At 39.3% G+C, this 72,089-nt stretch overlaps 1 protein-coding gene across 1 annotated transcript; it reads right to left on the reverse strand.

The window, feature by feature from the left end:
* Window positions 1-38,260: 38,260 nt before the first annotated feature.
* LOC119730513 lies at window positions 38,261-49,784 on the reverse strand. Its single transcript, XM_038203483.1, has 4 exons — window positions 49,757-49,784; window positions 48,480-48,629; window positions 40,345-40,503; window positions 38,261-38,572 (listed from the first exon to the last, which is right to left on the reverse strand). The coding sequence occupies exons 1-4, from the start codon at window positions 49,782-49,784 to the stop codon at window positions 38,307-38,309; spliced, it is 603 nt and encodes a 200-aa protein (XP_038059411.1). The 3' UTR covers window positions 38,261-38,306.
* Window positions 49,785-72,089: the final 22,305 nt, after the last annotated feature.

Below are 72,089 nucleotides of genomic sequence, written 5' to 3' on the forward strand. Positions count from 1 at the left end.
ATTTTTTTTTTTAAATAAACATTTTCATAGACTTACAGGTACTTGATTTTTGGTAAAAAAACGAATTTGAGTTTTGCAGACAATGTGGGCCTTATTGATTATTCACGAGTTGGCAATTTTTGTCGAGTTCTCTGAATGTATTTCATCAATTGTTAACAGTTGAATGGGATGGCGTCAGACTAATTATGCAGGCACAAAATGTGACTGGACTTTAAATATAGGGGAATGTTTAATTACAAATTCTAAATTATTCATTGAAGCAGACTAGAATATATTATACATTAAGTTGCTTTCATTTCTCTTCGCAAGTTCCAAAAATTAAGATTTTACCTAACTTTCAATGCAATATGTCCAACTTGTGAATAAGGCCCATAATGCCCAATGTAAACACAACTTCCACACCCATCTTTTCAAATGAAAAGTCCCTTTTGAAAATGAAAAACTTTTAATGAAGAAATTAACATTAAATGTACAAATGTGCAGGGACAATTATTGTTTGAAACATGCTTGCCACTTGAAATATTACTCCAATTCCATTCAATGTCTTTGATTTTGTTCGTGAATTTAAGTTATTCATTTAAATAAATAAAGACCAAGTTAATTTGCATAGGTGGAAGACACTCCAAGATGTCTTTCCGAACAGCCCAATTTGGTTACATTAGTGCAACTTGGACTTCTCAATTTGCGACAGCTCCTCCTCCACTTCGAGTTCTTATTTTGTAGCCTCGACAAAATAACTTTCTTGTACATTAAAGTAACGCACAAGGTGTCCAATAAGTCAATAGGCCTACATGCAACTTCTTTGTCACCAACCAACTGCAAAAGAGACCCGTCTCCGTCTCTTGTCCTCAGACTCCATACTTTGTCTGCAGTGCCAAGGCATCTATGACTAGTTCAAATGTTTCCTATGCTGGTATGGATCCTCCTATCCTGGTAAGAGACAAGTTCAGAATAGGAAATGAGATGGATTTCTGGAGAAAGGCATGAGTCTCCATTGAGTAACAGATGACCAAACGTACAATTTATTTGTAGAGGTCAACACAATTACAACAAAAAGAAAGGTGATTTTTTTTTCACTAAGTGATTTGTAACCTTCTTGTATGAGCCACGAACCTAAAAGAAATTAAAACATATGGCGCTGACATTTAATCACCACATTTCATCAAAGCCTAATTAAGAAAATCCTGTCTATTGTCAGGCAGAAGAAAACCAGTTTGAGGTCTTGGATTACCTGCAGCCCGAGTCTGGACCTTCATATCATTCCATTCCTTTGTAACAGCCATCCAGTCTCTTGTCGGTGGTCCTCCGGCTACTCTGATCAACTTGTCTGCTTACAGCGATTTTGCTCCTAGTTTCAACCTGATTAATAACCATAACACTTCAGCTACTTTTGGCATGTGTTGCAGTAAAAGAGCAATAAAAATGTCAAATATAATCTGCTCAAGATCTCGTACTGTAAATACCAGGAACACTTTTTGTCATGCAATATTGCAATTCAACATTTTGAGTCGTGAGGGAACATTCATAGAGCTGTATATTTGTGGCCTATTGTTGTTTCTGGCACTCTACACTGTCTTTTTGAACTGATTCATTCACCCTGGCATCATGTTCATTATATTGTTTAACATAATTATGCCACATGTAGTCCCATATGCTGGGAGAGACAGCCTCCCAACCCAACACATTTCTGGTCCTACTTTTTCTAAATACATTTTCAAGGAACACAAGGCATTCTGTATGTGCAGTAATATTCAGACATGAAATCAGGATATAAGATTTTTACAGTCTGGCACAGAATTGTTTGGCAGTTCACAACAGAATTAGAGGTATTCTAAAAGCTAAGACTTTTGACTCTAAGTCAGTTTAAAACTGACTTAGAGTCAAAAGTCTTAGCTTTACCTGTAGCCATTTTCTTTGCTTGCACCTGACGTATGTCAGTCCATTATCTGGCCTGTGGACCACCAGCCACTCTTTCAGCATAGGCATTTCTTCTTCCTTGCCTCAACCTTTCAAGTAATGAAAAAAAAATGGGTGAATGCCATAAGGACCACAGCATTCAATATATGATTTATCTTAAAACAATACTAGCCACAGAGTTTTGTATATAGACACAACATCATAAAAGAGCCAATTAAGATTCTTGCTAAAATGCACATTGTTAAACCATGGAGGTATTCCTATCTCCATGGTTAAACAACCATTAAAACAAGCCTCCTTGTCCACTTAACTATTAACTAATTGATTAATTAATTAAAATGGATATTTATTCACTGATTTAGTTTTTATTTAATTCTTTTGGCCATCCATACACCCTCTGGATTGACAACACACTAAACAAACGCAACTATTCAGTTGTACATAGAGAAGTAATTAGAAATATTCGTTACCCAAATAAACTTATTTTACCTTCATGGAGAATGAGGTTGTAGGTTGTGTCCCAGATTCGAATCCCAACTGGGCCATTATGTAGATCAGGGTATTCAGTCCCTGCTTGATTCCACGGCTTTTCCCTAGAATTTCATTCCGGGGTTTTCCTCCCACCACTTAAATTGGAATTTCCTTCCATATCCTCTACCATGCCAACAGACCCAACTGGAAATAAGTTGAGTTAGCCTACTACCACATACACGACATAGGTTATCCCAGCCACTTGTCAAATAATACATACTTCTTCCTACATGATGTAGGTGTGTATAAGTTGCAAATCACGGAAGCAACATTTTTTTTTACAAATAATGTAACTTCAGCATGTCCAGACAGTTGAATAAACAGGGGCCCTACACTACACATTCGCATTTTTTTTTTTAAAATAGGGGGCCTATATTTTACTTTAGTGACAGAAGCCTTTTGCTTTTGTAACATGACCTTACACAGGCACTTCAGATATATGTGGTTTTTTTTTTACACACAGAGTTGACCATAATTTATAGTTCACGACGAAGCAGGCTATGCTGGTTAGTTATATCATCATCATGGAGCTATCAAACACGGCGATCATGAAGTGTAGGGCCCCTGTTTTGTTTTGATCAAATAAGGGTCAAACATATGTTTTATTGCTCAAAATCACCTTTACAATCAAAAGCAGACTTTTCTCAATTCTAATGACACCCATTTTGCAATTTTAAAAAGATTCTTGGGGTAGAAATCACGATTTTTCTGCGCGGTTTGTGCCTTGCGATTCAGCGCGCCATGCGTGCTCACGGTACATAGTGCGGTGATCGCCATCTTTATTTTCGGGTCGCGTGTTGTCGCCGCGCTGTCATCAGGTCATCGTCATTTTACCCCCAAATTTCCCTAAAAAAAAATCAAAACCCTACCTTGTATCTATCACATACCTGTTTATTGAGAATGTTGCCAACTAGTTTGTTAGGTCTAATAATTTTAAAGTGGATTTTGTTCCCTTATAGGAACCGAGACCTACACTTCACGATCGCCTATATTTTATCACGATAAGGATGCAACGTTAAACCATACCTCCATGGTTAAACAAAATAAACTTTCGCTGATTTTTTTGGCTGAAAAGTAAAGGCTCAATAATATAATAAAATCCCCATCACATCTTTGCAATTCTTCTTTTAATAAAACTGGTAACATTATCTGCACACTATAATTGAAAGTTGTAAAATTTGGGAGTTCATAAGATAAGTATTTTTGCCGTGATTTATCGAGGAAAATCCGTACGTGAACCTACCATTTTGACGTGCGATGCAGAAACGCCGTGCGAGTGCGTTGAAATTTACCGCACAAACTGATGACGTCATCCAAAGTTTTTCCGAGCTGCACAAGCATCCCGTATCTGCATCGTTTTCTAATGGTCCCTACTGATTTGCAAACCTGACCCGAAACCGACCCGACCCGAAACCGACTTCGGGTCGGATCGGGTCAGGTCGGTTTGTTCATCTTTTCAGTCGGGTCGGTTTCGGCTTTGCATTTACATTTTCGGGTCGGGTCGGTTTTAGCCGTCTTTTGAAAAACCGCAATAAACCGAAATAAACCGAAACAGTTAAGAAATTCAGGTGATGCAATATATTGACAGTCATTGTGACCGCAGCTCATTGTGGTGTGGCCAACGAGCACACTATCAAGTTAATTTCTCCAGTCAAATCGGGACTGACTGTGAAATAGATTGTAACAGTTTTCGTGATGCCGCATGGTGACCATGCGTTTGTTCAATAAGCGCAGTTACTGTCGGTCAACCCACTGAGTATATGGCAGAGAGAGAGAGGCGATGGTTTTGTAAAAGAATTCATGCCACCTGGGTAAGGGCAGGCACAATAATGTGATCACTTTGTCAAGCCACGTATTCGGGGTTTTTTCGGGTTTTTTTCGGGTCGGGTCGGTTTGGGTCGGTTTTACCTTATTTTTTGTCGGGTCGGGTCGGGTCGGTTTGAGGAAGTTAAGATCGGTTTCGGTTCGGATTCGGTTTATATATCTTATGTTCTGGGTCGGTTTGGTCTCGTCGACCCGACCCAATGCACATCATTAGTCCACCTCACAACGAGAATGCCCTCCACGGCAACGCACCAGACGAAAATTGAACTCACTTGCGGCGCCTGAAAGCGGTGTGGTACCCACATACATCGCGCGCGCAGATTTTTTTTGATGTCATCACGTGATGCATACATTTACATAATTAGTAAAACAAAATGGAAGACAGCCGTTGGAACTGGCGTATTTTTACGGACAAGCCACCGAAATCGTCAAGATTTTTCACTTTTTTGTGTGTGGTCTGTTTCAAGTCGATCATTAGGCTTCGTAAATGACTGCTGAATGTATGAGGTATGTAAATGAACTCTGGGTTGGGATAAAAGAGGTGAAATTCGGACAATGTTGGAGACCCGTTTTTTAGGGTCTCTTGCTACCACATGGAAACGAACAGGTTATTTCTCCAGCGTTACATGTGAATGAATATGGAACATGTCAGCTGGAGTTACTCAAGCTAGCTTGAATGTTAATCCTCGGGAAAATGGCACATTATTTTGAACGTGGCTTGGTCAAAATGAGAAATTCATGGCAAATAAAAAAAAAATCAGTTTTGAAACCAACCCGACTTGTTTTGGGGGTTTCTTTTTATGCACTCGTGTCTTCTTCTTGAATACTTATTATCATGCACACCATGCCTATTGTGTTTAAAAGTGAACCAACTGCAATTTTGCATCAAAATCTCATGACAGTGGCGCTCAGCGATGAATGACCCTGGAAATGTAAACAAGGTATCATTAAAAAGCATAGAGATTACGCTTTCAGATGATACCAGTTTTATATCCAGTAAACATTTGGCCTGTCCATCAGGCGCGGTTCTACGGGGGGGCTGCCCCCCCCCCCCAATGTTTGTCTAGCCCCCCCCCAAAAAATAAATTCCTTTAAAAAAAATGCATTAGCAAAAAGAAGGATGGTGATGTACATGCGAACGATCTCCCCCTAAAGAAATAGTCGTGACAAGGGTGCATTTGTAGTTAATATAGTGTGAATGATTTTAGGATTTTATTGGCGCTCCCCATTGAAAATATGGCATGATTGAGTCCTACAGTTTCCATTTTATAACTCTATGGTTAGAGCTAATTTGGATGGTTGAATTAGGCCTAATGATAGTTAAACTGAACAAAATGGCTCAAGAGTTACGACAAATTGAATGCAATATCACCATGATCACTGAGACTGGGCATCGGTGTTGACGTAGGCATAGGCCTATCATTTGATACAAATTCGATCATTCGGGGAGGTTAAGGGCGATAGTTAAAACTAAAAGGCCCTATCCCCTAAAATAAGGGATACCTTTAAAGCGAAGTTTGTTTTTTAAGATTTTATTACAAACATCAGCGAACAGCAAACTTTTGAACACTTTAAAACTTAAAAACTTGGAAGCAAAACCCTCTAAGCATTGAAAGGAGGGCTGATCGTGCTGTATGATTTTTTTTTTTAAATAAGGATCTTCAAATACGATTTTCAAAGAGATGATTAAAACTAAATCTACAAAGTTTCCCTAGCTCAACTGAAAATACTACCAGTCTTGGTTCAACTTGTCATGGTATATGTTCATTTATCTTTCTAAAAATGCCATGAATCGTCATGGAAACCGACTACAGAGGGCTAATACCCAAATAAATATAATAATACATATTCCGGTAGCATCGAGAACAACATACCTCAAGCGCCTGATCGAGAAAACGGAAATGTTCATCAAAAGGATTAGATGGAGATCATTCTTCTTTCTGAATCAAAAGGATTAGATGGAGATCATTCTTCTTTCTGAATCCGGAGCTGAACAAAGACAAGGCAGAGAAGGAGGAAACGTACGGATTTAACTCGCGGAAAACACCACCAGTCATCCCGGAACTGAGAGAATTCGAAGACAATTTGGTGAGTCTGATTCAAAACGTCGAATTTGAGAAGACCACTAGCCAGTTCCAACGCAAATTGAGTGAAGACATAAATACGATTAGGAACGATGATAAGCTTACCGTCAAGGCAGATAAGACTACAAATTATTACAAGATGGAAAAAGATGACTATGTAAATTTTGTCAGGGCGAATGTCACCAAAACATACAAGAAAACCGAGCAAAAGGAAGTAGCGGAAATAAATCGCGAAGCGAAAAGAATTGCTAAAAGTCTTGGACTGGGCGACCACATAGATACATTGGCCGAGAGGGAAGTCTTCGTTTATTTGAAGGACCACAAGGACAACTTCGATAACAAACCATCATGTCGACTAATCAGCCCAACCAAATCAGAGATAGGACATATAAGTAAAGTAATCCTGGACAGAATCGTCGGTAAAGTCATAAGCGCGACGGGATTCAACCTGTGGAAAAGCACGGACGCCGTACTGGACTGGTATAAGAAAATCCCAAAAAAGCAAGAATCGAGCTTCATAAATTTCGACATTGTGGAGTTCTACCCCTCGATAACGGAAAAGCTTCTCCTGAAGACCCTAGGGTTCGCGGAAAACTACGAGAACATTAGCAGCAAGGAGAAAGATATCATCATCCACGCGAAACAGACAGTGGTATTCAAAGACCAGGTACCGTGGAAAAAGCGTAATGCAGACAGCAAATTTGATATCACGATGGGCAGTTTCGACGGCGCGGAGTCATGCGAGCTGGTCGTAGCATATATGCTGTCGATCCTGAAACCAAAGTACAGAAATAGAGTGGGACTATACAGGGACGACGGTCTGGCAGTATTCATAGAGACCCCCAAGAAAATAGAAAACATCAAGAAGGAAATATGCCAAGTATTCCGGGAAAATGACTTAAAGGTAACGATCGAAGCCAACAAGGCAACAGTAAACTTCCTTGACATCACATTAGACCTGCGAACGGGAGGGTACAAGCCATACATGAAACCAGGTAATGTACCTCCTTATGTACATGTCCAGTCAAACCATCCACCCGCCGTCATCAAACAGATACCAGAGGGAATCAACAAGCGACTCTCCAACATCTCGTCGACCAATGAGGCATTCGAGAAAGCTGCCCCGGCCTACCAAGAGGCTCTGCAAAAAAGCGGGCACAAGTATCGGTTGACATACACACCGGGCAATAACACAAGGAAAAGGACTAGAAAAAGGGAGGTGACATGGTACAACCCGCCATACAACAAGAACGTACGTACCAACATTGGAAAGAAATTCCTTCAGATAATAGACAAATGCTTCCCCAAGGAACATAAGCTTCACAAAGTGCTCAACCGGAACACAGTAAAGTTATCGTACAGCTGCATGCCGAACATGAAGGCAACGATCCAGTCAATCAACAAACGGAAGGTAAAACAAGAGGACGATGTCGGTGGTAGAACATGCAGTTGCCCCCGCAATGCCGAATGCCCGCTGAACGGGGAGTGCCTCATCAAGAACATCGTGTACCAGGCCACCGTCACGAGCAAAGGCAGGAAGGAGGCATACGTCGGGCTGACATCCACAACCTTCAAGGCGAGACTGGCGAACCACAAGCAGTCATTCAGATCCGAGAGCAAGAGGGCGCAAACAGAGCTAAGTAAACATATATGGGACTTAAAGGACGAGGGGAAAGACTATGAAATCAAATGGGACATTGTTCAGAAAGCACTGCCATACTCTAACGTAAACAAGAGATGCAATTTGTGTATAGCAGAGAAGTACATAATCATACGTAGGCCGGATCTAGGTACACTGAATAAGAGAAGCATCGAGACAGAAGGGTTCTTACTTCAATGACGTAACGCGCGTAACGCGTGCGCGCGCTTGATTCGAAATAAGGTAAGATGCTACTTGTATTCTATTTTTCGTCATTCTACTGATGAGTGCCTCATGGTGCGAAACAGTCTGTCCAGAAGAGAGATATGCCAAAGTTTGTTTAACTCATATTCTGAATTTATCGCATATATATATATATATATATATTTATATATATATTTTTAATCCAATAAAATACTAGACATAGCAGTTCTAATCAATTAATTATTTTTGTTCAGACCATTTCTGACAAATGTTTTTGTTCTGCAGCTAATCTGTGCCTACCTTTCGGCATTGGTTTCTCAAAAAATAAATTAAAAAGGGGCCTATAGGGATAACACTGCGGCAAAGCCTGAGCAGTTTTTGGCCAGTGCATGTAAAAAACACTAAAAACGTAATTATAAACATAATCATGATAATATAGTACATAACTAAATGTAAAGACAGCACATTAATACAAATTAGAAAAAAAAGAGAGGAGTTACAGTGTCCCAGCTGGCATGATTAATCTTGACAGTTCGTAAGATGAAATAATACTTCCTTCCACATTTGTTTGGGATTTTTGCAAAAGATGACATGATCACTTATGCTGTATTTCAGAGCAGCTGCTTTCGGAGCAGTTTGGCAGATCACTGGATGGGCACTATCTTTAACTATTTTTGAGATGGCATGTTTATTGTTAACCCCATGAACCCGGCCAAGGAGTCCAAATACACAGCAGGCGCCGCTGATATTGTGAAAAAAACCCAACCTTAAATAATGTCGGCAAAATGCTAGATTTTTTTTTACACAATTAGGGGGGACCTCATCATTCGAGGTATAGTTTCCCTCCTGTTTAGCTTAACATCCTTTTCTGTCACTTAGGCCAACTTATGAAGCCATATGAATGAGCCTACTAACATTTAAAATTATAATGAAATACTAAAAGTTTAATAATTAAATAACAATAATAGGGGGACTTTCACATAGACTTGTACACAAACATAAACTATCACCTAACCCAAGTTTACCTTATCCTTTATTCACAAAATTCGGTGTTTTTACTAAATGGACCACGAGGAATCGATCTGGATGGTTTGCGACACTAACAATCATTGTCCTAGGGTTGTTTTAAGAATAGGGTGACACCAATTTGTCAGCCCAACAAGGCGTGTTGCCCTAATCGAGACTCAAGTTGAAAAAAAAAATGATTCTGTACATTTATAATAATAATATTGATACACACCCCAACAAAAACAAATAAAACAAACACCCCCAACACCCCAACGAACAAACAAACAAATAAAAAAATAAAATAAATAAATACATTTAAAGACGTAGATATGTTTGCAATGGATAGCTGCTGCTTTGAGTGTTTTCTGTTGCAGGATGCCAGGGGATAGCACACGCTACAAATTAGTTTGGGACCGGGACTCGTACCATCGATTGCTCTTCGGATTTGCAACATAGAGGTCTTCTAAGGTTGGAAATCTTGCCAAGGTTGGTGGGTACTGATCGTCCAGCAGTTTAGCGTCCAGATTTCAAACTGTTGCCTAAAGGCAAATATCAGGAAAATAACTGTCAACAGGAAAATAACTGTCAACAGAAAACGCGGCACACTTTAATAACAATCTTTTTTTTCCATGGCCTATTAAATTCTACTGACATCCATTTTAATTAAATTGACGCAATATAAAAAGCATGATGGCATTGCGGAGGATAATAATACACCATAAAGTGTACCCTGTTTTATATGGTCTGTACAAACCTATACATTTAACCATACGTTGCGCGTTTACGTGCTTGACCCAGATCTTTTGCAGCCTGGTTTTACTATCCATATTTGAATGTAATTATATTTTCCCATTATCAAGTTGATGCACCGTACGTAGGCCTCCTAATAGGTATGATTTTTGTTGGCTTCAAAAACAAGAAACAGATAAAGCTTGCTAGAAACATTTCTTTACATGAAATGAATATTGCTACGTTAATTACAATTTGGAACTTTCTAAATTACGTTCAAGTGTTTGATGATGTCATTGTATCGAAATGTACATAGTGCTGGCTATTTTGTACTGTATGTTATTTTAAATTAAACACGGGGTAGGCCTACTCATCTTATTAACAAATGGAAAAAAAAATAAGGTAACAGTTTAAATGACTAATTATAGCTATAGATTGACTGTTTACATTTGGTAGTAACGGCTACTTCAACAAGTTCAATCTATAAGGGAGTGTATTCAATTATAATTGTGCTTTTGTAAGAACACAATCTTAACGCCTCCCGATAATTTTGCTCCAAAAGTATAAAGCAAACGTGGTTGCCTATTTAGGGGCCAGAACCTCTATTGACAACATTATCCAATCAGCAAGTTGTGGCGAAATGATTATAATACCGAACTTTGTAATGTGCATTATTATCCCTGTTTAGTTTGCATTCTACACCAATATTGAAAAGAGGCAGATTGTTTGGTTTGGGAAGAGTGCCAACGATATGTGGCAAGCATGCCGATGATGTTTACAACATTAATGATGTTTGCAACATTAACTGTTTATTTAAAAAAAAATCACTCCTCTTTTTGGGTTATACTCTTCGGGTTAAGGGTGTGTACTGCCTGTCGTCCCACGGGGCGCGCGTTGCGTGTTTGGCGAAATTGGCTGCGAGCGACGGGCAGTGCCTCAATTCAAACTAAATAAACAAGTTGGGTAAATAGTTCTTAAGAAAGACTTTGAATTTGGCCGTTAAACATTTAACAAGTTGTGTTTAATCTTTGTAAAAAAGTACTGATGGGGCATGCCATCCGTCTCTACATTACGGGCACACTCTAGCAAAATGTGGTTCGGCATCTTTCTATACAAAAACCTCGTTGGCTCGGGGTTTTGTGCGTAAACCTTATCAGTCAGCCGATCACGCTAAATTGACTTCGGCCAAACCGCAAGTCCCATCATAAGGAATAAGTTAACCAGACCATTTTTTCCAAGAGTATGGCTCTAATGTACGAGCGATGGACCAAATCGGTGTGTTTTAACTACAAATAAAGTCTTGAGTAATATAGGCATATAAATAATAAAGTCACGTGACAAAATATAAACACTTTGACTAGCACTCACTTGTTGTGGTGGGGCTAGTGAATGGTTGACAAGCGTTCCAAGGTTTTGGGCCCAGTGATGCTAAGCATGGCAAGAGTTTGGGGCAAGGGTGCCCCGTGTTAAGCTTGTTTTAAATGTTTCCAAGGCAAATATCTTTTAGCGAATGGAAAGGTAATTATTGTTACGTTATAGCTTGTTAACGTATTTAAGGACATTTAATACAGTTAAACATTGACCGAGGAGAAATACATTAGCGGCTCAAAAACTATGCCCAAAAGTCAAATCAACTCTTACTGTGTGTTTTTTTTAATGTTATTATATCACGTTGTAAGTTTCGAACACTGTGAAATATATATCGTATTTTGTTTGTAGTGTTCCTTCTGGTGTATCCTGTGCACGGTGTGTTTTGGAGGATGCCTTACAGCCTTCCGTTAGATTTTGTGTGTAACGTGGTCCTGATTGCCTATTGCATGGTGTATTACACACTGCCGGAGAATAAAGAATCCATACTGAATGGAGAAAAGATGCAGAATGTAGATCTTACGTACAAGATCGTAAGTGAAATGTGTGCACATAAAAATAACGTGTTCCAATATCTTCTCATTCATAATTATTTAGTTCGTATTCCTGTATGGTTAATTTCAAACAATCTACAGGCCGTATCGTATTCGGTAATCCCCTTTGCTATTTCCCATGTTTTCAGCATTGTCAATATTCCTAACGTCGTGACTTTATACGTAATTCCAGTCATGTAGGCATAATACAGGTTATTTATGGATTATGACAAACTGCCTTTGGACAAAAACACAAATTGGCGAACCGTCGACATTTGGCTTGAGAGCTCAATTGGTAAAGTGCTGAAATGGCAATTTAAAGGTCGAAGATGCAAACGCAGATTCACTCATATTTAGTTAAGAAATAAAGTCTGGGTTCCTGTATAGGTCATGTTCACATAATTCTTATAGACGATTTAATAGAGACATTTGTTGCCCGTCTTAAACAACACCTCACGATTCACTAATTTTCTTTCGATCGCAGTTATTTCTGGTCTTGGGTGGAGCCGCTGGTCTTGTGAAGGTTGTGTTGATTCATCACTCTTTCGGAAAGTACTGGCAGGCAAGAACAATGAAGTTTCTGTGTGAAGCAGATACACCAGATCAAGGTAACTCAAGTTGATTCAAGTGCGCATAACTAGGCTAGCAGGATTTTTTTCTCCAGTGTCTGCTCTGATCAAGGGCTACTAAATAAAAGTGAATCTAAATTGATTTCAATTTCCAATATTTAAAAGTCAGCAGGCGCGGATCAAGGAATGTGTGTGTGTGTGTGGGGGGGGGGATGTTTCATCAGCAAATCAATGCTGAAATGTTGACAGGTTTTTATCTCCGGACTCTTGGCTTCCGTAAAATGAAGGGGGGGGGGTGCTTGTACCGTACTTTCAATGGGTGCGTTGTTCAAATCCGACGATCATGAACATTATATTACAGAAACCCCTGTACCCCGACTGCCTCTGTCGAAGTGCTGTTGACAGGCAGACATGATTAACAGTATGATTCTTAGAATCGGGTGTCACAGCTTGGGCAGGGGGGCAAATTATTGTTCATATATTTCCTTGAAAAGAAACTGCAATCGGAGCTAGGGGAGGTGGTGTTTCGACCAAAAAAAAGCCCTACTGGATCCAAACCTGGTATGTAAAGCTTACCCTATTTTTCAAAACTATCCTTTTAGCGCTCTGAACATTATTCAAAAAGATAAGAGTGTATGGGGGTCCGCAGTGACTGGCAGGCGCGGCGAATCGGTCGTCTGTTGTCGACTTAGTCCGTCTGAAAAAAAATCAAGATAAAATAAAAAAAAATTAAGTCCATGCGTTAATGTATTCGTCGATGCATTCTTACGCAATGCTGATGATGACTCTCCCATCCTCTACCAACCCAAGCACGTGTTCCTTTCTGAAAAAAATAGCATTGCTTCTGATGCGTCGTCAAGAAAATACTTGATAAAATGTGTGCCCAAAAAAACCATAACATTTTATTGATACATTGGCATTCCCTCCGTCTAAAAGTAATGAATGGATTCTCTCCTGGGCTTTAAGAAAAAAACTGCATTGATCTGTATGTTATTTCTAAACTAAGGGAGGAATGGAAACCGATGATACGGTTCTCTACCTGATTTGGACGGTTCCAACTTGATATCACATGATCAATTTTCTGAAAAAAAAAATTGTTCTGAAAAAAATACATAAATGCCAGTTTAGTAACATTTATTACAGTAGTACGTGTTTTATGTTTTGAATGCCATTCATTGCTAGATGCGAAGGTCAAACATCTGTTCGTGATGTGTTTGCTGTTGTTGAATTTTCATCTGGACGTAAGTTTACGAAAAATATTTTTTTTATGATTGCAATGGAAAGAATAATTTCATGAGGCAATAGAATATTCCATCCTCATGAACCTTCCTTTGCACGATACGAACCATTCACAGATGTGAAACGTCCATTGTTTGTTTTGTCTTACAACACCATAACATATCCTCGTCATGTGATTGGTTATGGGCTCCGTGCCCAAGTACCCCATCAACGACCAGAAAAAAAAAGATGGGGTGACTTAGACAGGTTCACGATCCATCCACTGTGCATTTCGAATGTATCCCAAGTTATTGGAGGCGGGGAGTAGTCTCGGAGACCATCGCAAGTTGAATTTGAACCTGGCTTTACACATTCAGAAAGTCGTGCGGACGCTGTGCACGCTGTCATCCACGAAGCTTTTGTTGGTGCACGGAGCCCAAAGCCGCCATAAGCTTGACTGTGCAATGGAACGTTCATTGTTTTTGCCTTGCGGCCGTGTGTTGAATAATTTAATAATACGCTTTTAACGGCCCACCAATCAGATGAAGATGAAACTAAATCATAAAACTCACTTGAAATGCTCACTTTGATTTTAAGGTTATATTGATTGATCCGGGTCCAAACAGTTTTCTCTGATCTGTCAAGTTGGTTCCGTCTGATCTGTTTATTGTGTGATCTGTTATGTCAAGTTTGTCTATACTGAATGTTTGGTTTGAATGTTCTACTGTTTATACTTTATTCATGTGTAGGTTAAATGTTCTTACTATTCTATTTTCGGCAGCTGACGTTCGTGGCGTTTGTCCTGAAGATTGACAAGACAGGATTGGCAAATTCAGAGATTATGAAGCTGATTCTAGGAGTTATTTATTCCACTAGTATGTGTGTCCTTGGCTTCTTGTTTGTAAGTAGTCCATGCTATCGTTTGATTCCCAGTGAATTAAAAATATTCATGAAAAATCACCCTAAAAGAAATCTTACTGGAATAAACAAAAATAAATTATTCAGGTATGAGGAGTGTCCCAGGCTTGATATAAATGGTGTTGTTATATTTTTGCAGTTATACAAAAAATGGAAGCTGCTGGTGGTTGTCATCCCTTTGGCAAACTTGGCTGAGTTGGCCTACATCACATACTACCTGATCGTTGTGAGTATGACTAATGCAATCCGTAACAAATCTATCATCCTCTATTCCCTCCTGTCAATGACATTCCTGTGAATTCTATGGTTGTTTTTTAACGGCTGAAATTAGTTCAGTAGTTTTACATTGTGGTAAAATGAAAGTCGAGGAAAACATTCTTTACAAAAATTTCAACTCTTCTGGAGGGGGGTAATCTTTTTTAAAAACAACTGATTTATATTGAATTTTCTTTCAACAGACCGCACAGACCTGGACCAGCTTTCCCGATGAGGTCACCCATGCATTTATCATTGCTGTATGCATCGGAAGTCTTTATGTGAGGATCTCTGTATGCTGGTCTGTGATCTATATATACAACAAAATTCGGACCAAAGTTGGTATGTCAAACTCTTGCGACAAAAAAACGTTAACTTAATCTTTTTCTCATCTCTGTACCGACATTAGTTATTGGGGCCTTTGTTTAATTTTCATTTAAACGTTTACTAACTTAATCATCTTCATTGTTTTAATAACTCATCCCTAAAAATAGAGAAAAAAATGCCACTTTGTTAACCCGATATGTTTCTTTGTCAAAGGAGGGGGAAACTAACTATTGGTAATCTCGTCAGTTCTCCATAAATACAATGGAGGTGGGAATATGACTTTTGGGGGACAAACGTGCTGGTATCTACAAACGACAATGTTTGTTTGTTTGTTTTGTCTCAGGACAAAACTTTGATGGGCCTTAGAACCAAATATCTTTCTTAGGACATACTATTACTGTGTGCCAAATGCAATGCTTGTATCATCAAAGGTAAAATTCCCCCCAAATATTTCCCCTATCTACCCAATTATATCATGAAAAACTTTTGAGAGAAAAAAATCCAGTATTAGAGCGTCGTGCATTGGCTCGCTAACCATAGTAATGGTTGTTTAAACCGACCACCATATAGGATCATCATTGCACATCATTGGATCTCTTAAATTAATCACAGTGTCAAGTTAAAAACCGTTGCACTTTTTGGACACAAACAAACAAACAAACAAACAAACTAACAAAAGTATTTAAAAATATCTCACTTAAATGAAGACCGGCGTATTACGTATACAATTTATATAATTCTTTTGGTTTAAAAGTATCGGGTTCAGAAATGCTCTCTATGTTTTATTCAAATTAAAGTGAAAACGTCACAACATTTATGCTAAATTGGTCATCAAACCTGAATCACATTGTGGGTACAAGAGGGCACATGACAGGTCACCATAATTTATAGGCCTACAAGTGAAAGATTCCCATAGCAACGTCGAAATGCGCCTTCCCTCATGATACGCGTCATTTGATAGGCCAGTTCTAGACAACCAATTTTACACTTTGCACCTTTTTTTTCTTGCAAAGATGATGAGACAACCAAACTTGTGGAGATAAAGGTGATAGAATGAAAGTCCTGGTGTTCAACATCTATAGAGGTCGACGGGGGCGTGTCCTAACTGACATTTGTATACAGGCATTCAGAATGTGATTTATATTTTTCTGACTGAAGACTGGTGGTACTTTTTTGTTTCGTTTTAAATATCACAGTAAATAACGGTGAAAACTGTTAGGAAGAGTAGTACATTTGAATTTATTTTTACATAATTATACACAACAACGAAGTTAATGGGGTCCTTAAAAAAAATCCGTTTAGTGATTGTTCGTCATAGTGATTGTGCATTTTAATAGAATTTACCACTTCGGGAGCCAAATGGGCTATTCGTTATAGCCAAATATTCGTCATAACGGTGTTTGTTATAGAGGCTTTTTAAATTGTATTTTATTATATAATTTAATGTATTAACTTAAAACACGTATATTACACAGGAGGCAGTGGAACATCAAGTGATGAGTACACAATTAATTTAAAACCCAGTATTGTAAGCTGTATTGGAAGATGATGTGCAGGAAGTAGATTAAGATCACGACAGCAACATTTCCGAAAGCCAAAAACAATCCAAAGTAAGAACATTTTTAAACATCAGGACAAAAATTGAAATTGAAATAGGAAAACAGGCCGGGACTCAGGAGAAAATGTTGACCAAAGGTCAATTGTTGACATTTGATCTTAAGCAGGGTAGCAACGAGCAAAAAGCCTATAAACGATTGTCACACTTTTAATCCAGAGTAAAACGGCAATCTGCATCTGCAATCGTTCAATTTCGTTTCTTTGTTTCACACTGAACGTGTGCGATACTTCAATGTATTGGTTTAAGTAACAACAAAACACTGTTCGTTTTTGTTATATTTTTTTTTTCCTTTAAAAATAGCTTTAGCATATACATCGTATATTCTATTGTATTATATTTATTGCTTATTTTAACTGGTGGGCGATATAGTAGAACCCACCGGTATTCCATGGGTCCCAACATACAGAGAAGACAATTAACATAACAAACAATCAACAGTCAAAACTACGTGTTCACATAAGGTCACATTTATTTTCAAAGTCACCAAGCATATGAAAATAGGACCTGCCCGAAAGTAATATAGCCTATATTATCACTCCCAGTGACAAAGTTCCATGACTGCATGCTGGCAATTTATTCAGTTTAATTCCGTTGTCTGGATGTTTTATCGGACAACAATGTAGCACTTAGTTAATTAAACCTAGCATTAAGATAAACATTCACAGGGTAGCCAAATGAATTAAGGGAAGAAACCTAACATTACTTATATGGAGCCAATTTTCTTCGGGTTGATATATACATTCATCATTGTTTGTCAGTTTTATTTATACCAGATATAAATCGATGGTGTGCCTTGCTATTAACTCATAATCATTAGTTCGTTGAAGTTTTGTTTCTTTTTTCTATCTTTACTTTGTAAAAATGCCGGAAAACGGTAAATTCATTACTGTTTTTGTCATCCGTTATCAGAGATACTTGGGTAAAACCATTTTGTATATCAAAAATGATTACCGGCCACGTTTTGAAAACTGGCTACGTTTTACGATCTTTCAGTCAATGCTACTTGATAATTAGTTGATACACATACATTTGTTATATAGTTCAGTTTTTAACTTTCGATTAAAGTGCTTCTTTAAAGACATTTTCGATTGCTATTTTGTGTACAAATCCTCAAGTAGAAGTTGCGTTTGCTGCAAGATAAAGCTTGTACGTTATCATGCTACTACGATGATGAAAAGACCCCAAATGCAGACATGCCACAGGGTCGGCTTAAAAAAAAAACCGGAACTGGGTCTGCTTGAAAAAACATACCTTTTTTGTGTGTGAAACAGCCACTCCGAGTCCGACACAAAGTCCCCGTTGTCATCTTTATCTTATAGCCAAGCCCAGTTCCGTGTATAGTTTAAATTTGCATCTATGGCCTTTAAGCTGTCGGTTCGTTCAATCACTATGACTTTTTCCATATTCCTAATATTTATTTTTACTACCCGAATTTCCAACGTAATATTCGACAGGAAACATGCACGATTCCATCCACAATGCTGCTGTTTGCATTACGCGATGCGTTCGACGAAATTATGGTTAGGCAAAAAAAAAAAAAAAACCTCCGGTTTCTTGTATGCGCGCGAGTTGCCGTAGCCATGCGCGTCGGCAAAATGAAAAAGTTTTTTTTCTTCAATGAAAGATGAATGTCTCAAACCGCCAAACTCACTGGTTTGACTGGATTCCTGCTGCTGCACAATTTTAACGTGTTTTTAGATGGGTTTATGATCGAGAATAAGCTTTATGTGGCCTCTCTGGACTCCCATATATTTGCACGAAGTGTAGCCGGGCACTATTTGCAGTCATCAGTCGACATTTGAAGCAAAACAGTCAGTTAAAAAAAAAAAAAAAAGCCGCGTCGCCGCACCAATTTTTGGGCAAGCTCCATACCAGAAACCGGAGACTTATTTTTGTCTGGCCTTAGTACCTGGCTTTTTTTGTATTCACAAAAGGCTAGGGGGCGATAGCCCCCCCCCCCCCATGAAACCTTGTCCCCTCAGTCGCCCCCCCCAAGAGATTTTGAGTTTCTAAAAAGATTTTCATTGATCTACATCACGCCCCCCCCCCATGAAATGTTCCAGCCCACCAAGCGCCCCCCCCCCCCCACTGAAAAATTCCTGGCTACGCCACTGGCATATTATCATGTTGTGTTGCGCCCGATTATATGACTGGTTTGCTAATCCCACTTGTCTGCATAAAGTTTTGTTTTCCTTACATCATATTAAGTACTTGTTTGTTTACCAAACTTTGCAGATTCCTCATTATTAGTTAATTAGGGATTTCTTAGCAAAAAAAAAGCTGTTTCGAAAAGTTGTAATGTAACAATGATTACTTGTGTAGATGGATGCTTGTTACTAATCCGGGATTATTGTGTAACATAGATACTAAGTACAAATTGATTATATTACAATCTGGTAATTTCACCCATAATAAGATTCAAATCGTATTTGTAAACGTCCGCTGTCTTTTTGTTTGTCTTTGTGTTTACAGTAAACCAGGCAGACTGAAAAAGCCCAATTTGTATGTTAAATATTCGGCAATTTGATCAGCCAGACATATAAGACCAACAAGCCACCTGCAGTCTTCGTCGAGTATTACTATTTGTTTTGGACAGTTTTGTTCCAGCCACTCCCCCTTCTAGATAAGTGACCATTCAACTTCAGTGTTCGAAAATATATCTATACAGAAACTTAAAAAAAAAACTGAAACAGATCCGGTTATGACCTGGTCGCGTTAAATGGCTATATCGGTGACATAGTTGCTTCTTACATTTAGCCACACATCTAAATTCTCGTGATATCCGTATGTTAATTTTTAGTTGAACTTTATCAAGGCCTACTAAGGCCAAAAAAAAAAGTCACCGGTTTCTGGTATGCGCGCGCGTCGCCGTAGCCATGCGCGTCGGCAAAATGATTTTTTTTTTTCCATACAAGATGATGTCTCAAAACCGCCAAACTCACTGGTTTGACTGGAATCCTGCTGCTGCACAATTTTAACGTGTTTTTAGATGGGGCTATGATCGAGAATAAGCTTTATGTGGCCTCTCTGGACTCCCATATATTTGCACTAAGTTTAGTCGGGCACCATTTGCAGTCATCAGCCGACATTTGAAGCCAAAAAAAAAAAAAAAAAACCAGGTAAAAAAAAAAAAAAGCCGCGTCGCCGCACCACTTTTGGGGCAAGCTCCATACCAGAAACCGGAGACTTTTTTGGGGGGGGTCTAAAGGTCATCCAAATTATTATTATTTTTTTTGCGAAGAGGTAGAGTCTGATTCGTTTTTATACTGCAACCGTTTGACATCATTATGACGTATTATATTGCAACTAACAATGAAATTCCTGCTTAATCTTTTAAAATACGACCACAGAATATGGAATCTACAATGAAGACCAATTTGCCCTGGCCAGTTTCTGAGCAGACACAAAACCTAAATTGAACGACTCCATTTTCCGTGCTGATCCTTTACCGAGAAATGTACAACACCTTCACGATAGACCGTCAATTCACACTATAAAGGCAAATGCACCAAGTATCGTTTGCTTATGTAAATGAGGAAACTTTGAACGTCTGCTTCCTAGGCATTCTTCATAGATAACATTGTCAACGAGTTTGTTATCGGAAGAAAAACACGCACTTTAGGGTCGCGTCGGCCTTACCATGTTTAATGCTGTAGTGTGTTAGTGAGTTTGTTTAGAGGACAATAGGGTTCCCCTTTTCCCGTAGTGTCCCAAATTTGGCGATGTGTACAAAACATAAGGGAGGTATTCCTAAAAGGTACAAACAAAAAAGGGATAATAGGGGGTCCCCAATTGTAGGCAAATACATGCTGCACAGTGGTTTAAGACCCACACAAAAAAAATCCCCTAATATCATGCTTTAATTTAGTTTAGTAGAATCTAATGAATTAATTTATAGCAGATAAAAATATTTTCCCCAACATCTTTACCGTTTATATCACTTAAGTACATAACGACACAAAACTAAGAGGGTAAAACTTATTTTATTTGCACATTGGTGCACCAATAAAAAAAACCTGTTTTTCTATACCAAAATTGTATCTTCAAATTGAAAACTGTGCATCATCTTGTAGCTTGTTTAGTACCCTTTCAGCTAATATAACATTTGTTATGAAAAAGGTCTCAGAAAGTGCACAAACGTGCGGGGACTATTTACGGTAAATTATTGAGAAGTATCCCAAAAAAAGCAAAACAAACTCAAATTATGTTCGCTGATACATTTTTACAATCGGCCATAAACGGCCTGGGTAAAATTGTCTACTTTCTTCATAAATTGGTACTCTGATTTTTTTGGCTACAAATATAATCAGCCGGAAAAGTCGCGCAATGCATTGTTGTGCCGAAGAAAATTTATAAGCAGTCTTCAGCTGGGACCTCACGTAAAACGTTGTCGCTGGCGACAAAATGAACAGCGCCCTCTAATGTTGAGATTTGTCTAGCATGATCGCTGTGTTGGGCTAGCTCGGCGTCGTCGATGGCACTTCGGAAATTGTGTAAGAAGGTTCAAGTCTCGGGGCTCGTGTGGGATATACAGTACCATTATTGCAGAAATTGAGCTGTTATGGTTTTCTTTTTTTTAATGGAAAATGCAGATAGAATAAGAGATGAAAAGATTTTATTTTTCGCACAACGTGTTGGTGTAGGCCCACACTGGGTGCGATCAGCCAAACGACAACATCATGTTCCTGGTGTTTGTGATTTCAGCCAACCAAACGTGTTTTCCTCACGGAAGCCAGATACTTTCAAGCACTGATTTGTTGATTATAATGTCCAGCCACAACTCCTGACCATAGCTGTCATTGTGATGTAAAGCATCGACAATGACTTGAATGTAAACACTGAGATCATAATATTTTTATTTATTTTCATTTATTTATATTTTTCTGTATGACTTTTGTGAAACCAAGCCCCAACGTCCCCCTTTTTCTTCTTATGACAAGGACTCCTCCACTCCATTGTGCATGGTATCACATTTTTTGTTCTGTTCCATTAATTTGGCAATGGACAAGAAAATCGGACAAACAAATACGCCACCCTCTAAGTGAGACGTGGAATAAATATTTGAAGAGAAGGGTCGGCCGGAACAAGAGGCCGGATTATATAGGAACTAATAATAGACTACAACCGACACAGGCGAATGTTACATATTAAACTGAACATTTCGAAGCGATTAATTAAGAACATTCAGGAAAAATAAGATATGAGCCGAATTTAATAGATCACCACCGCAGCTACTCTCTCAAAAACAACCACATTTTCTTATATGAGCATTTTATAAGTTTTGAAAAAGAGCCGTCTCAAAAACTAATGTTCGACACTTTATCATTACTGTTGCAGAGGATATGGATTTCACAATAACATATGTTTCAGAAGGGGATGAAGCTGCTGTTACCAAAGCTGAGCTTGATCGCCTGAGAATTAATCCTCTAGATGAAGTGGGACCACGCCAGCAGCAGAAGAACGGGCGCCGGATATAAGATATATTGAGGGAAGCCATTTTTGTAAGAGCAGTGGCCCAATATATGATTTTATCTGTTTTCACAAATTAGTCTCAAGAATTACAGATTTTCTCTTAGCTAGAAGAAACAATTGACGGCTGCACCACTTAAGAGCACCATTTTCGGAGTTCCACGGTAAATACAACAGTAAATAATAGTAAGATTAATGGTAACATATTTTTGCTAATAAATGGCCTTATCACACAAACAAAATAAGTTAAATAATAACAAAGTAATAACCTTGAAAACTTGCATTTGCAAGCTGGTTTAATCTTTATTTTACATAGTAATGGGCAAAATAAACAGTGTCTTTTGTAAATTGAATTTGATTTTAAACAATTTCAAAACATTTGAAAAGATGTGGTCACCATCTATTTTATTGATTTTATCTTATTGTCATTTTTATTTTCCTTTTTTTTTTAACAGACTTAAACACATTTCTGCCCACCATGAAAAACCAGTACAGATTAGTTGTTAATCAGAATAGTGTATTTAATACAAATAATGCTGTTTTGCTAACTACCGCTAGGCATTCGCCATCATCGACGCTATTTCATTACAAAATAAAACCATACAGTCTCGATCGTAGTGTTTTGAAGGCACTGTGTTAGAACTAGTCCGTGGGCTATGGTGGTCCCAGTGCACCCCCCCCCCTCCGAACCGCCATCGATATTTTTTTTTTCGATCTTTGGTATGTCCCCAATATGAACAAAAATGTTAACAGTGAAAAGTTAGGGATGCTCTCTCTCAGGAAGCCAATATTGGAATTTCCTATGATTGAGCTTAGAAGGCATGTTCTTAGCACTAGGGTTGGAAGGGGACGAAACAAAATGCCATTAACTGAGTAGACCTTGATCGATCTTAATCAAACTCGGCATACTTATTCTTCACGAAAAGGTCTTTTCAAAACCATTTTTAGTTGCCATGGAAACTAACTATAGAGGGCGCTACAGTCAAACGAATTATATATACATTTTTATTTTGAAAATTTTCCGAAAAGTTGCTCATCATTTAGGCCTACATTACAGCTTACTTTTCGTCTTTAAAGCCACCAAATCATCAAACAGAAGTTAAGTTATGATTATTCAACAGTTCGAATGTGCATGACAACGCTAATAATGAACTAAATATTAAGAAACGAAATGCAAGTAGTAGAGCTTATGCCATTTGTTCAGCAACTATAGGGCGTGGGCTAGTGAAATCTTATTTGAACGACATCGGATTGCTTCATTAAACCACAATGCGAAATAACTGCACGTTTTGGACAGAAACCAAGCGTATGTTAGAAGCTGTAGGTATTCTGTATAATCTCACTGGCAAACTGTGATACACGCGTGGCACTCATGCAACAGTATAATATACCCCAGATAAGAGAAATGATGACTCTATCCCATTCAGAGACGCCTCTCCTATAGATTTGCTTGTGAATAAAAAATGTGCGTAAGAACAACACATTAAGTTATTCGATGGGGTGATATTGTGTGGTCTATTTCTTCAATTGAGACGCATGAAAGGGGTCTCAAGAATTGGGTAGAAATAAGAGGGAGAAATTAATTGAAGTTTTGACCGTAGCCAAGTTTACCCAGGCAGTGGGGTGGGTTAGGTTTTACCTGAGGGCAAAAGCAGGAATGCATTTTCGTCCCTTCGGGGACTCATCAGCCGCTGGATTCAAAGAATCCGTAGGTATGGGTTATTGAGTTAAGTGGAACTCACTTTGATTAAAAGGATTCCGTCTAATTTATCCGATATTTGTGTTTACAACTTCATTTGGATGGGATTTGTTCATCCAATAATGAAATTAGGATATCAAGTGTGTTATCATCGTTCTCAGTTGTGGAGGATTGGTTATCTTCCGTATGGCTGAGTTTGGCTCTGACAAGTCTCTTCTTGATGTTCTCAGCTATCTTATAGACAACTAAAGGAGGTTTAGGGAAAACTTCCTTCAAAGTTGGGTTGCTCGAGATAAGATGCCAGTGTCTGGAGAGAGCACGCTTAATGTCCATGTGTTTTACATGGGGGTTGTAAGTCGTGGTGAAGACGAGGGGAAGTTCTTTTGGGGTTTTCACTTGTTCTGTGTGAATCATAGATTTCCTTTGTGAGAAATCAATGGATTGCTTGCACTTGTGAATATCGGCTTGATTGTAGCCTCTCTTCAGTAGTTTTTCTTCGAAACTTTGTACTTTTTGTAAGAAGTCATTCTTATTTTTTTTTTTTTTCTTGCATATCGTAGGCATATGGGATGATATTCTTTCCAAGTACTGATATGTTTCCGTATGTTTCGTGAACACTCGTTTGTCCAGGGTACCCGTGGAGAGGAAACGCGGGCCTTTAAAAATTGTACGGTCCAGGTAAGTGATGGAAGTTTCGGACGCCTCAAATTTGAATTTGAGGGTGGAATGCAGTTGATTCAACTGGTGAACAAATTGGGTGAAGGATTCGAGTTGGCCATTGTAGACGATAAGTATATCATCTCTGAATCTTGCCCAGAACAGGATTCTGTCTGTGAGGGCTGATATTTGTAACTCAAAATCATGTAACGTAATGTCGCAAATTTCTGGACTAGCCACAGATCCCATTGCACATCCTATTTTCTGTCGGAAGAATTTTCCTCCGAATGGAAAATGGTTGCGGCCCAGAACGAGTTCCAGGAGAATGCGGATGTGTTTTGAAGGGGGTTTGGTTATGGCGTAGTTGTGGTTGTTTTTTTCCGTAGGCTTTGCATACTGATTCAATGGCTTCCGCCTGGTGAATTTTGGTATACATGGAAACTACATCCATGCTTGCAAGGAGTGAGTTTCGTGGGAAGGTTTCCTTTTCTACTTTCCGCAAAATGTCTGTGGTGTCACGGACATAAGTGGGTTGGGCGGATACTATGGGAAGGAGAAAATAATCCACATACTCGGATATCTTGGCTGTTGGACTCGTGCAACCGCTGATGATGGGTCTACCGACAACAGGCTCACCCGATGGGGGAGTCTTGTGTATTTTCGGAAGAAATTACATGGTAGGGCAGTTCGTGGGTTGTTCAAGTGGGTCAAGATAGGCAAACGTATGTTTGTCGATGTGTTTGTTTCTTATCATGTCGGTGAGGGCGCTGTGTACCTTGAGTGCGGTTTCGTGAGTCAAATATCTGTCCACTTTTTTCATAGTGGTGGGAGCTGAGGTGTTTGAACCAACGTTGAGGTAGTCGTCACAGTTCATGATGCAAATGCCTCGGCCTTTGTCGTAAGGTTTGATAACAACAGATGGGTTGTTTTTGAGTTTGCGCATTGCTGATATTTCAGCTTGGGACATGTTTGTCTGAGGTTTTCTCAGTCTGACATGGGCGAGTTCCATCTTGATAGCTTCCAAATAATTCTCAAGAGTAGATTTGGGTTGCCAGGTAGATGGAGGTTTGAAGGGCCTCTTTTTAAGAACTTTTTTGTGCATCAAAAATGCAATTCTCATTTGTCTTTGATACTTGTTTATATATTGGATAAGTGAGAGACGGGTTGGTTTAGCCGGGGTGGGAACAAAGTTTAAACATTTGCCTAAAGCTATTTTCTCGGTAGGTGAGAGTGATAGCTTTGAGAGGTTCATTTGTTCATTTTGGTTGGCTAATTTTTCCGTTGTTTTGCCTGGGACAGCTGTTGAAGATTTGAACAAGAATGGCAAATCGTTTGGCTTTATTTTTTAGTTTTCCTTTTTTTGTGGAATGAACTAATGTTTTTCCTAATCATGGTTATTTAATAATTATAATAAAAATGATGATAATTGTAATAATAACTAAAGGGTAAACTCATTGATCAATCTCTTTTTGAAGATGTGGTTGCTCTGAAAAGAGCCGTTTGTGTTTAATGGAGACCGGGGGTGGTTTAGCCGGGCCGCTTGGTTGGCTGCTTGGTAGACCGCTCACGCAGGAAATGGGCGAGCAGTTTCTTGGCTGTGTTGATGTTCCCCTTGGTTGGGAGTTGGCCCTTGATCTGGTCCAGGGCCTCGAGGTGCTGTCTGTCGAAGGAACGGTGGTTTTGCTCCTTCCAATTCTGTAGCTGCTGTAGGCTGAGTCTTGCCCGCCCGAGTGCAGCTGACACGGCTACCTGCTTCCACACGTTTGTCAAATTCGATTGAATTCGATGGCCATTGGGTGGAGTAGGGACTGGAACTTGGCTGAGAAGGTACTCCGGTGGGTTCTTGTGCTTGACGGCTTTCTCCAGCAAGTTGATCTGTTTGTTCAGGGAGACTCGCTTTGAAACCAGTTGTTGGAGAGGTACCGCTAGTTTTTGGACAAATTTGTAGTCCTCGTGTTGTAGTCGATGGTCTCTACTTGTTTGCTGCCTGTCTCTTGTTCTGGGTGTCTCTTAATGAGATCTGACTTATTGAAATTTGCACTTCATGGGCAAGACGACTATTGAAGGGAGATTTTTGACTGCTCTCAGACGAGTCCGAGTAAGACAAATCAGTTTCAGGAATAACTTGCGCACATGGGAACGGCGAACTTGGAGGGCTTGAATCTTGGCTTGACATGATGTCGTTCAGCAACTATAGGGCGTGGGTTAGTGAAATCTTGAACGACATCGGATTGCTTTATTACACCACAATGCGAAATAACTGCACGTTTTGGACAGAAACCAAGCGTATGTTAGAAGCTGTAGGTATTCTGTATAATCTCACTGGCAAACTGTGATACACGCGTGGCACTCATGGTACAGTATAAAACACCCCAAGTAAAGCGCATAGGCACCTCAAGGCCGCATACCTTGTTTCATACCGCCGCGGGAAAACAGGTAAGATTAGGAATGCTCTTTGTTTCATTCAGATAAAGATGAAAACGTCAAAACATCGATGCTCAGTTTTGCATAAGCCTTCAAAACATTGTGAGTGCAAGACGGAAATGACAAGTCATCCAATTCAAAACACAATATCAAAAGGCGCGTTCCAAATAGTTGAAGCCGTTCTGATAAACCAGTAAACTTTATATTTTTTCCATTTTACAAAATGTTCTAAAAATCACTGGAAGAGGTGGACCCACCTTGAAACTAGCAGATTTTTTGGGGCAGGATGTAAAAAAAAGAGGGCCCAGGAAATTAAAAAATATTTTCACGCAGTGAAATAAAATTAAACTGAGATGATATATTCTACCATTTTAAAATTTTGCATGTGTAAAGGGTTGGTGTATTAGAGTGGTTTTATCATTATTGTGACAAAAATCGTGCTGCAAAATTGTCAAGGGCAAAGTTTTGGCTATTTGGTGCTTTTATCATTCGTTTCTAATAGCGTTTCTAATATTCACATTCGTCAATCAACATCGATTGAGTGCACTTTAAATGCTTAATTGTGTGTTTTGTAAGACAATTGCAAAATCGGTTAAATCAAATTCCAACAATAAGCAGATGTTTTTTCCCAGGATTATTTGGTTTCGCCTCGTCTACACCAAAACCTGTTAATCAGAAATCAATCTCGTATAATTAATCTATATAAGACGAATTCCATCTCTGAATGCTGTCACGTCTCAAACATTTCAATATCATTCCCCTGTCCCATAAAACGTGCATCCTATTCGTTCACCACACACAGCATCTTGTAATAAAGACAGACGCTACAGCTATGGGAATCAACTACTCGGCGTTTGCTGTACTAAATGCGGTCAAGAGTGGCTAGAAGATGGGTGTTTGTTTCCTTCAGACAAAGGTGACACCCGCTCCTCGGTAACTGTCAACGGTGTCGTCCTCAAGAAACAACTCAAGATACTCACTGAGGCTAACACGTCCTTCCAGGTAAAATGTAGTCGCACCAAAATCGAGAATTTCAAGTCCCTGAGCAATATCCTAAAGGTGGGGGATCACATCACCTGGCAACGCTGGTTTGGCTACTGGCATCATGCCATCGTGTTAAAAATTGGGGTTGGAGGGCGTGTTAAGGTCATTTATTGGTGCAAGTCGGGCGATAAGTGGCAGATTACACAAACAGAGCTTGACCTAAACCAAGAACAGGGAGAATTGTTTCGTATCGATTACCCTGACGAGATAGCTACAGCTAACCCAAGAAAGTTAGTCCTTGCTCGGGCTAGATCTAGGTTAAATGACACTGGTTACAGTCTGTTGCATGATAATTAAGAAACGTTTGCGACGTATTGTAAGACAGGGCGTGCAGAAAGCTGTCAGGTTGGCTGGTCATTTCATAAGCTAAAAGCGATCATACACACAACCGTTGTCAAGTGTGTGACAACAGAAATTGTCAAATCTCTTACTGCTGAGACCATAGAAATGTTATCGGGAATGTCTAATGTCGTTGGATTTGTTGTGCTTGCTGTCTTGGAGGGCTTCCTTTGCGCTTACGATATTGGCAAGATTGCTGGTGAAATTTCCCGGCTTGATAACAGGACCAGTTGTATCCGACGCATTGTTGAAGCGTCATTAGGTGTAGGCGTTGCCACGGGGTTGGGCCAAGGGCGGATCCAGAACACAATTTTTGGGGGGGCCAAAAAAAAAATTTGGTTCCCCCAAAAAGTGGGTCAAAAAAATTACGGCGTGGGGTTCGGCCCGCTTAAGGGCCCCGAAAAAATTTTGGATTCTAGATGCTCTGTGGTGTGATCTGAGGCGATTTCTGACCACTTTAACCAATGTTTTTTTTGAGGAAAAGATGGTGGTGTACTCATTGCCCAGCCTTTATTGCTATGTCAAAAAGTGGGTCAAAAAAATGACGGCGTGGGGTTCGGGGCCCGCTTAAGGGCCCCGAAATTTTTTTGGATTCTAGATGCTCTGTGGTGCGATCTGAGGCAATTTCTGACCACTTTAACCAATGTGTTTTTTTTGAGGAAAAGATGGTGGTGTACTCATTGCCTGCCGTTATTGCGATGTCAAAAAAAAAAAAAAAAAAAAAAAAAAAAAAAAAAATCGTTTTTGGGGGGGCCATGGCCCCCTTTGGCCCCCCCGGATCCGCCCTTGGGTTGGGCATTGCTGGATCGTTCATTCCCTCGACTGTGGGAGCTTTCATTGGAGGTATTCTCGGGGATTTTGTTGGTGGAGTATTGGGGAAATTCTTAGGGACTTGCATCGGACTAGCAATTGGTCGTAAGCTAGTCTCAAGAAAGGGGAATGTTGACAGAGCTATGTAGCAAGGCGATCAGATTGTCTTGCATAATGACAACCACGCTATAGTCGTGGGTCTTGACCTAACTAATGGTAAGGTCGGGGTAATGCATTACACCGTAGCACCAGGTGTCGTGGAAGAGTTGATTGATTTCAAACTTCCCGTGTACAGGCTAGAATATAACGACTGTTATTCACCTGAGGAGGTCATACACAGGGCTAGATCTAAGATTGGTTACAAGACATATACGAGTTCCAAGACCTTCGCCAAATGGTGCAAAAGAAGAAAAGATGATGTCTGTCTTATTTACACGTTGACAGTCGTTTTGCCGAAAGTAGTATAGCTTTTATAAAATGAATTGTCACCTTTTTCAAAAACTCATGTAAATAATATGGCTATTTCTTTTATCATGCCAAAACCGATAGACTAGCTTTGATTATATATCAACATCACAACAAAGGAAAGGCTTATACAATTATAAAACGATTGCTATTAAATTGTTAACATTTAATATTTTCTGAGCAATTTTCAAATATTGAATTTTGTTCAAAGTATGCCGTTTTTTACCTTCTGAATATTTCGCTGTTTTTTAAAAATTTTTTTAAAAATAATTTCACAAATTAAATATATTTTAAAGTAGGTTAATGGTGCATTTCGATTGCTAGAACCTTTTTGGACTCTTAACATATATCCGAATTATTGTATATCCAATAGACTTGATTTATACAATAATAAGACTGAAGAATGGTTACCAGGGGTGTGAGTGAACACTGACAAAAGACACCTGCAAAAAGGCGAAAAAAAGCTAATCTTTGGAAATCTCTTTAACTTCTTTACACAGCAAGTGAGGACAAAAAGCTGAATCAAAAAAAAAAAAAAAGCAGAATCACATCCCTGGGTTACATTTGTCGCAAAATAATGTTATCTAGTGTATGGTGTTTTGAACTGTGTGTATATTGTTTTCTACTACCAACATAAAGTACAGTATGACCCCACAAAAGTGTTTCAGACGGTCACTTTTGGGGAGGTAATGTAGTGTATTTTATGTTGAAACTTTGCTGTAGGCCGGACGTTACAGTATTCAGAGTATTATTCAAATAATTCACTTTAATCATTTGTATAATTAAATTCCATTCAATTTTTCCATTCAGCCAAACAGAACCGGGTTATATTTGTATGCATTCCAATGACCGATGGGTTTTACAATAGTAAAACGTTTAGTTGGTGGAACTACAATACGGTTTAGCTATCGGTCACTATGGTTCCGCTATGAAAAAAATATCCGGGTAAGGGGGATTTTTTTGGTTAACAATATGCCTTTATTTTCGACTGAATCTTGTTTCATACAGTTAATGTTGTAAAACTGTGGAATGTATTTAGCGTTGTTGTCTTCATTACAATGTGCTATTGTAGTAATGATGAGGGGGATATACATTATTTAACCGTTGTTAAACACTTTTTAGAACCGACATAGGAAAAAAAATGCAAACTGTGATGGTAGAGTTGCAAATTCGTTAACGTAGTAGATAAAAAAAAAAAAATACACATAGTTTGAAAGGGAATAGGACATTTATGTCGGAAGGTAGCGACGTTATTAATAAGATGTTTACTTCCCTTCACATCATTTTTGTTTGTATAATTACAAATTATAATGTATAACTTATAAGGTATGTAGTATACTAAACATTTGTATAATCTAAAATATCAAAAATTGATACGAAACGGTTGTTTACCATAATTTCTGGTATTAAGAGATCACAAATGCAGCGCTCCGTAAACATTTCCAACAGTAAGCAAAATGTTTTAGGTTGTTCAACAATTATCACTAATATTGCATTCTCTACCAAAGTACAGTATGCCCCCACAAAGTGTTCTCTAACTTTGTTTAAATAACAACGAAACCACAAAGTAAATATTGAACATTCTTTGTGCAGATATTCCTTGGCCTAAGCCCCTGTAATGGTTATTTCATTTCCCTCACGACTCACTGCGCAATATTCATTTGCTCAAAACAACATTTTTCGGACACGTTGACCAAGTTTCTTGACTTAATCGATTTCTTGCTTTGCTATATATCAATCCTCCAGGATTAGAATCATTAGCCCTTCATCATCAGATTGAGGTCTTACCACGATGACTGATACCGTGATGGCCAAGAAAAGGATTCATATACCCAACCGCAACCTATTTTTCACAACATAAAGGATTTTACACAGCTTACATGAAGCATTGAAAATGACTATTGGTCACACTGTCTTAAAATGTTGTTGTGATCATTTGACAATTGTGCACTGAGGTGTGATTCATAAAGGAACAGAAGTCTCTGCACAATAAAAAAAAATATTAAAGTTGTTGTCATCGTTTTGTTTTGTTGGACGGACACTTTTTTGGGGGACACACTCATATCATTTTCTCCGAATGAAAGAAAAATGGGTACACTTGTAATATTGTCAAATCTGTAATTTTACCCAGAGGAGGTGTCTAATTCAAGTATGATATTGCTTCCTACGTAGATTTTAGGTTAAAAGTAGACTTACAGCGCCATAATTTAGATATTTTGTTTTTCAATGCATTATGTATCTTACAAGGGTTTCGTCTTTAACTGATAAGATATTCTTACTTAGTATTCGTTTTCCTCAATTTTAGTCGAGGTACAAACTTGACAACAAAACAATGCTTAAACGTGCTGTACAGTTGCTTTTTATACACATGTAATAGTCGCAGTAGTCGCCTTAATCATGGTAATATGACGGTTTCCACTCGATCGTCCGAGCGCTAATTAGATATTCCGAGGGTTCATCAAATTAAATAATTTGAAGATTCGTTGGTCCGAAGGTTCCTTAGTCTGAAGATTGATAGTCCAAAGGATCTTTTAAGTCCGAAGTCTCGATATTCCGAAGTGTTCATTATTTAAGTACGTTTAAAAAGTAAGCCTAAATAACCCAAATATTTATAGTTCGAATAGACGATTAGGTTCTATCGTCCGAATCGTCAATACGGTCCCAGAATGGAAAGGGACAAATTTGAACCTTCTGGCTATTGAACATTGTTTGATTTCGCAGTACTGAACCTTCGAACTAATTTAACTCACTTCCGACTAATGAACCTTCCGGCTATGGCATAAAATGCTCGGGTCAATGTTCATTTTTTCATTTTTGGACTAACTTACCCCTGGACATTGGCACTTCTGTGTTAAGACTATCAAACCTTAGAACTACACTGTAAAAATGGTGCTTAGGATTTAAACACATTTCTAAACACTTATTCTGTACCCACTTTTTCCACACGTTTAGCATCATGACATGTTTAGATGTCCTTTTTCTATGACACGCATTATCCGTTTGACATGTTCAATGAATAATATGTTTAGCATTTAAACACCTTCCTAAGCGCATTTAGATATACAGTCCTAAGCACATGTCCAAAACGTAAACACGTTTAGTTTCACAACATTAAAAAGTGGTAAACGTTTAGAATTGAAACACATTCCTAAACGTTTTAAACTCTCAACACGTTCTGATGTGTTTAAATGCTAAACACTGTTTTTACAGTGTATGGATCTATCAGACTATCGATTGGAACCCGACATTACAACTGTATTTGCAGGGGTGGAATTGCAAAGTGCTGTTTAGAGTTCTTTATTAGCAATGTGATTCCTTTATGATTTAACACTAATATTTTTGCGTTGTCATACCAATTTGTGAACAATGTGTCTTGTTCAGGTAGAGGCTAACATTCCAATTGTATTTACAAACGTGGATTGTCTAAGCGAGCGTAATCAGGTCGTCTGGCAAGAACACCAACGATGTTTTGATTCTATTTTTTTCCATTTATTAAGGGCAAGGATGTCCATTTTTATTACAAAATTTAATGGCATTTAATTTATGACCCTTTGGCCGTAACGGTAATTGGCCAGGGTAAAATGAAATCTATGCTAAAATTCAAATCAAATTGTTTGGTAGTTCTATCCTTCCTATGTGCTGTTTGAGAATGAATAAATTGCTTCCAACATGAAGTTTTAATAATTGTTGTCACAAAACGTCCAAGTCTTCTTTTTGCCTTTCTTGACGTCAGTAGGTATTGAGACTTCGGTTATAATTAGGTAAACTGTGTAGCCAGTCGAAATACGAAGTAAATGAACTACACACTTTTCTTTAGCCCTCATACACACTTTTCTTTAGCCCTCTCTTCGCCATTCTTGACGTCAGTAGGTATTGAGACTTCGGTTATAATTAGGTAAACTGTGTAGCCAGTCGAAATACGAAGTAAATGAACTATACACTTTTCTTTAGCCCTCTCTTCGCCTTTCTTGACGTCAGTAGGTATTGAGACTTCGGTTATAATTAGGTAAACTGTGTAGCCAGTCGAAATACGAAGTAAATGAACTATACACTATCTGATTGCCACAGGCTCAGTTAACTTTACTTCCATTCCAAACTAACCAATACGTGTACACGCTTCGGCTCGGACCATCATCAGGGAGAAAGCCAGAAATGATTTTGAACCACACCTGCTGTATAACTGCTCCATCACAAACCGGCACTTTAGAATTGACATATTTACCTGCCTAGGACACACGTAGTTACTTCGTGAATGATCTTCTAATAATAATTGACCCTCCAAACATGGGTTTAGACACCTTACTTGTGTATTTATGTGCTATATTGGCCGGGATATGCGAAAAACATGATTTTCCGGTATAAGCGGCACTAATTTGCATACTCCTATGCAACAGACACATGTGGTCACTCTCAGAATAGATATATTGTGATATTTGACCTTGAAAACATGAGTTTAAACACCTAATTCGTTCAGTTATCTGCAATATTGGCTGAGATATAGTGAAAAATATATTTTCCGGTAATGGCGTCACTGATTTGCATAAAGAAAATACGTGAGACATATTTCGATTTTTGTTAACATAGCAATTCGTTTTCTACGCATTTTTAATTTTATCTAAAGACGTCAATTAGAAGTTGATTTCAGATGGTGCACGATAACCCCTTCTTCCCACTTAACTACACTGTTTGTCTGCAAGTCAAGATTTCATATGGGGGCACCCGCGGGGGGGGGGGGGGGGGGGGGGGCACTGACCTGCACTGGTGGGCACGTGGCCCAATGCCCCCATACTTACGCCCCTGATTTGGGCACTTTATTGTTATTATAATTGCACTTCATGTGGTAATAAGCAGTGGCGTAGACAGGAATTTTTCAGGGGGGGGGGGGGCGCTGGGGGGGGGAGGGGGCTGCAACATTTCATGGGGGGCGTCATGTAGATCAATAAGAATGTTTTTTTAGAAACTCAAAATCTCAGTGGGGGCGACTGGGGGTCGCCCCTCCCCACGCCCCCTCGTGGCTACTACACTGGTAATAAGGACCGACATATTACTATGAAGGTCACCAACTCGGCATCTGTTGTAAACTGCGGTCAAGGGTGGCTGAAAGAGCGGTTCTTGTTTCATCCTGACAGCAATAACAACCGCCCATCAACATCCAAACAAACAACCCAAGATAACCTCTGAGAGCAACCTGACATTCCGAGTAAAATGCAGTTACTCCAAACTCGACACACTCATGTCCCTGAGCAAGGTCCTAACAATAGCAGATCACATCTCTTGGCAACACTAGTTCGGGAACTGGCATAATGCCATCCTGTCAGAAAATGGGGGCCGTATCATAAGTCCGACGCCTCATAGGTCCGACGCCTCATTAGTTTGAAATGTCAATGTGTATTCGCTAAAAGAGGCGCTAATATTTTGACATGTTGGTATGAATTAATAATTAATTAATTGACCACCCAATTGACCGACGACATGTAGAAACTCTTGCCAGAGCTTAAAAACGGGGAAAAATTACTCGCACCGTGAACATTCTTTCGACCCGAATTTTCGATCGTTATTTCCTTGAGTGTTCCTTTTCATTTTTTTCAACGGATTTCCCTGCTCCAGTACGGAGCTTTTCAGGGGACATAGAGGAAAAAACAAATGAAAAAAATCTTCGTTCGCACGAAAAAAAATCTTCGTTCGAACGCAAAAAATCTTCGTTCGAACGAAAAAAATCTTCGTTCGAACGATAAAAAAATTTCGTTTGAACGAAAAAATTTTTCGTTTGCACGAAAAAAAATCTTCGTTCGAACGAACAAAATCTTCGTTCGAACGAACAAAATCTTCGTTCGAACGAACAAAACTTCTCGTTGTTTTCCCGAAAGATGTTTTGAACAATTAAGTATATCTACTAATGGCTTAAGCCGTGTTTGTTTTGGGCTTTCTTTATGCATGAGCCATACAGACTCGCAAATAAAGAAAAGCGGTCTTATAAACATGAAATTAAATCATTGGTTTTTGGTGACTTTTGTGAGTTTGTAATTGGTATTTATTTTAAAGCCTAAAGCTTTTGCAAATTGACATTGCTGTTTACTTTAAAGTACTCGTGGTTTGGCTAAAGGTTTTAACACTTGTGTAATAAAAGGACCCTTTCAGGACCCTACTTTGCAGGAAAGGCCAGAAATATTGTGGTGCCAAATCACTATCGAACTAAACATGGGAGAGAAAAGCACCTGTTCATCATCGGGATTTCAAACCAAGACCAGTTTCATAATTGGGGTATAATTTGTAGGGGGCACTTGGAGGCCTGTTTTTCTTGGGGGGGGGGCACTCAATCAGTTCTGTCACAGTTAAAAAAACTGACCAGGGGGACTACCACCAGAATGTTTCCTTCTCTAATTTCATAGTGCAGGCTGTGACGGCCCTTGCAAAGAGTCCTGGGTTTCAATCCTAATGAGAACCATATTTTTTTTGATCTTATCCCATATTTGTTTCTTTCATTTCGATCAAGCACCAAACCAAATACTACATTCTGTATGTACATTCCACACTGCCAAACCTGGAGTGTTAAATATGACACAAACAGTGTTAATCTTGATTTTTTCCAGTTATCTATATATGACGACACCCTTGGTGTAAAATATAACCAATTCTTGGAATTAACTTTTAAATTAACCACGTCGTCAACAATGGCGTCTGTGTCTCCGGCCGGCAGCCCAAGTACGCAGATTGTTTTCGTTCGAACGTAGATTTGTTTCGTTCGAACGCAGATTTTTTACGTTCGAACGCAGATTTTTTTCGTTCGAACCCCAGATTTTGTTTCGTTCGAACGCAGATTTTTTTCGTTCGAACGCAGATTTTTGTTCGTTCGAACGCAGATTTTTTTTCATTTTTTTTTCTTTTCACCTATGTCCCTTTAAAAGCTCCGTACTCCAGCATTTCACTTGAACTGATTTTTAGACAGGGATTAACTTTGTGTCCAAATAAAACCCTTTTCACACTTCCTGCACTATGTGGACCTCTTTCGTTCACATAGAATATGCATTGTTAGAACAAATGTACACACAGGCATACCAATGTGGTCTGTCATTTTATCCTTCATTAGAATTTCCCTGGTACTGTCAGACAAATACCAGCTTGTTGGGTACAATCGTTCTGTTAGTGCAGAGTACACCCTCTCGTAAAAATAAACACTTTTATCGTGGACCTCTTATTGTTTATGCTAAACATTAATTTAGAAAGAACCCTCATTGGTTTTGTAGATGATTTTCACTTTTATTTTTGGACCTCATCTAGTCTTGGCAACTTTTGTTCTCCCATGGTCTACCATTGTATGCCAATATACATGGTACACACTTATTCCATGCAGAATTACCACCCCTGAAAATTAAATCTTGACACCATCCAGACACCATCGGACAATGTGAGTATTATAATGACTTGCATATTATTTCCCTTGATTAGTGAAAAGTGCATCACTTGATTGTAACAATGTTAACTTGTTTGCCCTAAAGGGGCACAGACTATGCAAATCCCGAAACGACAAAACAACGGCTGAAAACTATCATCTACATAGTAAACAATGATCGTCGCAAGAGGTCTGTGTGCACAATCATTCGCATTGCTCCCTATACGCGTATTGTTCCAACGTGTTACATAGTTAATGTCGAACATCAATGAAGGGAGTTTAGAAACTGCAAATGGATTGAAACCGTATCATTTAATTTCGAATAAATTAATTTGTTTTCTATCGAACTCTAGCAAAATACTCGTGGTGAACTAAAATCAATTTCTGGTAGGGCCCTCTCCTCCCCCCCCCCAAAAAAAAGGCTCTGGTTTCTGGTATGCGCGCGCATCGCCGTAGCCAAGCACGTCAGCAAAATTATTATAATTTGTTTATGTAAGATGATGTCTCAAAATCGCCAAATTCACTGGTTTGACCAGAATCCTGCTGCTGCACAATTTTAACGTGTTTTTAGATGTGGTTTACGATGGACTATAAGCTTTATTGGGCCTTTCTTGGCTCCCATATATTTTGCGCAGAATAGTCGGGAACCATTTGCAGACAGTGTTGTATTTTTGTGAGTGTGGAAGCGATGGCCGTGTATCTGTAAAAACGTTTTAATTAGCGCAATTATGTGGATCAGGCTAATGACCAGCCTGGCAGCACAGGCACGATGTCGCTGTATGGTCTGACATTACCGCTTTCTCTGATTTTCGTCTTGACTATCCAAATTTCCGTCGAGATCGTTGGCCTAAGTGGGTACAGATTTTTCAAGCCTTATGGCCTTACTGACGTCACTTCAAGCTCCACCTGAAGGATATTTTTGGGAGTTTTAAGGGAGTGAAGTGTCATCATCTGCAACATCAGCCGACATTTGAAGAAGAAAATAAGTAGGGGAAAACAAAGCCGCGTCGCCGCACCCCGATTAGGGCAATTAAGCTCCATACCAGAAACCGAAGACTTTTTTTGGCATACTCCATTTTAGTTCTCTCCGTACCTCGCAAGGCTAGTTTTACAGCTAGTTTTACAAGGCAAAAATGTACGTGTCTGCCTTGTATATACAGACACCCAAAATTTTTGACAGGTATAACAATGTCATCGAGAAAATTTAATATTCATCGAGTAGGTTGGCGTGGAACGCCCACACCACCCTCTACCAATGCCGCATGCCTTAATGACAGGCATGATGTGCCGCCCAGGTCTGGGGCCAGTCCCAGCTGGCAAAGCCATAGAACAACGGGGCAGCTTTGGGTGCTGGGTCGGTCCACTTGAAGTAGGCTGCCTGCTGGTGCTTGCCTAGGGCGAAGGTGCCGTTGTCGTAACGCAGCCAGAAGCGTCGCATCTCCTGCTCGCTCAGTACGCCTGGAGATGACACGAAATGGAGTTTTCTGCACTCCGTGCAACGTCTGATAGCGGTGCCCCCACTGATTCCAAGAACTATGAATTGAGACCAAGGAAATAGCGATTTAATAGGTTAAGGTCAAGGGTTACACTTCCGAAAAAAATAAGTTCTGTAGTACAGGTTTTTGAATAAGGTAAATTGTGTGTGTTCCTATTCAGTTTGATGTCCTGAATTCAAACAAATAATGTTATCAGTGGAACACAATGGAACATGACCTACTTTTAGGGCCGTTTCAATTCTGATATATTATAATGAAAAGGCGCGCGCCTTTTCCAGTGTCGTTACTGAATAGTGCAGTCAAACGCTGCACACTTTCTCATGATCGTCGTAGTGTTATCTACGCGATTGTGGTGGAAATAATGATTTTTCTTTTGCAATTTCGTCACCGACACCACGGAGTAACACTCCACATGTTTAACCATTTTTTTGTCGATTTTCATTTTTTTTTAAAACATTTTTAAACATTAATCATCAAGGCCTACCACAGCACTACAAGAAGGTTGAAAGCTTCAAGAGCTTTACCTTAATAACTACGCCGATTATCCAAGACAGCTTTTGCGCAAAAGGGACAATTTTCCTTTTCACGAAGTAACACTCAAGTTCCATGACCATTGCAACGCATGGCGCGCACTCTGCTCAAATTTGAGCAAAGACGTTTTCACGAACTAATACTCACATTTTGTTCTGTTATTTCTTGTTGATTTAATACACAAACGGGTGAAAAAAAACCAGCAGATTAAATAAATTCGATTCATCAAGTGTCCACAACAAGAAACCAAACTGAAAATACTCTGCCGTTTTGACGCAAAGTGTTGTTTTAGAAGGCGTTCAACTTTAGATGCCGTTTTCTCCGATTGCTAGTTTTTACTGGTATGTGCATGGGTGTAACTTCGTGGTGTTGCTGACGATTTGTTCCGGAGACAAGATTTCTTACTGAAAAATCCGTAGAGAAAACGCGCTTACAAAACGACCTAAAAAAACTCAGATCGTCAATGGTATATTTTGAGCGGGTACGGCAGGGTCAGGGGCCAACATGTAGCTTTAGTAGCTGCAACGACTTACGACGTGTGCTTAACAGTGGACGAGCTTGCAGTCCCGTACACGGGACATTACGTCATGTAATGCGCCCAATAGGGCTACAAAACGCTTCAAACGAATGGATGTTACATATGTTTGGAAAGAACATTGAAAAAAAATAGGACTTATACGTCCACACAAACATCCTTACAAACTGGGCGGTTTTTATGTAATTCGTTTGAGAACGAATTGTGGATGTCAAATTCTGCGGACGTGCGAGAAACTATGTTTGTGTACCGGCTCTGCGTGTATTATGTGCCACACACACAATGTGTACTGTACATGGAACTGATATGACTGGAAACACGTATGCCTATGCCACAACATGTGTGAAGCGTCCGATGTAAACAACAACTTTTCCCGTCTTTTCTTGGTGACGTTCAGACATTAGGTAGTTTCCTTTCAACCAGACCTTTGAAGTAGGATAAGTAAACAATCTAAACCATAACGTGTTTTTTTTTAGGCCATACTGCCCATAAAACCACGCACATGACGGGCTCTTGACCAATATGAATGGCTAAATAGTCTTAAATAGTTATGAATATGGAATAAGAATCACCACCTGTATAACTACTTACAATTTGAAATGTTTTGTTCACTGAATATTCAAGAAACTACATTGCAAATATTCGAGGGCATACCACCAGTCACGACTCAGCTATTTGAGATTCTACGTTTTTTTTTTCTGGTGACGTTATATATCTAGCCCCTAACCGTTTGCTTGTCTTACCCATTTGGTACAGATTGCCTGCCTTTGTACCGTCCGTGGACAAGACGACCATTGCGGCATTGCGGGCCTGCACGGAGAAGTCCAATATGAACGCGTCATGAAAGGCAGGGAATGGAAACTTGCGACGATAGGGCACCAAATGGTAGGTGCTGTTGCATTCTGTAAGAGAGATTATCGGAAGTAGTATTACGTGTCGCAATGTTTATTTGGCAAGGCCTTCGTTACTTTGGAATTGATGTATTTTATGTATTTAAATACATTTCCAAATGCCTAAGGCTAATAAATTGTTGTATACTTCAAACATGCTACTACTATCGACTTGTCAACTTTTCAAATGTATAAGTTACGACACTCCCTCTATCTGCTCGATAAAAATCGAAAGCCGTCGGATGAACAGTTAAAATCGCGCCAACACGAGAACTTGTATAATTATTATACCATAGATCCTAATATCCTTTCGTGACAAGACTGTTTGATCGTTCAGGTGCCAAGGAGTTCGATGATTGTACATTAAATAAACAATAAATATATTAAAAATTAAGTGCGAAAGTATTTTCTGTTGTTACCTCGGTGTCTTTTAATTTGTTTGTATCCCCTCGTACCGAACTTGGCAGTGATTGGATTTTAAACTGGTTTCTGCCACGGAAATCGTCTAATCGTCCGACGTATTGCGAGGTACTTTTGTATTGCTGTAGACTACGATTATAGCTTTATAAAAACAAATACATATAAAATGTAATATAACCTTATTGCGTTGCCAAGAGCATGCATGAGATCAGCCACTGCGAGCTTCGAACTATGATTCCAAATAATAATGAAGTTCAAGACAAATGACAATCTTCCTTATTTTGGATATGACCCAATTCCTGCAGAAAGATCACGAGACCATCTTTAATTGTATAGTAAAGATCACAATTATCTTGACATTACAGAAAAATAGAATGGAAGGGGTGAATTGCAATATATTTTTACAACGGAATATATGTTTGCCTGGCCGGTTATAAACACTCTTTTTAAGACCGGTTGGAGTCTGGATGCTGACAATTACCCGAGCCGAATTCATTTTTAGGGACCGTGACTATTCAGCCCCGGTATGAAAAGGGTCCCCGGTAAGCTCGTCCCCTCCCAAGAAGTCATTTCACACCGTCCTAGCTACCGGTCCAGGAGCTGATCCGGTTGCTAATCAGAAACTCCTCTATCCTCGGGTCTATTGTTTGCAAGTATTGACACATGTAATATATCCCAGAAGAAACCCGCTTGTGGTTGTTATCTCTCAGCGTGAAACAATAAAACATTTCCATTGGCACAGATCAAAACCTCTGCCATGCGGTTTCGCGCACAATGGGACCGTAAATTACCAAGGCGTTTGAAAGGATTGTATCTTTAATCCGGTAAATCTGCTATTGTTCTGCTCTGGAGGTTCTCTAAAGGGCAATAAATTGATGCGCCTGACTGACTTCAAAACTTCTGGTCAGACAGGACCATGTACCGGACGAGACTGGGCTGAAGACCGGAGTGGCTCTGGATTGGACGAGGTACCGGGGGGCCCTTTTCATACCAGGGCTGAATGGTAACGTTCCCTTATCAGCATCCAGATTCTAACTGGTCTTAAACAGAGTGTGTAATACTGTATTCCTATTCATAAATACCTTTTTGGTAAAGAAAAACTAAACTTTGCGGTCCAAACGTCAAAACGAGTCAAAAATTTAAATTTCAACCGATTGTTGTCAACAATTTTACTTCATGTTTTTGATGTCGCGCAGGCCGCAGCCGTGGTTTGAGGGGAAAAGTGGGAATTACTAATCCTGAGGTGTTGGTCAGCTTGACTACCTCCTCAAACGAAGCTGACTTACTATCAAAAAGATGTACAAGTTGCAACTATAAGCGTGATTTGAGTTACCCTGGTCATGTAGTTCTTCTTAAACTCCTACTTCCTTCGCAACCGACATGAGTTTCAACATCTTACATTTATTTTCCTATGCCTTCATAGACGATCATAACAACACAATCTCCCAAAAGAAATCAGCAAACATCTCGATTGCTATAGGCTCAAAACTCCATTTGCAGGAAGAATTCTTTTAAATTATCCGTTTGTAACTATTACCCCTATTATTTTGAACCTTTCCCCCATTGACGTTAGAAAGGAATAAATTAAGTAAATTAGCTTCAAAACGGGTAGCACCAGCGGCCACACTCAGACAACGTTTTGCAAAGTACATTCCGTTTTGCTTAGGTTTAAATAACTCAGCATTTGTTGATCAAGAAATTCATATTTCACACGAACTAAAACACCCATTTTGGAATTTGTATCCTTGTGGTGTCATTTCTTTGTTTGAAGCACTAAAGTTTTCGAGTTTGAAAATGTATATCAAAAATGCTGCTGTTTTAACTAGAATGAATTTCCTGGGCTGAAATTTGGACTTAATATCCCTTACTTAAAATGCAATATATATTCTGATAACCTTGTGGAGACGTATTCACCTACCAAAAGTGCTTTGTGAAGAGGAATACAATGTTTTGTTCCCTATTTTGCACATGTCTCCAGAGGGTTCAGTGTACCAGATCACATATATTCGAAAGTGATACACACTAGACAGTGTACATGTACCCCGAAGGAGCAATGGCAACAACGACCGTATAAACACCGCGAGAGAACTATGGTCTGGTAATCATTGTTTCACAGTAAAAAATATAGAGATCAGCGATGCTGTAATATCAAAATGGCAGCGATGCATATCTTAACGTGTACACGATAATGAACAACACACCTACGACCTTGGGAAATCGATGAATGCCGTTATTGCCTTTATACGTGCATTTTATTGAGAACCCTCCTATGTCGAAACACACGGCGCTCCAAGAACTAGAGCACAGAGTTGTTTACGTCCAAGGAATTTGTCAGTAGAATTCACTATGAAAGAGTGCACATATATTTACTTGAATTAACGTATTTTTAAAGACATTTATGTGTATAACTTGCAGGTTTTTGTTGTAGATTCTGCTGATTGTTAATACTTGATTGTCTAGTCCAGTCTAGTCCTGTCCTGACGTGTCCTGTCTTGTCTCGTTTTGTGTTGCCTTGTTACGTCTTTTTTTTCTTGTCTTGTCCTGTCTTCTCTTGTCCTTTAATTGTTTGATGCTATATTGTTTTGGCTTTATTTGTCTTGTCTATGATTAGTCTTTTCAATGTTTATTTTTTTTTGTTTTAAATAAATGTACAATTTGATGTTATTCAGCCCCTGGGCTGCCATGTCAATTTAGATAAACCATTAATAATAATAAACACAGCTTTTGTCAAAGCTTCATTTCGTGCTGTCATCCCCGTAGATTAAAAAAATCAAATCTTCATTTCGTGTTGTCATCCCCGTAGATTACAAAATCAAATCATTTTTTTTTTTTTCTGTGTTCATATAATTTCACTGGTGATCACTTGCATCACCTTTCGATTACATAAAGTTTGGTTTCTAAACCAAATAATAGTTTAATAAAAAAAAGAGCTCATAATATTCAAGTGACCATGTTTTATTAAAGTTTCATTCAAGTGACCAAGGCCGCAGCTATCAAAATAATTGGTGTCAACAATGCCGATTATGCTGCAAGTACTAAGGCTTTTTCAGAAACATGTAGGTGTTATGCCAGATCGCAATCATTTACTGATATAGACAGGATTGAGATGCAAAGCATCAGAGTTCGGCTAATTGCTTATGTGCAGGCTTAAAGATGAATCAATTTAGCGGCTGTATATATGCACTGTTTACGCGAATGATATCACACAACATACTTTTTTTTTTTTAAATGTTGGCTTGTTTTCCCAAGTGTCATAAAAAATGAAGTACCACGTCTACACTAATGCTTATTCAGTATAGCTTTGTCAATATACCATGACACTCACTATGGGAGACCCTCGTTTGAGTTTTTTCTTTCTTTTGCATGGCATTATTTTTCTGAAAAAAAAATCCTAATATTCTACTGGTTGTTGACTGGCAATAATATTGACTGGCAGGTCATCAATTTCAAATTATGTACGCGTCCCCAAGCTAGAAATCGGCGTTAAATTAAAGTAGGCGACTAAACGGGCGACTTGACTCCTCATTGTGTATCAAATAGCGTCAATTGCTGCAAAAACCTTGTCCCCAATTACATGTGATCGTTGCCGTGGCTATATATGGTGTAAGCAAAAAAAAATGAGACTAGAATTTTAGATTGTTCACATGTTAAAATGTTTAAGGAAGACCTGTTTTATTTGTCTAAATTGTTTAAACCCCGTAAAGACAAAATCTAATTTTAAGCATTTAAAACTGGTTTAGTCATAACAACTACTTAAACATGCGAAACTAATTGATAACGTCACTTAATATTCTTACATACTAATCAACCAAGTTTTAAGACAATCGGACATTCCATGTTTTGAAAAATCGCATTTTGATGACGTCACGATAACGTCACACATTTCTCAAAAATCTACGGGCACATAAAGTAGACCTTCCAACCTCTTACTTGGAATTGAGCATGCAAATTAAACAAACACCACTTTTAAAACATGTTACATAAAGACGTCATTATAACGTCATTTCAATTGATGTTTACAACACATCAATTTTATCTTGCAGTTCTCTATCTATACAGGATTACAGGGTGAGCAAGTTTAAAAAAAAAATATTTTGCTCGCTCCATTTTATAAAAAAAAAAGGGGATAGAGTACATCTTATTGACTTTCAACTGTGAACATTTCACGTACTTTGCATACTGTATTTAAAAGTTAAGTCTATTTCAATAAAAAAAAGCTGTCGGCCATCATTCATTTACCGTTCTACGAACTGATGAATACCCATTGAGTACAATGAAACATTGACGTTTTCCCACCTCCATGAATGAACGAGCTCTTGCAAGGGAAAACATACAGAAATCACCATCAATATTTCGGGAAAAAATAGAGACGACTAACGTTCCTCATATTCAAAATACACAGTCTGACAAAAAAACTTTAAGTCTTGATTCCAATTATAAAAAAAATTCAATTGCATTTGACTGCTTGTGTGTAATCTGTAATTCTCATTAGGCTCAATATTTCCAATGGCATTCCACGGACACTGTAAAATTGGTTATGCATAACTTCTGATATTATGGATCAATTTCAGTAGTTCCTTTTTTCAGATGGAAGAACGTGCTTTTTTGACTCGCCCAGCTTTATATACCATTAAAATCATGGGACATACCGTTATTTCGTTTTACCGTTTTTGATTTCCTCCAAAACAAAAACATTTAACGAACCATCAACCGTTTTGGTTCGTTTTATAGTTGTATAAAACGACAAGCGGTATTAAGATAAATACGGTTTGACCGTTTTATAAGTTTAGTAAAATTCATTATAGCTTAACGATCAATGTTTTTTGTTTTACAGTTTTACACAAAAAACTTTGAAAAACAGCAAAACGGTCAGCATTTAATACAGACTGGTTAACAGTCCGTGGTGTATTTTGAGGCGGTGAGCGAGGGGGGGTGGAGGGGGACCATGCTTTACACGAAGAAGTGTTACCTCGGCATTATTAATGCGTGGTGTGATTCCTGGTGCGGACCCTGACCCCCTTCTTACGCAATCATTTAAGTTGGTGGGGCTTTAAGAGTTGCTAGCAAAAATGTTGCTGGAAAACTTCAAGGGAGGACATTACTTTTCACAACGGATACAGGATGGAAAGACGTTTGATGAAGTTGCAGATATTTTGAAGGAAATTGGAGTTCAGGTCGACGCAGCTCTTCAATAGCCAATACGCAAATGTCTTGAGAAAGAAATGTTAGGAGCGGGGTTCAGGCAATGACTCGATCCCAAGGATGCATTAACATTCCTAGGTGCATTGCTTAATTGCCAAACCTCAATCAAAAAATGGTGGCAAGACTATTGACTGTTTAATCATTGTCATGATAAAGCAACTAACCGTTTAACGCTTTCTACGATTAAAAGCAACAACAAAAAGTATGTGTGTGTGACTTAATACCGTTTGACCGTTTTACAAAACTGTAAAACGACAAAACGGTCACTGGTTCGTTTACTGTTTTTGTTTTTGAAGAAATCCAAAACAGTAAAACGAAATAACGGTATGTCCCGAGATTCATTAAGAGATGTTCTCTTACATCACATTCACATGGCGAATGGTAAGGTCATCTTGTATTGTCTGTGCCTAGTTTAAAGTCAATATGATTGCATTTTATAGTTTGCAATTAGAATAAAATGTTACAAATTAAACGATGTAACTATCTAAGTTTTAAGACAATCGCACATTCCATACTGTTTTCAAAAATCATATTTGTATTGAAAGCACGATTACATCACACCTTTTATACAAACATTGTGCATAAATCTCCGCCCTAACAAACCCAATACAAAAATGTCTGAATGTAACATTTTCTTGCTCTTCCAAAATGCAAATAAAATGAAAAAAAAAATGAAATGATGACTTCATCATGATGTCACACCATTTTTTTTACCACTTAACATCCTGTACTATATAAACACGCTTTTCAACCTAGTCAGCCTTGTAGTTCTCTAGATACCCTGTGTTCGAAAATGTACGTTTAAGATGCCGTCACATGACTTGTGGCAGTAGCACCGAGAATAAAACATGAACAAAATCCATGAAATTTGAGAAAGAAGAACAAGGAGAACAAAATCCATGAAATTTGAGAAAAAAGAACAAGGAGAAGAAAAAGAAGACTAGTATGTCGGATACCCCAAATTTTTAAGCTCTGAAAGGAGCTTCTATACACGTCGCTTCGTGGTCAGTCGGTCGGCCGGTCGGTCGAGTCCTGAGTTTCCCATAATATATAACTACCAATTGACCTACAATTGACAAAATGCAATACCGTCGTTGGTAAATGCACTCTTGGTAAAAGTTTTCGGAACATGCCCATTTGTCTCGATCGATGCGCATACGCGTCTATTTTGCATATGTAGTGAAATATTACGGAACCGGGCCAGAGCTCGTTGTGCACTCGCGATCGCGCTTGTTTTTTATTAATTTTTTTCATCGAGCACTTTCGGGAATGCCAATTTGTTGGGGTCAATGCACTAAGGCTCTTTTAACATGTCACGTATGTTTCATCCGCTAATTTAGCATGCGCGCATGCGAACTCAAAGTATGAAAACTGAATTTGTGTTTGTCCGTGTCGTGTAGTACAAAAGTATTGGGTCACAATATCAAAACAAGCGACACTTTAGGGGATAATTTTTCAGTTTTGCCGAATTACTGTAAACTTGTCGTCACTGACAAATGATAAAGGATGACACGGAAATTGCGATGTATAAGTATCATTAGTCGGAAACCGTTTGAATGAAAAAAAGAAAGGTTTTATTATACGTTTTTACGTTAAACGTTACGTTATTGTGCACGGCGTCACTGTTCACGGACCCTGGATCTGACCCGTTAACATGGCTAGCCATGGAATGTACTCGACGCGTTGGAAATGTATACATAGTTGAAACGATTTACAACTGACTGGTTCCAGCCCCTGAAATGCAGTTCAGTGCAATCACAGAGGCAGAATTAAACTGCAAGGAAATTATATTGCACATTTTCTGTTATAGTTCGTGAATTTTTCTCTAAAGTGATAGTATTTGTTAAAGGTATAAGGACAACAATGCCCCCACATTTTAAGCATTCATACATTAAATACGAACATTTTGAGAACACTTTGAAATGCATGTACATTGTTTTCTCGAGGCAAGGCATATGTTTCTGTTGAAAAACGCGATTGTTTTGTCGGTGCTGAAAAGACGGTGATTCTCTTTTCTCAAAAACGACAGTAAACAAGACGCATGAGATTAAGATGTACACGGTATTGTTACACCAAGTGATCGGAGGTGGGTGTTCTCTTTTAACGACCTAATGATGACTTAACTCACGAATTGGACCTGATGTTCAAGAAAAATGGTATATTTTTTTATCACACGGGAAGAAAGACGACATCTGCGTCTTTTTTTTTGCCCTGTCATCTCCTGTAAAGTGAATAAATGGTGGTCGTACCCGATTACTAGAAATGTATGTTATGTTATATATATTTATAGTAAAAGAGAGTAGGGCCTTAACAAAATAATTGCTTGGGAAGTATTTCTAATACATGCAAATAAGATGCAGTCCTACCTTTGCAAGTGTAGAATGTCTGTATTACAGCGGGGTCCTCACTGATGATTAGCTTATCAAGATAGCGAGGTTCTTCTGACCGGTAGGACGAATCAGGAATGTCCACACCTCCGAGGCGTATAGCGGTGCATTCGCACGGATCTTTGCAAGGTAAAATTTAACGGAGCGGGATACCAGATTGTGGGTTGTACTCCCACCCGATGAAACAGACTTGATTGCACGAGACAAGCGCTGAAAATTGTGCAACAAAATTTAAATAAGTAACTTTAGTATGTTTGCAAATTTGCATACGCCAACATCACAAATAATTACATCTACTATGTTCTCCGCAGGAATTTGTCGAAACGTATCAAGCGAGGTGTCCTTACCCATGTTACTAGGGTCAACGAATTAATTAATGTTATTTATTCGAAGAAAATGTGTGTACTTTATGCATTCTATGCAAATAAGCAACCGCCATTCTCATAAATAAGTACAAAATGTATATATTTTCTATGCAACGGCTGAACGGGGGGGGGGGGGGGTGCTGCAACTCGCAACCTCTACATCTGTCACTAAAATAATTTATTAAAACATATTATAATGCAACAGGCAGGAAGACCCATTGATGCCGGATGCGGGTATGGAATATCATTCGTGTTATTTGAACTATTTTTGTCTGTGAATTTTTTTTCACTGAGAACAGGAAATGCCTTTGATAATAGTAAAGAACATCAAATGAAAGTTTAGTACATAAAGACTAGAACAATATCTTCCACTTGAAAACAAATAAATTTAAGTGGCCCTTTTTCTTTCGTTATCCTGCATTACAAAAACCTAGGCATTTTTTTCGAACCACTTTAATGGATTAATCGCCTGTTAAAGTCCCTCTCAGTTCAAATCGAATTAGAATCATTATGCAAATTCATATAACTCAATGACAATTTGAACTGAATGACGTTTTTGGAAATCTTCGATCAGGCAGCATACAAATGCATATGAAAATGACCCAGTTTGGTATTCAATAGATAAAAAAAACAATCCTTTCAAACCTTTAATAATTAACAGTTCTTAACAGGACTTTGAACGAATGAAATTGCAGACTTTGTTCATGAGTTACACGAAACTTTACGCATTAAAGCGAATAAAATTTGAAGGAATAGATATACAGTACAACAAATGTCGATAGTTAAAGTGGACTTGCAATAAGTGCTTTTCTTATATAGTTTAACTGACTAGATACTTGCTCAAGGCTTGGCATCAGATAAATTGTTGTTATGGGTAAACAGTCAGCTTACCTGTTAGTGTTGATGCCGTCAGAATCATTGCTATTACCACGTCCATTCTCCAAGATGCAGTAAACGTGAATCCGCCAGGTTGATCTCACGTTATATCAACGAGTACACTTACATCCCAACGCGTCAACACGGTAGCAGTTGTTGCAAGTAAACATAATACATGACGTCATGCATCATGTGGCGTGCCAAATAAAGAATAGTTCAGGTTAAATTTATGCAGCTTGAAAGGGGAAATAACGGCCCGAAATCCCGGAATCTTGTTATCCTTTGGATTGTTTACTTATCCTATATCAAAGGTCTGGTTGAAAAGAAACTAATCCGCTCCCGCGAATAAGAAGAAAACAAACCCGGTGTTTATATAGGAAGAGGCGGATATTTTGTGGCATACGCATACGTATTTCCAGGTGTGCCCATTCAATGTACTGTTAACGTTGTTTGTGTGTGTGTGTCTCAGCACAGCACCCGTGTTGTTTCTCGCGGAACTGCAGAATATGATGCAGTGTGTGTGCATGATTCACAACTAGCAACCAAAAGCTTGATTTTTGAAATTGATTAGATGGTTTTCGCAAGAATAACACAAACAAATTAAAAAAAACACCTACTTTTTAAATGATGGTTGTGTGGACATTTACATCTTACTTTTGAATATTCTTTACAATTAACATAATTTGTTTAAAATTCATCTTGTATCCCAAGTGGGAGCATTCCCGGAGGTAACGTCCAATTAATGGTATTAGTATAGATTGAAACAAATCATTGTCCCGGTATCAAAATACCACTTCAACCACGTCGAGACAAGTCAATGTATCTTCTTTGAGGTACTTAATCAGAATGTGGATAAAGAAACATGAATTTGCCCCTATCTTTTCTTTCACTTTCTGTGTTTTTGTTTGGTTTTCAAGTTTTTACTTTTTGTCTTCAGATTTTCCCCCTAAATTAAATGTAATACAATGTTTAAAAGAAAGCTCCTGCACACGCAGAGAAAAGGGTCCTATCTGAGGGAAAATGCAAAGAACTTTTAAGTTCTCGGCAATACCCAAGAAATATAGTTATAATGAGCGCTTGAGACCTCCCATTTTTTTTATTTGACATTTAAAATGGCAAGCTGTATAAAAGAATAGTTATTACAGCGTCGTTTTTCCAAGGTCTTTAGTGTATTGCTTCATTTTGCAGATGGATAGATATGTATATATACATATGTACATATGGAGATGTAGACATTGCTTAATTATTGCTCTCTCTTGGTTGTGTACTACCCTAAACGTAACACTGGGCAATTACGGAAAAAACTCCGACAAAAATGAGGTCACGGTTTTTAGACAATCTCCAAAATATTTCGCAAAGACTGCCCTTTTTGTATTCAAATGCCCTTATTTTTAACCCGCGCCTTTTTTTAGCAAGTGCCTTTTTTCTGAACAAGTGCCCTTTTTAAAAGTGAGTGGTGGCCTTTGTTGTGCCATCGGTTGTTTCGGGTGCATTTTTTTGTTAATTTCGCTCATGTATCGCCGTTAAAAGCACCATATACTGTCCGTTAAGATGTTGATCTTAACTTTTCTATGCAGCTTGAATACCTGTGAGAGTTCTGAGTATTTTAAAAAGAATTTTGAAGTATGGGCATTTAGCAGTAGTGTCTATGGGAATTTATTTGCAGGGTAGCGTCGCTATATGCAACTATGAACACCGTTTTTTTTTTTTAAGGCATCAGATGCTGTTTCTGCGGATGTCGTTGGTTGTCCAGTTGTTTTGTAACTTTGGGCAGCTTTACGGCTTTTTCCCCTACACGCAGTTTTACCACCTCTGACCATGCGTAAATTTTGCTTTTTTTTTTCCACCGAGGCGAATTAGGCGGGCAGGCTAAATACCCCTGGTTCATTTACCGGGAGACGGTATTGTTATTGAGGAAGTGTGGGACCCTTCAAGCCAAAGCGGGAGACGGTCCATGCATGAACGCACACGGTATGGCCGTACATGGTGATAGTTTGTAGTGGGACTTGTAAGTGGACAGGCAGACAAAAGATCAATTACAGGATAAGTGATCCTTTGTTGGATGTTTACTGCCCTTCTTAAATCCCTGGCAGTTCACTTTAGTTAGTCACTTTCTCATTAGGGTTTGACGTAAAATTGAACAAGTGTCCACAGGGTGAGAAGAATAACATCCGCTTTTTCTTTGCCTTCTTAAACTTGTTGATGAGAAAGAATAATTAATCAATGAATTATTTGGTTTACTAGTCTTTTGTCGTTCTTTCATTTTTGTTTCGTCTTTTTTGGGGTTTATTTGCATTCATGTGGCTGCTTGAGAGTAAGGAGTCAAAGTTATATATAGGGTTAAGTTGAAAATAATAAAAGGGGAGAGGGAGTTTTCTTTTTATTTAATTTTTTATTTCATTAGCACAGGAATATCTCTTTTGTGAACATGTGTGGCTATAAAAAAAACCGTTTGGTTTTAGTTTTGAGTTTGAGTTTTTTCCTCAGATCTCAACAATTGGTGTTAACATTTTTTTTTATACATGGTTATTTCAGTTCACTAGTATTTCATTTTGAAGTTAATTTTATCTTGCAGGTTATAATAAAATGTTTTCCATATAAACGTACTATTTCTGTAGGTGCTCATTCACGTGTTTCTTAAGATATTCTTTACAAGAGCAATGTAGTTAATAATACAAAGTAAATCTCATTGAAAATAAAAATAGTGTTATACTTTAAACACATCTCCCCTCGGCCGTTTCCGCACGAACTTCGTGATTTGGATACTTTCTTTGGTTTCATCCTTTCATTTTTTTCCTTTCGTTTTTATTCCCTCCCTTTTCGTACGTTCCCTTTAGCTAAGGTGTATATCAAAATTCATGTAAAGCTACAAACAATTTAAAAAAACCCAAAACAAGTACTGTAATTTATTGTTAGCGAGTAAAGAATTTTTTTGCATCGTGGCTTTCTTAGTTTTCGACTTGCAGTCCTTCCAAAAACACCTGAGCGAAAAGCAGCAGAGCATTGTGTCAATTGGCCGTCGTATTGATGACGACACTAATTACACGTGAGGAGCTTTTTTTTACGGAGCTAGTGAGAACCAATAGCTCTGTAGAAAAAGTGCTCACCATGAAGTGTGGTATCATTGATACGAAATTTCCATTCCATATAACCTGAATAAAAGGCCTACATGTACGTCACATGCTATCAATGCTGTAGTAGTCACCAGTTACAGTGAACAATAGCTCTGTGCAGAGGATTAGTGAGGCCCCTGGTCTTTGCGGTCAGTTAGTGGAAGCCCTCATCACTGCAGGATATAAAAACCACAGGATTCATTGTTATTAGAAATAATGTTGATTTGTATCGGGAGCCGGCAGTGCCAACCGTCGGACGGTTTGTAGAAACAGGTCACCCGCTTTCTATGCAAGCGGGAGCCGATTAAAGAGGGGCTCAATTGAAAGCGGCTCCCGGTAAATGAACTGGGGGTATTTAGCCTGTCCGCCTTAATTCCTCAGTCCGGGCTAGTTTTGTTCCGGTTATTTGCTTACAGTGTTGTAGTCGAGTACTGCCAGTACGAGTACTGGTACTACCGAGTACGAGTACGATTAGGCCTACTTGTATTCCGAGTACGAGTTCTTCTATTTTCGAATACGGCCATACGGCACATTGTTTGTGCGTAATTTGCCCATGCCCAGACCGATATACAAACCCACTCGCGGCTACCTGTTAAATGTTTTTGTCCGGACGTGCAGAGAAGAAAATCAGGAAACTTCGATTTCTCCGCAAGCTAACCATTTCAAACTGAAAGTATCAATAAAATAAGGCCGTGGAAAGTCAAGCTCTACCATATTTTTTCGAGTACTGCTATTAAGGTACGAGTACTTTGATGATCGAGTACATTTTGGACATATCGAGTACGAGGACTTTGTTGACCGAGTACGAGTACTTTGACCAGGGATGCTTTTTGAAGGATCCACTAGGAAACGCTGCAAGGGCGACGGTGTTGAGAGGCACTGAGCTGTCCATGTCTTGGTGGTCCAGTTGAGATGGTCTTGTTTGGCTGAGAGGTCTTAATCAGTTGCTTAGCATCCGGGCGAACGGCTTCCTCGAAGGAGCGTTATGTCGTATGCGAACTGCAAGATGTCTATTATTGTCTCTAGATTGTGATGCCTTTTTTCGATATAAAAGAGCTGAGATGATTTCACACATCCCTGTCGCACTCCTACTGTTGTGTAGAACCAGTCTGTCAGTTCGCCATTTACCCTCACAACACTTCCCGTAGAGAGCTTGTAATAGTCCAGTAATCTTATTTGTGAATCCTGCGAAGCCGAGGGCCTTCCATAGTCTGTACTTCCTGTCATACACAATCAACAACTTTAAATAGTCCAGATAGCAGCATTAAATACCTCTCATTTTAAAGATTTCTTTTTGAGCTATCCGTCTTATTTGGTAAATAAATTATTGAAATTTGACCAACCTGGTCTAAACACTGCTTGGACGTCTGAAAGAAATTATTCAGCTTTAGTTAGGATCTGTCTTTGAAGTATTGTGGTGAGTATCTCACAAAGATGACTTAGTAGGAAGTTAAGTGTCACATATTGTGTTTTATTTATATTCCTCTTTACCCTGCCTTAGTTCTTTGTCAGTGATGTTAACATATCCGGGAACTTTCGATTTTGTTCGTAAAGGATTAGGCCCACAGGCTTTGTATCCTACAAGGCATTTGGGAACACGATTTGTGTCTTTCTCGTCATTCTCGTTGGTTGTAGAGTCTTCGAAGTGTAGATTCCACGTGTCTTAAACTTCATCATTTTTGCCAACATCATTTGCAATTGTGGGACTGTTTTTCCTTGTTCTCATGTATGCATTTGTCGGGGCATCCTATTCGTTGTTTTTCTCTTTAACTCCCTATTTAAGAAGTTGTGTTTCCTTCTTTTGGCTGAGGCTAAGAGTGTTTATTGCTTTACTTCGATGTGCTCTTCGGGACTGCTGCACCAAGTGAAAATAGCGGCTCAAATGGAATACATTCAACTTACACATTCTCCAAAACTCTAAGGACTAGCGTTTAATGTAAGTTGTTGCCCCAAACGTGTTTAATATGGTGATATATCAAGACTTTAGCTGGTAGCCCAATACAAGGCTTTATATGGGACTTACTGCACAAAGTTCAATTATAGCGGGTAAAGTTGATACATCTGCAAATTTCCCCAAAACTACTCAGTCCGTAGACTTACTGTTTAGCGCATCTTGTTGGCCAGCCTTTAGCTTTCTTCACTGATCTCTTATTCGACACAGCACAAGCACGACGTTTGGAACCAATTTTGATTTCCGCTCTGCAGAAGACTTTGAATGGAAATTGTATTCGACACGGCAGTACCAGGACGTTTGAAACCGTTCGTCGTGCTAATGCCGTGAACATTGTTTATATAGTTGGGTCCAAAACATAAGTTCCGTGACCATTCTCTGGCTGGGATGGTTTGACGATGGATTTGACTTCTATGGACCATTTATAAAGAAATTAGCCCCCCGGTCCGTCCCAAAAATCCAGGCTAGGGGGCCAAATCCAAGAGGACCGCCGGCGCCATCTTGAAAAATTAACTTTTGAACCAGAGCACCTACAATCATTCCGATTCCGACATCGGTTTGACGCTATGGCATCATTTTGACCCAGAAATTCAAGATAACCCAGATTTGATAGAGTAAAAACATAACTTTTGAACAGGAGCACTTAGGATCATGAATGAACACATTATTTTGGCAAAGCCATTGCGCTGATGCAATTTAAGAAGGTCCTAGACCCATCCAACATAAGGTGCAAGGTCCTAATGGGATCGAGAGCCATATCGGCTGGATTTTGTAGAAACTTGTTAAGCACAACGACGTTCTGAGTTGTTTTAACAAAGCACACTTCCTTTTTTAGGTTGTGTCCCTAATGAGGCTACGGCAATCATCATAATCATCATCATCATCATAATCACTACATATATGTTGGCACCAATTTTATTTTGTATATATATATTTTATATCACAAAACACTTCCGATACGTCTTACTGTTATACGTTTCCTTGAATTGGTACGCGTACTGCAATGATGCTGTGGTTTTGGTGGTTTGAGATGAATTGGGAACATGCATGTATCTTACGACAATGTCCATCGTTCCATGTGGCCTCCAGTGTGGTAGGCTTTGCGACAAGGCAACCGATTCTATGACCTCAAATGAGAGGTTGAACAATCCCAAGAAAAAGGCCCTGTAATGGAGCGGTCTGGACAAGTTTGGAGATGTCCACGCAACTGACAATTCGGATAAAAGCCCGGTCGGACAATATCTGTCCATGATGTATGTAGCTTGACCTTATGAAATACTGAGAAACTTGAACAGGCCAACAAAAGACAAGAAAACCAAGAGGTTGACGAATGCCAATTTCAATCTTTGTCTATTTCTGTTGTCTAGTTCTGTTGCCCAGCTGCGGCTTCAGCTGCCAAGAAGCTGCAATCGAGTTTGGGGGCAATACATCGTAAAACAAAGTGTTAATAATGCTGTAAGACAGATTCAGCAAAGCACCCAGAATCAAAGCCAATCCTTATTTTGTTCGATCACGCCAGCTTTCAAGAAGAGTGGCCTCGGAAGATAAGAGCCTGCAAGACAGAATCAACTGTCTGATCGATCCTGCAGCTGATCAGTATGGAAGTGTAGATAGGACATGGTTAAAAATAAAACTAATTCGTCCGTACGAATTACTAAACCGTACGAACGAAATACTAATTCGTACGTACGAATTACTAAACCGTACGTATGAAATACTTATTCGTACGTACGAATTACTAATTCGTACGTACGAATTACTAAACCGTCAGTACGAATTACTAATTCGTACGTACGAATTACTAATTCGTACGTACGAATTACTAATTCGTACGTACGAATCACTAAACCGTACGTACGAATTACTAATTCGTACGTACGAATTACTAAATCGTACGTACGAATTACTAATTCGTACGTACGAATTACTAAACCGTACGTACGAAATACTTATTCGTACGTACGAATTACTAATTCGTACGTACGAATTACTAAACCGTACGTACGGATTACTAAATCGTACGTACGAATTACTAAATCGTACCTACGAATTACCAATTCGATACGGCACTTTCAGTAGTTCTGGCGCTGTCGTCATGTAGTTACTCCTGGACCAGATTAGTAACTGTGCTTCTGACTAATTAGACCGATATGAAAGTCAGTCCTTTTACTTGCCAAAAAAAACAAACGTTTTAAAATGGACCGTCAAGAGATTATTAAGCTGTATTTTCAGCTCGGTTTTAGTCAGAAGGAGATATTGTCTTGCCTTGCTCTGAACCATGGAATAGTTATCAGTCAGAGACATCTACGCCGACTTTTAAGGAAAGGAGGACTGTATATGAGGAGAGGGTATTCAGATATCCTTAAGATTGCATCATTTGTTGAAGAACAATTGCAAACATCTGCTCAGTACTATGGATATCGCTGGATGCACGCTAGGTGCATTGAGGAGGGGTTTGTTGTTTCACAGAACATTATTCGTATGATACAACATTTGCTAGACCCTGAAGGTGTTGCAGCAAGGAGGAGACATCGTTTGACACGCAGGATCTACACAAGTGCTGGACCCAACCAGACGTGGCACATGGATGGGTATGATAAGTTGAAGCCGTTTGGCATTGCGATAAGCGGATGCATAGATGGTTATTCTAGACACTTGATGTGGTTAGAGGCATACACCACCAATAACGATCCCAAAATAATACTAGGAGCAAAATAATACTGTTGAGCAGGTACAGACGTTTCTCAGAAGAAACGACGAAGACAACATGGCTGGTGCTAAAAGCTTTCTGTATGGAAAGAGCACAACTAACCAAAAGATGGAGGCCTGGTGGAGCTTTTTCAGAAAGCACTGCACTCAATATTGGATGGATATCATATCTTCCACACTCTCAAAGAGGACGGGCTGTTCAACGGTGACGTGTTAGATAAGAACTTGATACAGCTTTGCTTCCTGAGAATAGTACAGGTATGGCCTATTTCTCTCGATTATATAGTTCTCAATTTTTTTTTAAAAAACAATGTGTTTCACGTGTACCATACATGTACTCAGACATCACAGATCTTGTCCCTAAATTGGAACATCACCCATCAGGAAGTGATAACAATGTCCAAAAAAGTGACATTTAGCTGGAAAAAGGTAGGAGCATTTACTCAGACAATAATTTTGTTCAGTCCACACATATGATTTGTGAGCAAGGTGTCAAGTGATGTCCGTGATAAGTCTTTCCGTATTTAAATTCCCAAATTTGAAAATTGAGCGCACGGGCAAGAATATAGACACCTTTAAAGAAAAACTTTAGAATGGACGGTGTGGACATGTAGATCATTATGGATTAAAACAAACGACCGGCGCCACATGCCCTGCAATAATGGCAGCCCCACCACCCCGGTAACCTGTTAATTGAATTTTCAAGACCAAATATAAAATGCTGACTGTTCTATTTTTGTTTGTAGGATAATGTGGACCAGGTCTTGGCATCATGGAACAATCATAGAATGAGACCGGATCACAAGATCAACAGTACGAGGGGCGTCCAATTCTTAAGTATACCTTACCGGAGCTCCAGGGTAATGAAGATAAACTAGTGGAAGTGGACATGCATGAAGTTGAAGTCTGCATGACGGAGACCAGGCCCAAACGTTCCATTCCATGCGACCGGGACATTTTTGATGTGGCGTGTATTCTGATGGAGGACAATGACTGGAACGCTCCTGGTAATGGATACGAAGCTGCTTCCCTGTACATTCGCCTACGCAGAGAAATCTACCATGATCTTGGGTTGACTTAATTAACCAGCCCAATGTCGCTTGAGTATAACATTGAGCTATAAAAACGCTGAATGAGTATAACCAGTTGACGTTCGCCATAAAGTAGACAGAAAAGAGACCAGGTTAAGGTGTCAACAACTAGTTTGGCTGTGTACCCGTTTAGTTTAGATTATGAATCACACATTCGAACAAAAACGCCTCAGATTTAGTTTCGTGGTACTACTCTTCCGTTGCCTTTAATAATGAAAAACCGCTGACTTGAAATCACAAAGATATTATTTCCAAGTCGGATATGAATCGTGTTTGACCGAGATAAACTGATTTGTTTGGGGTCACTGTAAGAAAAAAAAATTACCATTACAATATATCCGACGAAATCAATAGGCAGTTACCACATGTATGTTGTACTGTAATCCAAAACAACCTGGTTAATGTGTAGTATCATCCAGCATTGATGTGTTAACACAATGTCACAAATGTTAAGAATTTATAAGCATGCAATATATGGTAGCATGATATGACTTCTGTTCTGGAAGAAATAGGTAGTACCCCCAATTATTAATGATCAGTTAGACCAATCTCAGCGTGATATACCGGTTTATCAACAGCTAACAAATGATTGAATATCTGCCCTTTTGTTAAGCTTTAATAACTAATTTAAGCTTTATACACTTTTAATGACAAAAGGATATCAACTTTAACAAGCTCTTTTACTGAAGGCTAGAAAAAATAAAACCTTTTTGCTTGTAAACAAGTTTACAGAGCGTTGTCAGACATACATGATACTGATGATCACCTTAAGTAACCCCTTTAAATAAAAAGTATAGTTCTCTGTAAAAGTACAAAATAAAAACAAAAAGAATTTACAAATTTTAGGCAGCATATTTTCAGCCGACCCAACCAAAGAACCACCATGGTACATCACTTATCTTCTGCCTATTTTTTATGATTTTGTCATTTCACCTTTTTTCGAGGCAAAATATTAAAAGATGCATGAGCAAGAAAACATTATGAATCTGTTATATAGGTTGCAACAAAGATAACACGAGAACATGATCATAATCAGAAAATGGGTATACTTATAAACGATATGGAATATAACTACAAAAGGATATATAAAACACTAAGTCTTACAAACGATGAAAGCCAAAGTAAGTTACATATAACAACGACATTTGGTCTTTCCGTTAGTTTAAATGTTGGCCTTTAAAGAAATGGCCGTGAGAATCTGAAATGGTACGTATACATACAGTTAAACAACCACCATGGTACATCATTCATACTTCTGCCTATTGCCTTTGATTTCGTATTTCAATTGTTTCGAGGCAAGGTATACAAGATGCATAAGCAAACAACTTTGTGAATCTGTTATATAGGTCGCAAAACAGGATAAATACATGTATATGATCATAATCACAAAATGGATAAACTTAACGATATGGAATATAACTACAAAAGGGAATAGCAAGGGAACAATAGTAAAAGGAACACAATAAGTCTTACAAACGATGAAAGTAAACATAAGTTAATAAGTAACATCGAACATTCGGTCTAGCTTTCAGTCAATCTTTGGTCTAAACAAATGACCGTGGGAAATCTCACACGTATCGTGTTGTAAACGCACGTACAGTGACAAAAATTGTCAAAAAGGTTGGCTAATTTCTGTAAGACTACTTTCACATGATTCTCCTCATACACTAGGAGCCGCTGATGCAGTTTCTGCTTTTTGGCAGTGGGCTGGCTTTGAGACAAATGATTGCAAAAAGATAACTATTTCCTGCCTCTTTGAGCAATGGCTTGCCTTACATAAATGCTTCCTACAAAATATCGATCTTGAGAAAACCGCTCTCTAGTAGATTGGTGAACTCTTCTCGTAGCTCATTGTATGAGCAGTAAGTCGATGGGAGCTCTAGTAGCGGTCCGCATGTGTGGGCGATGGGTGCTCTGCTTAACCCTCTGCGTACTTTATTGAACTGAACAGAGATTTTGTCTACGCATATGACCTCTGATGCGGTTACATAACGGAGGAACTTCCTCAGACAGGAAGGGTCAAGACTCTTGATATACTGCTTCAGATAGGCCAGCGAGTTGGACTCGTCATTGGTCATTGGTGTGCACTGCAACAGTTTCAGTACTTTTCGGGTGGTTGGCTTCTTGACGTTCAACATAGTGACTGTGGCAGATGCATCTGGCAGATACAACTGCAATAACTCGCGTGCAGTTGCAGCCATGCCATCCAAAGCAAACTTACTATCTTGTACGATTTTTCTGTGAGCTGCCTTTATCAATACCGGTTTCAGCTCCTCTCTTGATGGAATGGAATTGCAGTCAACCCTGGATAAAAGATCTAGCAAATCTTCCTTGTCATCCTCGTCGGTGAGATCTCCTGCTAATGCCTTCTTCACCACAACACTTTCTGACTATGGAATGAAAGTCAAAAAGGAGTCCATCAGTATTTCTGGTGTGACTGCTTCCAACCCATTGATTAATGCCACTGCAAAAGCGCCGGCTAGCTGTGTAGGGAAGAATCCTTGATCGATGTATCCTTTAGCAAGAATACGCCCTACAGCAGACCACTCCTCCTCTCCGTACTTGTTTAATAGTGACGGAATCCTTTCATTTTCCCCACTCATTGATGATAAACACATCTCCCTCCAGAAGCAGGAATACGCTTCGCGTGAGACACCATCGCGATCCACTCCAGATTCGTCAATAAAACCAAATCGTACGAAAGCCCTGTAGTGCCATCAAGTATATATTTTGTCCAAGTTCGTTTTTATGAGATACATTTTGTCGAAGTTCGTTTTTATGAGATACATTTTCCCCAAAGTTCGTTTTTATGAGATACATTTTAGCGAAGTTCGTTTTTATGAGATACATTGTAGCGAAGTTCGTTTTTATGAGATACATTTTAGCGAAGTTCGTTTTTATGAGATACATTTTAGCGAAGTTCGTTTTAATGAGATACATTTTTTCGAAGTTCGTTTTTATGAGATACATTTTCCCCAAAGTTCGTTTTTATGAGATACATTTTCTCGAAGTTCGTTTTTATGAGATACATTTTCCCCAAAGTTCGTTTTTATGAGATACATTTTCTCGAAGTTCGTTTTTATGAGATACATTTTCCCCAAAGTTCGTTTTGATGAGATACATTTTCTCGAAGTTCGTTTTTATGAGATACATTTTCTCGAAGTTCGTTTTTATGAGATACATTTTCTCGAAGTTCGTTTTTATGAGATACATTTTCTCGAAGTTCGTTTTGATGAGATACATTTTCTCGAAGTTCGTTTTTATGAGATACATTTTGTCGAAGTTCGTTTTTATGAGATACATTTTCTCGAAGTTCGTTTTTATGAGATACATTTTCTCGAAGTTCGTTTTTATGAGATATATTTTACGGAGTTACGGAGTTTTATGAAGTTACGGAGCCCCTAAAGGGACATCCAAAATTATTTCCTTATCTCGTGCGCACGATATAGTAGGGAGGTTTCGCAAGCGAACGGATACGCTTACACTTACGTTTAGCTATCCGTATCCGTTTTCTACTTACGTGTAGCGAGCGAGATATGCGTGTCGTCTGCACGTTTAGCGGATAGTGAGTGGCGTATGACGTCATACGTGCAGACGACATGCATGTTTTCCTTGTGCCCCCACCACCTATTTTGCGGACTCCAGTGCCGTTGTGAACCCAGCCAAACTCTATTTTACGTGTAGATTTGGACGCATTTTGGTTTCCACGTAGTTTTTTGGCTTTTGACACTTCATCCTCCTCATCTGTTTCACTGTCTGACAAGTTGCCCGATGCAAGTTTGAGCTTCTTGCGGATCCTTTCATAACAGCTGCGTTTCTGTGCATTCTTGGCAGATTCTCTCTTAGAATTGTTGGCCTTACGACAGTGTTGCATGAGTGCTATTCGGTCGCTGATACAGAGAAAACTTTCGAGAGTTTTATCATCTTGGCTGAGATTCTGCACAACATCAACGTCGATCTGCAAGAGACAACATACAAAATTCTTATCTTGCTCTAGTTCCGGTACACGTATTTCTCTTATACATTACAAATTTACCAAATGATGCAGTTCACTCTTGTTGATATAAACTCAACCGGACCTGGGCAAAGTGTGTGTTTTATTAGAATAACACAGCGCCAGTCATTCAGCGTGTACATAATTATATCACACAATCGGGACCAACGCTTTGTGTTTGTATCTAACCAGAATTTCATATTGACTTCTTCGTGCATCGAAAGTTAATTCTTCATAAAGGGGACGGGCACACACAAGTAATCATTTTTTTGTACAATGAACAGCGCCCGACCTTGTCATATGGTGTCCAGCACCAACCCCATCCACCCCCCCCCCTGAATTTCGAATTTGATGATACCACCCGCTTCCCCAACTGGCAGGCGCCGACAACGCCAATGCTTGACCTGACCTGGGCTTTGCGCCTATAAGTGTGAGACTGAGAGACAATGTCAACGTAACGGACCACAAACACTCCCCAAACGCAACCCTGAATTCTTACCTTTTCGGCTTTCATCTTTGACAAAGTAGTTTCTTCTACGCCTCTTCCCCTCAAAAACTCGTACATTTTTTCAGTAGCTACATCAGCATTCGATGCCATGACTAAACGATGCTTGTGCAAGTGCGGTCCTTTGCAAGCGTGTGTGCACGTGTTGCGAGATACTGTACGTCCGGTCAGGGTGACCGTAAGGTTATGACTAATTCTGCTAAATGCACTTCAAAAATCTGTCAGATTTATCAAAAATCTGCCAAATTCCCCAGAATTACTCGAAATACACTATAAACACTTGAAATCACATGCAGATGTTGTAATATTGCATGATTAATGTTCAAATCATATTATAAACCATCCATAGCCATATAAAGATAATATGGAATTGCATGGATTTCAGGCAATGCGGGGTTGCATCACTGGACGAAATCCAGTTCCCAGTGAACTTTAGCACCAACACCAGGCAACCTGTCCTATTTTGCAAAAGTTTGCTTGAAAAGATTGAAGCTTTTTTAAATGAATGTACCTTTTTTTTGCAAATTTGCTTGTTTTGCAGAATTCTGCCAGAAATCTGACAAAAATATCCATTCTGTCAAATTTTCCGTCAAACTCGTTTTTTAACCCCAAAAACTATCAAAATTAGCCGAAAATCGGCTAAAACGGTCACTATGCGTACGGTTTATTAATTCGTACGTACGGTTTAGTAATCCGTACGTACGAATTAGTATTTCGTACGTACGAATTAGTAATTCGTACGTACGATTTATTAATTCGTACGTACGGTTTATTAATTCGTACGTACGAATTAGTATTTCGTACGTACGGTTTAGTAATTCGTACGTACGGTTTAGTAATTCGTACGTACGGTTTAGTAATTCGTACGTACGAATTAGTAATTCGTACGTACGGTTTAGTAATTCGTACGTACGAATTAGTAATTCGTACGTACGAATTAGGTTTTTTTTTAACCATTTCCTATCTACACTTCCATAGATCAGCCATACGCGCTTGAAATCAGATATCACCTCAAATGACGTTTGAAATAATGCGTAGCTATCAGAAAATAAGTGAAGATAACAAACTCCCACGCATGCTCAATGTAACTCTTCTAAGGTTCAGACCATCTTCTTTGGTTATATAAGAACAGTAACCCTAACCCTAAACATAACCACAACATCCAGGGTCAAGTCATCCTATATAAAAGATATCCTAACCCGAGAGTTTGAGGGCAAGATCAGCTTCCGCTCTAACCCTCGGAGGAACCAGAGTGATCTAATCCATGACACGTCTGGGAAGGGGGCGGGGGTCTTGTAGAAGTAGCTCTGTCCTCTATCGGTGTCAGCATAGTAGTAAGCAATTGGTGCGCAATTACGGGATGACTTACATACAGCAATGAGCTTGACGACTCTTAGTAGAAGCTGGTCATGGGGTTCAGCTACCCAAGCGTGCTTCTCCTGCAAGACGTCTGAACCATGCTTGACCTAGAGCGGTGCTCGGTCTGTCCCAAGGAAATCGCTGATGAAGAACCAATCATCAGTGACATTGACACTGATGACTTTCTCAACAACAACTTTATAGGAGGAGGAAACGCACCGCTGTAGCTTGATGTTTCTGCAGCGTCTAGAACTTCTTGTACATGAGAAAAAGGAAAATATCCAGGATGAGCTTATGCGCATCAAAGACGTAAAGACTGTCTCACTAATACTGGCTGATGAGGAGGCTGAGATGAAAGCAGGTACGTCATTAAGGACCACACGGCGCTGTGAGCCGCCCATCCACCCTAATCATGCAATGTACAGAGCCATGCGCTTAGTGCCGATGATTAAGACAGCTTGTCTTTGACATGATTCACAACTGACTTGTTGGGCAGTCAGTGTAAGCCTTGCGCTTCCCCTGCTCCATATTCAAGCCATCATGACACCAAATAGTTTGCTCTGCTGTATCAGGTTGCCATTCACTGATGTTTGGTTCTCCTTCAGCGATCTCCTCAGGAGAGACCGAGCACCGCTACAGGTCATGCATGGTCTAAAGGTCACGGAGGAGAAGCACATTTAAGTAGCTGATCCCCATGTCCAGCTTGTAGAAAGAGTCAATAAGCTCCTTGCTGTAAGTCACCCCGAGAAGGGTGACGGTGGCATTTCTGGCAGATGTGGTTGGTCGCTTTATGACATACTGTGTGATGAGAGATGTGACGGGGGAGTGCTCGAGGACAGATCTACCCGCTCTTCCCACGCAAAGCAGATTGCAAGCAGAACTCCTCCTCATGATCTAGCTCCTTGACCCTCGGTGCCTACGGATCGAGTTTGATTATTCATTCCTAAGCCAATCAGCCACATTGTGCACCAGTTGCTATCTGCTATGCTGACACCGATGGAGGACCGTGCTGCTTCGACATAAGAACCGCCCTCCCCCCACAGACGCGTCACAGTCTAGGTCGCTCTGTCTCTTTCGAGGATGGGAGTGGAAGATAATCTTGCCCTCGCATGAATAGGGTGACTTGACCCTGGATGTTTGGAAGCCATACACACAGAGAAGGTTTATCCTGTCATCTCTGAGGAGGCTCTAAAGTGCCCTTAGCTTATGTTACTCAAAAATAACTGTTCTGATGTGGTCAAAGAAGATCGTTTGATCCTCATGGAGAAAGGCAAAGTGCATTCGTGAGAGTTTGTCATCTTCACTTATTTTCTGATAGCTACGCACATAATTTCAACCGGCATTTAAGGGTGATATCTGATCTCAAGCACAAAGGGATGATCATAATGCAGGATCGATCAGACAGTCGATTTTGTCTTGCAGGCTCTGATCTTCCATGGTTAATGTGTGTCTCTTGAAATCTGGCCATGCGTGATCACACGAAATCAGGATTGGCTTTGATTCTGGGTACTTTGCTTAATCCATGTTACAGCTCCATTAACATTTTGTTTTATGATGCATTGCCCCCAGACTCGATTGCAGCGCCAGACTCGATTGCAGACATTTATTGCAAATGACAGTTTTGTGGACGTCTCAAAACTTGTTCTGACCGCTCCATTACAGGGCATTTTTCTTGATTTTTCCACATCTCAATTGAGGTAATGGGATCGGTGGCCTTGTCGCAAAGCCTACCACACTGGAGGACACATGGAACGGTGGACATTGTCATAAGCTATGTTCTCAATTCACATCACAAACCAGAGAAACCACAGCATCATTACAGTGCGCGTACCAATCCGAGGAAACAATAACAGTAAGAAGTAGCAGAAGTGTTTGTTATATAAGATATATAAAAAGCGAATAATTTGGTGCCAACATATATGCAGTGATGATGATTATGATGATTGCCGTAGTCAGTGGGGACAAAACCTGAAAATGATGTGTGCTTTGTTATAAAACAAGACAGAACTTCATTGTGCTAATCATTTTTAAAACCAGCTGATATGGCCCTCGATCCCATTCGGACCTCACTCCTTAAGAACCATTAACCATCATGTCTGGCTTCGGGGTTCTCGCTCCATTTATACTGGATGGGTCCAGGACCTTCTTCAATTGCATCAGCGCAACGATTTTGCTAAATGTGTTAATTCATGATTCTAGGTGCTCCCGTTTGAAATTTATGTTTATGCTCTATCGAATGAGGGTCATCTTGAATTTCTGGGTCAAAATGACGTCATAGCGTCAAACTGATGTCGGAATCGGAATTCTCATGGTCAACTCACCTGAAAAGTGTCTTCATACATGATTCTAAGTGCTCTGGTTCAAAAGTTAATTTTTCAAGATGGCGCCGGCGGCCATCTTGGATTTGGCCCCATAGCAAAAAATGCTGGGATTTTTGGGAGGGACCGGGGGGCTAATTTCTTTATAAATGGTCCATAGAAGTCAAATCCATCGTCAAACCATCCTAGCCAGAGAATGGTCACGGAACTTATGTTTTGGACCCAACTAATAATTAATGCGCATGCTCGCAACGTGTGTACGAGTAAAGAACGCATCAACATGTAAACTTACAAACGCATCAACAAATATGGCGACTTGCATGGAGAATTATCTTCAAGAATCAAAGGGATGCACACTACCTGTACATGGGCCTAAACCCCTCCGCCGAGCTCATGAATAAAAGTTATACCCTCAAAATATTCTATATTAGAGAGTTCTGGGAGCAAGAAAAATGGGGAATTGAAGAGATATCTTCAATTCCCTATTTCTTCGTGCAACTCTAATGTAATTGATTGAGATCACAAAATGACGTTTTTGACTGTGACTGTTGGTCCGCCATGTTGGATGTATTTAAATCCGACTAGGCGTTGTAATTAAGTTCGACGTTTGAAACCACTGCAGCGCTTATGTCGTGCTAACGTCGCGCTAATTTCAATTGTATTCGACACGGCATGAGCACGACGTCTGAAACAGGCCTAACAAACGCATAGAGGTGAACACCTGTAAATACGCCTAAACCTATCCGCCGAGCTCATTAATAATAGTTATTCACTCAAAATATTCCACATTACAGTGTTATGAGAGTCATAAAATTGGGGAATTGAAGAGATGTGGCAGTAAACCTCTGGCCCGAACTTTGTTAAGGGATCGTTTTTGTTTAAGATGGCTCAGTACTTTTACGCTTTGGGAAAAATAGGAGACGTCTTTTTTGGGTGAGAATTTCTCGAAAAGTCACTGGTCAACAGGTCTGTAAGGCCTGTTTCATATGTTATGCCTATGCCGTGTCGAATACAATTGAATGTACTGTAGCGCGACGTTAAGATTTTGTGCTCTTAATCAATTAGAGTTTCATGGAGAAAACACATTTTGCTTCAACAGGATCCCTAATCAAGTACATAATCCCGGAGGAAAGCTTTACTGGTGTCCCTTATTGTAGTCATTTTGTTGTCATGGCCAGATGAGAACGTTACGCCAATTCCTCATCTGCCTATGGATGAACCTCTGTATTAAAAGCCCCATAGGCACTAATGCTAAATGCACATACTTCATTTAAAAAAAAATAATACTCTCACAGGTAATTAAACTGCATAGAACAATGATGATCAACATATCATCTGTTCATTTTCTTTTAAAGTTTTGGTAGGTTGACTATTGACTTTTCAAGAAAATCCCGTCCAATGAAGACGTCCAAAATTTTCCAAAAGCGGAAAAGAAGCAATCTTAAAAAAACGATCCATCCAGAACATTTCAAAATAGCGCCAGTTTCGAAAGACAATAAAGTTAGTTTGACATTGGAAGTTGGACATTCACATTCGTTTGTACAGGCAATGTCCATGTTGCTGTTTGAATATTGGACATTGGATATGCACATTAATTTGTATAGTGAATGTCCATATTTTATTTTGATATTGGACATTGGGCATTCACTTAAGTTTGTACAGCGAATGTCTATATTTTTTAAACTCCGGGAGTAGGCGTAATTGAGATCCCCCCTGCTGTGAATCGCACCGTCGGATCCCACCAGACGCCCTGCTCCGTTTGTCTGGTGATACACGGGCCTTGAAAATGCCTATGGTTTTGTATGGCGAATGTTCATGTTTTACATGGATATTGGACATTGGACAGCCCAATAGGTTTGTATGGCGAATGTCCATATTTTTAAAGTCCATAAAAAGGCGTGATTGTGATGCCCCCTGGCTGCAGTAAATCGCGTCGACGACTCCCACAAGACGCGCTGCTAAGTTTGTCTGGTGATACACGGACATTGGAAATGCCTATGTTTTTTATGGCGAATGTCCATGTTTGACATGGATATTGGACATTGGACAGCCGAATAGGTTTGTATAGCGAATGTCCACATTTTTTAAGTCCATAAAAAGGCGTGATTGTGATGCCCCCTGACTGCCCTAAATCGCGTCGACGACTCCCACAAGACGCGCTGTTAAGTTTGTCTGGTAATACATGGACATTTGAACTGCCCATATGTTTGTACAGCAAATGTTCATATTTTTAAAACTCCAGGAGGAGGCGTAATTGAGATGTCCCCCTGCCGTGAATCGCACCGTTGGATCACACCAGACGCCCTGCTCCGTTTGTCTCGTGATACACGGACATTGGAAATGCCTATGGTTTTGTATGGCGAATGTCCATGTTTTACATGGATATTGGACATTGGACAGCCCAATAGGTTTGTATGGCGAATGTCCATATTTTTAAAGTCCATAAAAAGGCGTTATTGTGATACCCCCTTGCTGCCGTAAATCGCGTCGACGACTCCCACAAGACGCGCTGCTAAGTTTGTCTGGTGATATACGGACATTGGAAATGCCCATATGTTTGTACAGCAAATGTCCATATTTTTTAAACTCCAGGAGGAGGCGTAATTAAGATGTCCCCTTGCCGTGAATCGCACCGTTGGATCATACCAGACGCCCTGCTCCGTTTGCCTGGTGATACACGGGCCTTGGAAATGCCTATCGTTTTGTATGGCGAATGTCCATGTTTTACATGGATATTGGACATTGGACAGCCGAATAGGTTTGTATAGCGAATGTCCACATTTTTAAAGTCCATAAAAAGGCGTGCTGATTGTTATGCCCCCTGGCTGCCGTAAATCGCGTCGACGACTCCCACAAGACCCGCTGTTAAGTTTGTCTGGTAATACACGACATTTGATATGCCCATATGTTTCTACAGCAAATGTCCATATTTTTTAAACTCCGGGAGGAGGCGTAAATGAGATGCCCCCTGCCGTGAATCGCACCGTCGGATCCCACCAGCCGCCCTGCTCTGTTTGTCTGGTGATACACCGACATTAGAAAAGCCTATGGTTTTGTATAGCGAATGTCCATGTTTTACATTGATATTGGATATTGGACAGCCCAATAGGTGTGTATAGCAAATGTCCATATTTTTTAAAGTCCAGGAGGAGCAGCGGCGACGGAACGGTTTTCAAACAGGGAGGGGGGGGGGGCATCACCAAAAGGGGCACTCGCTCAGTATAAGTCATCTTTTGTCGGTGCAAGAGGGTATCCAGCATTATTTGTTGGCACATCCTTGCTGAAATGTCAACATTTGTCTTTGTTTTTAACTTGACACTTGGCCTCCGTAAAATCAAATAGTGCGGGGGGGGGGGGGACTGGTACCATCTTCTAAAATACGTGCAAACTAGGTGCCACTTTATTTTATAAGGTGCATTGAAATGGTTTCGGGGCTTGGTTTTTATATTCCTCGTTCATATCAGAACTCTCTATACCATTTTGGGATATGGTTACTGAAAACAAATTATAATTTTCAGCGCCAGTTTGGTTTTGATCTCGAGAGGGCACAATCGGGGGGGGGGGGGGGGAAACTGCCCCCCCCCCCGGTTCCGCCGCCCCTTGGGAGGAGGCGTGATTGTGATGCCCCTTCCGTGAATTGTGCCTCCGATTCCCACGCGATACCCTGCTTAGTTTGTCTTGTGCTACACAGACACAGATTTAGAATGCAGTGCCCTATTGAAATCGATGGTGCACTCCCAGGTTTCCCACAATAAAGTCAACCCCTGGAGTGCCGCTGTCACAACAGCGCTCTACATAGTCAATGTGGTCGATCGGATTATTTAACCTGCACTGGCACTGTCGAGAACGCGCATTCACTTTGAAAATTTCGTGTAATCGTGTCTACACAGATCACACGTAATTTCTTGCAAGAACGCTGGTTGTTGTTCAATCATGGAAGGTAATTTATTGTTTCAGGACCAACCCTTTGAAGTGTTGTTGATAATTTAAGGCCTATAAAGTTTTACACTTATTTAGAGAACAAAAATAGCCACTTAACTGTGGTTTAAATAGGCCTACTGTACTTCCATGGTATTCTATCTACACATGTGGGTGACAGGAAATCAGTGAGAATTTATAAGAAGTTTTTTTATTATTTATTTCTTTTCACTTGATATTAACTGTGGATAAGGCTTATCTAGTTACGAACTGAGACAAATGAAATTTGCAATTAAATCTAGATATCTTCATTTTAATCCCCTTAGTGACCACAGGCAGCCAAACACCCTTCTTAACATTTCCAGATGTTATCTATAATGAAACATTTCAACTGAAGTATGGATCAAATAACTCAAAATGAAATAACGTACACATTGGAATATATATCTACATAAGTAGCAAGGGCTATTAAAATGCATGTTCACTTCCTGATGACAATTGTATGAGTCAAGGGGACTATGGTTAATGGTAGATACATAAATAGTCTGTAATTGCATTTAAACCCTTTTTAATTTTTTTTTTTTAATATTATCCATGATAATCATTGATTTATACACTTGGTCATGCCAACATACACTCATTCTGTTTCAGGCCTGTGTTTTTTTTGTGTATTTGAAAATTAATATACATTTTCTCATGCAGATGAAGTGGAGGAGGAAGTGTGTCAAACCGATGCGGCAGATGCTGCATGTATGTTTATGGCTATAATGACTCACTCATAAATGCATGTTGAACTTTTGCATTGCCGAAAATGAGCATTTAAATTATCTTTTGGGGGTGAGACATATTTAAAAAAAAAGGGGTTTATAACTTTGTTTTCTTAACCATTGTAAACGTAACTGTTTCTGCAAAGACTCTTCAATACAGTTTTGTCCGATTATAAATTATCACGTTAAAAGTTTGCATGTTGTTTATTAGCTACATACAAATCGATCCGTGTGTTGATCCCCAGAGCAAAAAAGGTTTGCGAAGTCTTACATCAGGGTAACATCTTTGAGTTCTGCTCCCATTATTATTTTTTTTGAACCTCCAAAAATAACATTTAGTTAAAAAAAATGTACCATCCAGTGAGGTTGATTTCAGAGTTTCCTTCTTTTCAATATCAGTGATGAGGAAGTTAAAAATGGAATTAACCTGATAAGTTGAAACGTCTGATATAGTTGGGGCTAACTGGGGCTACACGGGGGTCTAAAATCGATTGTTTAAAAGTGCGTGACTCCGGTAAGGTAAAGTACATGATAGTACAACACTAAGTTACTAAGAAAAAATTAACTCGATCGATAGTGTTAAAAACAAGTTAACAAAATATATTGAAAGCAAGGTTTTGCAT

This window comes from Patiria miniata, unplaced genomic scaffold (genome assembly GCF_015706575.1).
Source record: "Patiria miniata isolate m_02_andy unplaced genomic scaffold, ASM1570657v1 HiC_scaffold_1, whole genome shotgun sequence".
Lineage (NCBI taxonomy): Eukaryota > Metazoa > Echinodermata > Asteroidea > Valvatida > Asterinidae > Patiria > Patiria miniata.

Bases quoted from the DNA above. Each gene is read 5' to 3' on its own strand.
- LOC119730513 (XM_038203483.1), bottom strand. From the start codon at position 49,784: ATGATTCTGACGGCATCAACACTAACAG. The intron at 48,630-49,756 runs GTAAGCTGACTG...GTTAAATTTTAC, and splicing joins GACGGCATCAACACTAACAG to CTTGCAAAGATCCGTGCGAA. The intron at 40,504-48,479 runs GTAGGACTGCAT...TCTCTCTTACAG, and splicing joins GACATTCTACACTTGCAAAG to AATGCAACAGCACCTACCAT.